The following is a 72089-nucleotide window of genomic DNA, read 5'->3' as shown; positions in this document are numbered from 1 at the left end:
AAAAATGGAAAAAAACCTCAAAAAACGACAGTGTATACTATGACGTAAAAGTGAATTTATTCAATTATGACAAAAAGTAAAAATGGACAATAACCTCAAAAAACGACAGTGTATACTATGACGTAAAAGTGAATTTATTCAATTATGACAAAAAGTAAAAATGGACAAAAACCTCAAAAAACGACAGTGTATACTATGACGTAAAAGTGAATTTTTTTAAAAATCAAAAAAATTCAAAATGGACAAAAAAACTCAAAATACGACAGTGTATAATATTACGTAAAAGTGCATTTATTGAGTTTTTTTGTCCATGTTGAGTTTTTTTGATTTTTGAATTAATTCACTTTTACGTAATAGTAGACACTGTCGTTTTTTGAGTTTTTTGTCCATTTTGAATTTTATTGATTTTTGGAATAAATTCACTTTTACGTAATAGTATATAGTCGTATTTTGAGTTTTATCCATTTTGAATTTTTTTGATTTTTGAATAAATTCACTTTTACGTAATAGTATACACTGTCGTATTTTGAGTTTTTTGTCCATTTTTACTTTTTGTGATAATTCAATAAATTCACTTTTACGTAACAGTATACACTGTCGTATTTTGAGTTTTTTGTCCATTTTTACTTTTTGTGATAATTCAATAAATGCACTTTTACGTAGTAGTATACACTGTCGTATTTTAAGTTTTTTGTCCATTTTGAATTTTGTTGATTTTTGAATAAATTCACTTTTACGTCATAGTATACACTGTCGTATTTTGAGTTTTTTGTCCATTTTTAATTTTTTAGATAATTCAATAAATTCACTTTTACGTAATAGTATACACTGTCATATTTTGAGTTTGTCCATTTTGAATTTTTTTGATTTTTGAATAAATTCACTTTTACGTAATAGTATACACTGTCGTATTTTGAGTTTTTTGTCCATTTTGAATTTTTTAGATTTTTGAATAAATTCACTTTTACGTCATAGTATACACTGTCATATTTTGAGTTTTGTGTCCATTTTGAATTTTTTTGATTTTTGGAATAAATTCACTTTTACGTAATAGTATACACTGTCGTATTTTGAGTTTTTTTGTCCATTTTGAATTTTTTTTGATTTTTAATAAATTCCCTTTTACGTCATAGTATACACTGTTGTATTTTGTGTTTTTTGTCCATTTTGAATTTTTGTGATAGTTCAATAAATGCACTTTTACGTAATATTATACACTGTCGTATTTTGAGTTTTTTTGTCCATGTTGAGTTTTTTTGATTTTTGAATAAATTCACTTTTACGTAATAGTAAACACTGTCGTATTTTGAGTTTTTTGTCCATTTTGAATTTTATTGATTTTTGGAATAAATTCACTTTTACGTAATAGTAAACACTGTCGTATTTTGAGTTTTTTGTCCATTTTGAATTTTATTGATTTTTGGAATAAATTCACTTTTACGTAATAGTATACACTGTCGTATTTTGAGTTTTGTCCATGTTGAGTTTTTTTGATTTTTGAATAAATTTACTTTTACGTAATAGTATACACTGTCGTATTTTGAGTTTTTTGTCCATTTTTAATTTTTGTGATAATTCAATAAATTCACTTTTACGTAATAGTAAACACTGTCGTATTTTGAGTTTTTTGTCCATTTTTAATTTTTGTGATAATTCAATAAATTCACTTTTACGTAATAGTAAACACTGTCGTATTTTGAGTTTTTTGTCCATTTTGAATTTTTTTGATTTTTGAATAAACTCACTTTTACGTCATAGTATACACTGTCGTATTTTAAATTTTTTGTCCATTTTGAATTTTTTAGATTTTTAAATAAATTCACTTTTACGTAATAGTATACACTGTCGTATTTTGAGTTTTTTTGTCCATTTTGAATTTTTTAGATTTTTGAATAAATTCACTTTTACGTAATAGTATACACTTGTCGTATTTTGAGTTTTTTGTTGATTTTTGAATAAATTCACTTTTACGTCATAGTATACACTGTCGTTTTTTGAGGTTTTTGTCCATTTTTACTTTTTGTGATAATTGAATAAATTCACTTTTACGTCATAGTATACACTGTCGTTTTTTGAGGTTTTTGTCCATTTTTACTTTTTGTGATTGTATACTATTACGTAAAAGTGAATTTATTTAAAAATCAAAAAAATTCAAAATGGACAAAAAACTCAAAATACGACAGTGTATAATATTACGTAAAAGTGCATTTATTGAACTCTGTCGTATTTTGAGTTTTTTTGTCCATGTTGAGTTTTTTTGATTTTTGAATTAATTCACTTTTACGTAATAGTAGACACTGTCGTTTTTTGAGTTTTTTGTCCATTTTGAATTTTATTGATTTTTGGAATAAATTCTCTTTTACGTAATAGTATACACTGTCGTATTTTGAGTTTGTCCATTTTTAATTTTTTTTGATTTTTGAATAAATTCACTTTTACGTAATAGTATATAGTCGTATTTTGAGTTTTGTCCATTTTTAATTTTTTTGATTTTTGAATAAATTCACTTTCACGTAATAGTATACACTGTCGTATTTTGAGTTTTTTGTCCATTTTTACTTTTTGTGATAATTCAATAAATTCACTTTTACGTAACAGTATACACTGTCGTATTTTGAGTTTTTTGTCCATTTTTACTTTTTGTGATAATTCAATAAATGCACTTTTACGTAGTAGTATACACTGTCGTATTTTGAGTTTTTTGTCCATTTTGAATTTTTTTGATTTTTGAATAAATTCACTTTTACGTAATAGTATACACTGTCGTATTTTGAGTTTTTTGTCCATTTTTTCTTTTTGTGATAATTCAATAAATTCACTTTTACGTAATAGTATACACTGTCGTATTTTGAGTTTTTTGTCCATGTTGAGTTTTTTTGATTTTTGAATAAATTTACTTTTACGTAATAGTATACACTGTCGTATTTTGAGTTTTTTGTCCATTTTTAATTTTTGTGATAATTCAATAAATTCACTTTTACGTAATAGTAAACACTGTCGTATTTTGAGTTTTTTGTCCATTTTGAATTTTTTTGATTTTTGAATAAACTCACTTTTACGTCATAGTATACACTGTCGTATTTTAAATTTTTTGTCCATTTTGAATTTTTTAGATTTTTAAATAAATTCACTTTTACGTAATAGTATACACTGTCGTATTTTGAGTTTTTTGTCCATTTTGAATTTTTTAGATTTTTGAATAAATTCACTTTTACGTCATAGTATACACTGTCGTATTTTGAGTTTTTTTGTCCATTTTGAATTTTTTAGATTTTTGAATAAATTCACTTTTACGTAATAGTATACACTTGTCGTATTTTGAGTTTTTTGTCCATTTTGAATTTTGTTGATTTTTGAATAAATTCACTTTTACGTCATAGTATACACTGTCGTTTTTTGAGGTTTTTGTCCATTTTTACTTTTTGTGATAATTGAATAAATTCACTTTTACGTCATAGTATACACTGTCGGTTTTTGAGGTTTTTGTCCATTTTTACTTTTTGTGATTGTATACTATTACGTAAAAGTGAATTTATTCAAAAATCAAAAAAATTCAAAATGGACAAAAAACTCAAAATACCACAGTGTATAATATTACGTAAAAGTGCATTTATTGAACTCTGTCGTATTTTGAGTTTTTTTGTCCATGTTGAGTTTTTTTGATTTTTGAATTAATTCACTTTTACGTAATAGTAGACACTGTCGTTTTTTGAGTTTTTTGTCCATTTTGAATTTTATTGATTTTTGGAATAAATTCACTTTTACGTAATAGTATATAGTTGTATTTTGAGTTTTGTCCATTTTGAATTTTTTTGATTTTTGAATAAATTCTTTTTTACGTAATAGTATACACTGTCGTATTTTGAGTTTTTTGTCCATTTTTACTTTTTGTGATAATTCAATAAATTCACTTTTACGTAACAGTATACACTGTCGTATTTTGAGTTTTTTGTCCATTTTTACTTTTTGTGATAATTCAATAAATGCACTTTTACGTAGTAGTATACACTGTCGTATTTTGAGTTTTTTGTCCATTTTGAATTTTTTTGATTTTTGAATAAATTCACTTTTACGTAATAGTATACACTGTCGTATTTTGAGTTTTTTGTCCATTTTTTCTTTTTGTGATAATTCAATAAATGCACTTTTACGTAATATTATACACTGTCGTATTTTGAGTTTTTTTGTCCATGTTGAGTTTTTTTGATTTTTGAATAAATTCACTTTTACGTAATAGTATACACTGTCGTATTTTGAGTTTTTTGTCCATTTTTAATTTTTGTGATAATTCAATAAATTCACTTTTACGTAATAGTAAACACTGTCGTTTTTTGAGGTTTTTGTCCATTTGTACTTTTTGCGATAATTGAATAAATTCACTTTTACGTAATAGTATACACTTGTCGTATTTTGAGTTTTTTGTCCATTTTTACTTTTTGTGATAATTCAATAAATGCACTTTTACGTAATAGTATACACTGTCGTATTTTGAGTTTTTTGTCCATTTTGAATTTTTTTGATTTTTAATAAATTCCCTTTTACGTCATAGTATACACTGTCGTATTTTGTGTTTTTTGTCCATTTTGAATTTTTGTGATAGTTCAATAAATGCACTTTTACGTAATATTATACACTGTCGTATTTTGAGTTTTTTTGTCCATGTTGAGTTTTTTTGATTTTTGAATAAATTCACTTTTACGTAATAGTAAACAATGTCGTATTTTGAGTTTTTTGTCAATTTTGAATTTTATTGATTTTTGGAATAAATTCACTTTTACGTAATAGTAAACACTGTCGTATTTTGAGTTTTTTGTCCATTTTGAATCTTATTGATTTTTGGAATAAATTCACTTTTACGTAATAGTATACACTGTCGTATTTTGAGTTTTTTGTCCATGTTGAGTTTTTTTGATTTTTGAATAAATTTACTTTTACGTAATAGTATACACTGTCGTATTTTGAGTTTTTTGTCCATTTTTAATTTTTGTGATAATTCAATAAATTCACTTTTACGTAATAGTAAACACTGTCGTATTTTGAGTTTTTTGTCCATTTTGAATTTTTTTGATTTTTGAATAAACTCACTTTTACGTCATAGTATACACTGTCGTATTTTTAATTTTTTGTCCATTTTGAATTTTGTTGATTTTTGAATAAATTCACTTTTACGTAATAGTATAAACTGTCGTATTTTGAGTTTTTTGTCCACTTTTACTTTTTGTGATAGTTCAATAAATGCACTTTTACGTAATATTATACACTGTCGTATTTTGAGTTTTTTTGTCCATGTTGAGTTTTTTTGATTTTTAAATAAATTCACTTTTACGTAATAGTATACACTGTCGTTTTTTGAGGTTTTTGTCCATTTGTACTTTTTGCGATAATTGAATAAATTCACTTTTACGTAATAGTATACACTTGTCGTATTTTGAGTTTTTTGTCCATTTTTACTTTTTGTGATAATTCAATAAATGCACTTTTACGTAATAGTATACACTGTCGTATTTTGAGTTTTTTGTCCATTTTGAATTTTTTTGATTTTTAATAAATTCCCTTTTACGTCATAGTATACACTGTCGTATTTTGTGTTTTTTGTCCATTTTGAATTTTTGTGATAGTTCAATAAATGCACTTTTACGTAATATTATACACTGTCGTATTTTGAGTTTTTTTGTCCATGTTGAGTTTTTTTGATTTTTGAATAAATTCACTTTTACGTAATAGTAAACAATGTCGTATTTTGAGTTTTTTGTCAATTTTGAATTTTATTGATTTTTGGAATAAATTCACTTTTACATAATAGTAAACACTGTCGTATTTTGAGTTTTTTGTCCATTTTGAATCTTATTGATTTTTGGAATAAATTCACTTTTACGTAATAGTATACACTGTCGTATTTTGAGTTTTTTGTCCATGTTGAGTTTTTTTGATTTTTGAATAAATTTACTTTTACGTAATAGTATACACTGTCGTATTTTGAGTTTTTTGTCCATTTTTAATTTTTGTGATAATTCAATAAATTCACTTTTACGTAATAGTAAACACTGTCGTATTTTGAGTTTTTTGTCCATTTTGAATTTTTTTGATTTTTGAATAAACTCACTTTTACGTCATAGTATACACTGTCGTATTTTTAATTTTTTGTCCATTTTGAATTTTGTTGATTTTTGAATAAATTCACTTTTACGTAATAGTATAAACTGTCGTATTTTGAGTTTTTTGTCCACTTTTACTTTTTGTGATAGTTCAATAAATGCACTTTTACGTAATATTATACACTGTCGTATTTTGAGTTTTTTTGTCCATGTTGAGTTTTTTTGATTTTTAAATAAATTCACTTTTACGTAATAGTATACACTGTCGTTTTTTGAGGTTTTTGTCCATTTGTACTTTTTGCGATAATTGAATAAATTCACTTTTACGTAATAGTATACACTTGTCGTATTTTGAGTTTTTTGTCCATTTTTACTTTTTGTGATAATTCAATAAATGCACTTTTACGTAATAGTATACACTGTCGTATTTTGAGTTTTTTGTCCATTTTGAATTTTTTTGATTTTTAATAAATTCCCTTTTACGTCATAGTATACACTGTCGTATTTTGTGTTTTTTGTCCATTTTGAATTTTTGTGATAGTTCAATAAATGCACTTTTACGTAATATTATACACTGTCGTATTTTGAGTTTTTTTGTCCATGTTGAGTTTTTTTGATTTTTGAATAAATTCACTTTTACGTAATAGTAAACAATGTCGTATTTTGAGTTTTTTGTCAATTTTGAATTTTATTGATTTTTGGAATAAATTCACTTTTACGTAATAGTAAACACTGTCGTATTTTGAGTTTTTTGTCCATTTTGAATCTTATTGATTTTTGGAATAAATTCACTTTTACGTAATAGTATACACTGTCGTATTTTGAGTTTTTTGTCCATGTTGAGTTTTTTTGATTTTTGAATAAATTCACTTTTACGTAATAGTAAACAATGTCGTATTTTGAGTTTTTTGTCAATTTTGAATTTTATTGATTTTTGGAATAAATTCACTTTTACGTAATAGTAAACACTGTCGTATTTTGAGTTTTTTGTCCATTTTGAATCTTATTGATTTTTGGAATAAATTCACTTTTACGTAATAGTATACACTGTCGTATTTTGAGTTTTTTGTCCATGTTGAGTTTTTTTGATTTTTGAATAAATTTACTTTTACGTAATAGTATACACTGTCGTATTTTGAGTTTTTTGTCCATTTTTAATTTTTGTGATAATTCAATAAATTCACTTTTACGTAATAGTAAACACTGTCGTATTTTGAGTTTTTTGTCCATTTTGAATTTTTTTGATTTTTGAATAAACTCACTTTTACGTCATAGTATACACTGTCGTATTTTTAATTTTTTGTCCATTTTGAATTTTGTTGATTTTTGAATAAATTCACTTTTACGTAATAGTATAAACTGTCGTATTTTGAGTTTTTTGTCCACTTTTACTTTTTGTGATAGTTCAATAAATGCACTTTTACGTAATATTATACACTGTCGTATTTTGAGTTTTTTTGTCCATGTTGAGTTTTTTTGATTTTTAAATAAATTCACTTTTACGTAATAGTATACACTGTCGTTTTTTGAGGTTTTTGTCCATTTGTACTTTTTGCGATAATTGAATAAATTCACTTTTACGTAATAGTATACACTTGTCGTATTTTGAGTTTTTTGTCCATTTTTACTTTTTGTGATAATTCAATAAATGCACTTTTACGTAATAGTATACACTGTCGTATTTTGAGTTTTTTGTCCATTTTGAATTTTTTTGATTTTTAATAAATTCCCTTTTACGTCATAGTATACACTGTCGTATTTTGTGTTTTTTGTCCATTTTGAATTTTTGTGATAGTTCAATAAATGCACTTTTACGTAATATTATACACTGTCGTATTTTGAGTTTTTTTGTCCATGTTGAGTTTTTTTGATTTTTGAATAAATTCACTTTTACGTAATAGTAAACAATGTCGTATTTTGAGTTTTTTGTCAATTTTGAATTTTATTGATTTTTGGAATAAATTCACTTTTACGTAATAGTAAACACTGTCGTATTTTGAGTTTTTTGTCCATTTTGAATCTTATTGATTTTTGGAATAAATTCACTTTTACGTAATAGTATACACTGTCGTATTTTGAGTTTTTTGTCCATGTTGAGTTTTTTTGATTTTTGAATAAATTTACTTTTACGTAATAGTATACACTGTCGTATTTTGAGTTTTTTGTCCATTTTTAATTTTTGTGATAATTCAATAAATTCACTTTTACGTAATAGTAAACACTGTCGTATTTTGAGTTTTTTGTCCATTTTGAATTTTTTTGATTTTTGAATAAACTCACTTTTACGTCATAGTATACACTGTCGTATTTTTAATTTTTTGTCCATTTTGAATTTTGTTAATTTTTGAATAAATTCACTTTTACGTAATAGTATAAACTGTCGTATTTTGAGTTTTTTGTCCACTTTTACTTTTTGTGATAGTTCAATAAATGCACTTTTACGTAATATTATACACTGTCGTATTTTGAGTTTTTTTGTCCATGTTGAGTTTTTTTGATTTTTAAATAAATTTACTTTTACGTAATAGTATACACTGTCGTATTTTGAGTTTTTTGTCCATTTTGAATTTTTTAGATTTTTGAATAAATTCACTTTTACGTCATAGTATACACTGTCGTATTTTGAGTTTTTTTGTCCATTTTGAATTTTTTAGATTTTTGAATAAATTCACTTTTACGTAATAGTATACACTGTCATATTTTGAGTTTTTTGTCCATTTTGAATTTTTTAGATTTTTGAATAAATTCACTTTTACGTCATAGTATACACTGTCGTATTTTGAATTTTTTGTCCATTTTGAATTTTGTTGATTTTTGAATAAATTCACTTTTACGTAATAGTATACACTGTCGTATTTTGAGTTTTTTTTGTCCATTTTGAATTTTTTAGATTTTTGAATAAATTCACTTTTACGTAATAGTATACACTGTCGTATTTTGAGTTTTTGGTCCATTTTGAATTTTGTTGATTTTTGAATAAATTCACTTTTACGTCATAGTATACAGTGTCGTATTTTGAGTTTTTTGTCCATTTTGAATTTTTTTGATTTTTGAATAAATTCACTTTTACGTAATAGTATACACTGTCGCATTTTGAGTTTTTTGTCCATTTTTACTTTTTGTGATAATTCAATGAATGCAATTTTACGTAGTAGTATACACTGTCGTATTTTGAGTTTTTTGTCCATTTTTACTTTTTGTGATAATTCAATAAATGCAATTTTACGTAATAGTATACACTGTCGTATTTTGAGTTTTTTGTCCATTTTGAATTTTTTTGATTTTTGAATAAATTCACTTTTACGTAATAGTATACACTGTCGTATTTTGAGTTTTTTGTCCATTTTTACTTTTTGTAATAATTCAATAAATGCACTTTTACGTAATAGTATACACTGTCGTATTTTGAGTTTTTTGTCCATTTTGAATTTTTTTGATTTTTGAATAAATTCACTTTTACGTAATAGTACACACTGTCGTATTTTGAGTTTTTTGTCCATTTTTACTTTTTGTGATAATTCAATAAATTCACTTTTACGTAATAGTATACACTGTCGTATTTTGAGTTTTTTGTCCATTTTTACTTTTTGTGATAATTCAATAAATGCAATTTTACGTAGTAGTATACACTGTCGTATTTTGAATTTTTTGTCCATTTTGAATTTTTTTGATTTTTTAATAAATTCACTTTTACGTAATGGTATACACTGTCGTATTTTGAGTTTTTTTGTCCATGTTGAATTTTTTTGATTTTTGAATAAATTCACTTTTACGTAATAGTATACACTGTCGTATTTTGAGTTTTTTGTCCATTTTGAATTTTTTTGATTTTTGAATAAATTCACTTTTACGTCACTGTCGTATTTTGAGTTTTTTGTCCATTTTGAATTTTTTTGATTTTTGAATAAATTCACTTTGACGTAATAGTATACACTGTCGAAATTTTGAGTTTTTTGTCCATTTTGAATTTTTTTGACTTTTGAATAAATTCACTTTTACGTAATAGTATACACTGTTGTATTTTGTGTTTTTTTGTCCATTTTTACTTTTTGTGATAATTCAATAAATTCACTTTTACGTAATAGTATACACTGTTGTATTTTGAGTTTTGTCCATTTTTTCTTTTTGTGATAATTCAATAAATGCACTTTTACGTAATAGTATACACTGTCGTATTTTGAGTTTTTTTGTCCATTTTGAATTTTTTTGATTTTTGAATAAATTCACTTTTACGCCATAGTATACACTGTCATATTTTGAGTTTTTTGTCCATTTTTTCTTTTTGTGATAATTCAATAAATGCACTTTTACGTAATAGTATACACTGTCGTATTTTGAGTTTTTTTGTCCATGTTGAATTTTTTTGATTTTTGAATTAATTCACTTTTACGTAATAGTATACACTGTCGTATTTTGAGTTTTTTGTCCATTTTGAATTTTTTTGATTTTTGAATAAATTCACTTTTACGTCACTGTCGTATTTTGAGTTTTTTGTCCATTTTGAATTTTTTTGATTTTTGAATAAATTCACTTTTACGTAATAGTATAGACTGTCATATTTTGAGTTTTTTGTCCATTTTTACTTTTTGTGATAATTCAATAAATTCACTTTTACGTAATAGTATACACTGTCGTATTTTTAGTTTTTTGTCCATTTTTACTTTTTGTGATAATTCAATGAATGCACTTTTACGTAGTAGTATACACTGTCGTATTTTGAGTTTTGTCCATTTTTAATTTTTGTGATAATTCAATAAATTCACTTTTACGTAATAGTATACACTGTCGTATTTTGAGTTTTTTGTCCATTTTTACTTTTTGTGATAATTCAATAAATGCAATTTTACGTAGTAGTATACACTGTCGTATTTTGAGTTTTTTGTCCATTTTTACTTTTTGTGATAATTCAATAAATGCAATTTTACGTAGTAGTATACACTGTCGTTTTTTGAGGTTTTTGTCCATTTTTACTTTTTGTGATAATTCAATAAATTCACTTTTACGTCATAGTATACACTGTCGTATTTTGAGGTTTTTTGTCCATTTTGAATTTTTTTGATTTTTGAATAAATTCACTTTTACGTCATAGTATACACTGTCGTATTTTGAGTTTTGTCCATTTTTACTTTTTGAGATAATTCAATAAATTCACTTTTACGTAATAGTATACACTGTCGTATTTTGAGTTTTTTTGTCCATGTTGAATTTTTTTGATTTTTGAATAAATTCACTTTTACGTAATAGTATACACTGTCGTATTTTGAGTTTTTTTGTCCATTTTGAATTTTTTTGATTTTTGAATAAATTCCCTTTTACGTAATAGTATACACTGTCGTATTTTGAGTTTTTTGTCCATTTTTACTTTTTGTGATAATTCAATAAATGCACATTTACATAGTAGTATACACTGTCGTATTTTGAGTTTTTTGTCCATTTTGAATTTTTTTGATTTTTGAATAAATTCACTTTTACGTAATAGTATACACTTGTCGTATTTTGAGGTTTTTGTCCATTTTTACTTTTTGTGATAATTGAATAAATTCACTTTTACGTCATAGTATACACTGTCGTTTTTTGAGGTTTTTGTCCATTTTTACTTTTTGTGATAATTGTATACTATGACGTAAAAGTGAATTTATTCAATTATCACAAAAAGTAAAAATGGACAAAAACCTCAAAAAACGACAATGTATACTATTACGTAAAAGTGAATTTATTGAATTATCACAAAAAGTAAAAATGGACAAAAAACTCAAAATACGACAGTTTATACTATTACGTAAAAGTGAATTTATTCACTGTCGTATTTTGAGTTTTTTGTCCATTTTTACTTTTTGTGATAATTCAATAAATTCACTTTTACGTAATAGTATACATTGTCGTATTGAGTTTTTTGTCCATTTTGAATTTTATTGATTTTTGAATAAATTCACTTTTACGTAATAGTATACACTGTCGTATTTTGAGTTTTTTGTCCATTTTTACTTTTTGTAATAATTCAATAAATGCACTTTTACGTAATAGGATACACTGTCGTATTTTGAGTTCCCTTTCGTTCAGTCACTCCGACGTAACGTCAGTGACTGACGAATGGGGGTTTCGCCTAGAAGCCAATCATCTTCGAGATCTTAGAAAGCGCCCAATGGCAGTGCCAATGCCATGGGCATGCGAAATTTGCATGCGTAACTCCGCCTACCCACCTGGGTATATAAGGAAGTAGCTGGCATGAATCGCATTATGTTTCTGCTTCGGAGCCAAGAGCATCTCTTCACTCCGGCAAGCCTGAATTCTGAAGTCCTCTCTTCAGTCTTCGAGACAAGCGGTTCTCCAGGGTGTTGGTGTAACGGCGCGTTCCAGCGATCTCACATTGCCTGCCTGCTGATCTGTGCAGTGATCTGCAACAGCTGTGTGTGTTTTCCCTGGGCGCTTCGGCACTCTGCAGAGCTTCCTCTCACAAAAAGAGCTTGCGTGTGGCACGTCTTTTTCAAGACGGGTTGCCCGCGCACTTCCGGGTGCGGTCGATATCTGTTGCTGTCTTTGGGACGCATTCACTGCTCGACGTGTTTGGGCCCAGCACGTTCGGACAGTGTTTGTGGATGTGCTGTGTTCCCTCTGTGGGAACATGACCATCGCGATGTTGTGGTCGAGACTCAATGATCTCTGTAAAGAGAGAGAGTCCCCTCTGCCACACCCCGATCTACCATCTCCGAGAGAGGTGGTACTTTGGCTGGTGGCCAGGGTGACCTGAGGGCGGTGCTGTGGTATTAAGAACCCCAACGATCATTCCTCGGGCCACTCCCGCCCTCTTGCACATCGCTTCCAGTGAGTGTTGGACTGAAGCAGCGGGACCGTCTGCTGACGCCCCGTTCGTTTCGTTCATACTCCAGATAGCGGCGAGAGGTCGATTGCCGCATCTCAAGGTGGGCTAGAGTCCTTTGGGGATGACGATTCGGCTATGCTCCGCCTCCGGGTGTGGTAGCACTGTAGAATCTGACCTAGAGTTGACAGCCATGTTATCTCGGGCAGCCGCGAGCCTCGGGCTGGTGTGAATCTCCACCCTGTCATGAGTGCTCGCGGTTGGGCGATTGGTTCTTGGAGGTGGCACCCGACAGCTGCGGGCCCCGCCCCCAATGCCATTTCGCTCCCGAGATGCATGAGGAGTGCACGCGGTCCGGGAGATCTCCGGGTCTTCCCGCGACCGTTTGGTGGCCTCCTCCACCTTCTCTGCCCTCGAGGGGTCGTGGCCTAAGGGTACACTGGGGTCCCTCCCCCTCAGTCAGGTGCTCTGTTGCGCACTACGGTGTCCACTGAGTGCTTTGACTTGACGCGGTGAGGCTATCCTAAGCGCCCTCCCAAGCCTGCTGGCTCGTCTACTTCGGTGGCGTAGTCCAGCAGTGCTATGGGGTAAGCTGCCGCCCCGATGCGTATGCACGAGGACAGAGCTGATCCAGGGCTTACGAGCCCCCTCGCAGAGCAGACCCCAGTGGAATGCGAGTCCTTCCCTGGTCTCCTCTGTCAGGGCGCAGTCGTTACCAGTGCCTCGACACCGGGCCGCTATGCCACCCGAGTCCGGGCCGGTAACACTGCCTCGAGAAAGGCGTGCCGCCACCGATCCCGCCCAGCGCGGCATTGGTGACCACACGCCCCCTGGGTCAGGAGATGTCCACAGCTGTGGTCTGGGAAAGACAACTGGCCTTACTTGGTCGATGTGGGTTGGCTGAGTGAGCCCGCCTCCTCAGCTCGCCCATATCCCAGGCCGGCCTTATCGGCGGCACGGTCAGGGACTGCGCCCAACAGTTCTTGGCTGTCCCCAGAGGCAGACTGAGGCCATCTGCCCCGGCGGCCCGCTGCTGCACCTAAGCGCCGCCGGCACAGTTGCCTCAGCCTCCTCGCCGCCAGGGCGACTTCCTGCGACCCCCTCCCGCGTGGCCACAGCAGCAGCCTTCACCCTGGCCACGCCACAGGGCGCGCTGCAGGAAGCCGTCCCAGTCCGCGCCAGCCCCGCAGCCTGCTGAAAATAAGGCCAGCGGCGCTCCGGACGCGGACAGCTCTGGGATGGGCAGTTCTTTCATGGGATGGTGGCAGGTCTGCCCCTTCCCCCGGTGGAGGGCCGGGGGAGAATCCTTTGTCCAGCTGCTGGCCCACGGGTCAGCAGCAACCTTTGCAAGAAAGAACTGATTAACCCATCCCTGAGCACCCAGAGACCGGTGACGGCAGTGTGCGCCGCCCCCGGGCCACGCCGCTCTCGTCCCTCTCTGTCGCCAGCCCCCTCTCAGAGCAGACCCCAGTGGAACGCGAGTCCTTCCCTGGTCTCCTCTGTCAGGGTGCAGCTGTTACCGCCGCCCCGACACCGGGCCGCTACGCTACCCGAGTCCGGGCCGGTAACGCTGCCTCGCTGCCTCGCTGCCCCACCGAGGGTACGCCGGTGCTCCGCGTGACCCCTTGGTACACTGCCTGGGAGCGTGGCTACAGCTGCCGGGACTGTCCCGCTGGGTCGCACGGACAATCCGGCTCGGCTACGCGATTCAGTTCGCACGAGCTCCTCCCCGTTCCGGGGTGTCCGGTACACCATGGTGGGGTCCAATGCCCCAGTCATGCGTGCGGAGATCGCGACCCTACTGGCGAAGGGTGCGGTCGAGCTCGTCCCTCTAGCCGAGATGAAGTCCGGCTTCTACAGCCCTTACTTCATTGTACCGAAGAAATCCGGTGGGTTACGACCGATCCTGGACCTTCGCGTCCTGAACCGATCCCTGTACGGGCTTCCGTACAGGATGTTGACTGCGAAACGCCTTTTCGAATGCGTTCGTCCATGCGATTGGTTTGCAGCGATCGACCTGAAGGACGTGTACTTCCATGTGTCCATCCTTCCGCGACACAGACCGTTCCTACGGTTTGCGTTCGAAGGGCGGGCATATCAGTATGCCGTACTACCATTCGGGCTAGCTCTGTCCCCTCGCGTCTTCACGAAGATTGTCGAGGCAGCCCTTGCGCCACTCAGGCAACAAGGGGTTCGCATCCTGAACTATCTCGACGACTGGCTCATACTGGGCCACTCTCGGGACCGGGTGTGCGAACACAGAGACCTGGTTCTCCACCACTTAGCTCGTTTGGGCCTTCGGGTCAACTGGGAGAGGAGCAAACTCTGCCCAGTGCAGAGGATCTCTTTTCTCGGTATGGAGATCGACTCGGTCGCCATGTGCGCGCAGCTTACCGGCTTGTGCGCGCAGTCACTGCTGACTTGCCTCAGGCAGATAGAGAGCAAGAGTGCGGTTCCACTGATACTATTTCAGAGGCTCCTGGGGCATATGGCATCTGCAGCCGCGGTGACGCCGCTTGGATTGCTTCATATGAGACCGCTTCAGTACTGGCTTCGCGATCGAGTCCCGAGATGGGCATGGCAGTCTGGCACGCCCCGGGTCCCAGTGACTCAGGCCTGCAGACAGACACTCACCCAGTGGTCGAACCTCAGCTTTCTACGGGCAGGTGTGCCCTTAGAATGAGTTTCCCGGCATGTTGTTGTGTCCACCACGGGTTGGGGTGCCATGTGCAATGGACATGCAGCCGCCGGCTCTTGGTCAGAGAGCCAGAGCCGCCTGCATATCAATTGCCTCGAGTTGCTGGCAGTTCGGTTCGCCTTGCACCGCTTCCTAGCGTTGTTGAAGGGCCAACACGTTCTGGTCAGATCAGACAACACGGCCGTAGTAGCGTACATCAACCACCAGGGCGGTCTACGCTCCCGCCGCATGTCTCAACTCGCCCGCCATCTCGTCTTATGGAGTCAGAAGCGCCTGAGGTCCCTTCATGCTGTCCATATCTCGGCGATCCTGAACCGTGCAGCCTACGAGCTCTCACGGGTTCAGCCTATCCCTGGGGAGTGGAGACTCCATCCCCAGTCGGTCCAGCTGATCTGGGATCAGTTCGGGGACGCACAGGTAGATCTGTTGCCTCCCACGACTCGTCCCATTGCAGCCTGTACTTTCCCTGACCGAGGGCACGCTCGGCACGGACGCACTGGCGCACAGCTGGCTGCAGGGCCTACGCAAGTATGCGTTTCCCCCAGTGAGCCTTCTTGCACGTGTTCTGTGCAAGGTCAGGGAGGACAAGGAGCAGGTCATCTTGGTCGCCCCGTACTGGCACGGCCGGACCTGGTTCCCAGAACTAGTTCTCCTTGCGACAGCCCCTCCCTGGCCGATTCCTCTGAGACAGGATCTACTCTCTCAGAGACGGGGCACCCTGTGGCACCCGCGTCCCGATCTTTGGAACCTCCACGCGTAGCTCCTGGACGGGACGCGGCAGGTTTGAGTACCCTACCACCTCCGGTGGTGGCTACCATCACTTCCGCTCGGGCCGAGTCCACGAGACGGGCCTATGCGTTGAAGTGGAACCTCTTCGTCAATTGGTGCTCTTCTCGCCAAGAAGACCCCTGGAAGTGCCCGATCGGGTCTGTGCTCTCTTTCCTCCAGGAAGGGTTGGATCGAAGGATGTCTCCATCCACCCTGAAGGTTTATGTGGCCGCTATTGCCGCCTACCATGACCTCTTGGACGGGGAAACGGTAAGTAAGCACGACCTGGTCATCAGGTTCCTGAGGGGTGCGAGCAGACTACATACTCCTCGTGCTCCTCTCGTACCCTCTTGGGACCTCTCAGTAGTTCTAAGTGCTCTGCAGAGGGCCCCATTTGAGCCTTTGCGGTCAGTAGATGTTAAGTTCTTGTCTATGAAGACAGCGCTCCTGACCGCATTGGCCTCCATCAAGAGGGTAGGGGACCTGCAGGCATTTTCGGTTGACGAAGCGTGCCTGGAATTTGGGCCGGCTGACTCTCACGTGATCCTGAGACCCCGGCCTGGATATGTGCCCAAGGTTCCCACCACTCCGTTCAGAGACCAGGTGGTGAACCTGCAAGCGCTGCCTTTGGAGGAGGCAGACCCAGCCTTGGCATTGCTCTGTCCAGTACGCGCCCTTCGCGCTTACGTAGACAGGACGCAGTGTTTCAGGACCTCAGACCAGCTCTTTGTCTGTGATGGTGGGAAGCTGAAAGGGAAGGCTCTCTCAAAGCAAAGGCTGTCTCACTGGATAGTGGACACCATTGTTTTCGCTTACCAGCAGCAGGGACGCCCATGTCCCCTTGGGGTCAGGGCCCATTCCACCCGGAGTGTGGCCTCCTCTTGGGCTTTAGCACATGGCGCTCCGCTGACAGACATCTGCAGAGCTGCAGGCTGGGCGACACCAAACACATTCGCCAGGTTTTATAACCTCCGAGTGGAGCCTGTATCCGACTATGTACTCGCCCCTACAAGTGGCCGGTAATGGATTGGCTCAGGTGTCTTCACTTGCTCGCCATTCCACTCCACGGACTGGATACGTGCGATATTCTACTCAGGTGAGTTCCCCGAGAGCCCTGAGCTCCTCCAGCACTACGCCGACGCCAGTAAGTCTGCCCTTAGCCCAGACACTCGTGTCCGGCCAGGTGCCCCATGTGCATGGTTCCCCTCCGGCGACCCCCACATGTGTATTTCCACCGTAAGCCTCCCTGAGCTGGTGTATTCCCTTGGCAACCTTGCCACCCCCTGGGGTTAAAAATCCACCTGCGGCTGGTACCCCAGTGATCTTCTGTATGCAGCCCCCCGGGGTCATACGTGTATTCCTAAGTCCTCCCTACGGGTAGGCATCTTGGCGCATATCTCCTCCTGGAATATGCCTCCCAGTGTACCTTGGTATTCCTGCGTTAAGTAGAGGCCTTTGACCGTCCTAACTGGCATCAGGGTTCTCACGCTTGCGCAGGGCACTGGAAGACAGCTGAGTGGCGTTATTGCATTGGGACCCCCATTCGTCAGTCACTGACTATACGTCGGAGTGACTGAACGAAAGGGAACGTCTCGGTTACGTATGTAACCCTCGTTCCCTGAGGAGGGAACGGAGACGTAACGTCCCGCTGCACCGCTGGAACGGCCGAGAGTTCAGTCTTGGCTCCTCAGCAGGTAACATAATGCGATTCATGCCAGCTACTTCCTTATATACCCAGGTGGGTAGGCGGAGTTACGCATGCAAATTTCGCATGCCCATGGCATTGGCACTGCCATTGGGCGCTTTCTAAGATCTCGAAGATGATTGGCTTCTAGGCGAAACCCCCATTCGTCAGTCACTGACGTTACGTCTCCGTTCCCTCCACAGGGAACGAGGGTTACATACGTAACCGAGACATTTTTTTGTCCATGTTGAATTTTTTTGATTTTTGAATAAATTCACTTTTACATAATAGTATACACTGTCGTATTTTGAGTTATTTGTCCATTTTGAATTTTGTTGATTTTTGAATAAATTCACTTTTACATCGTAGTATACACTGTCGTATTTTGAGTTTTTTGTCCATTTTTACTTTTTGTGATAATTCAATAAAATCACTTTTATGGAATAGTATACACTGTCGTATGTTGAGTTTTTTTGTCCATGTTGAGTTTTGATTTTTGAATAAATTCACTTTTACGTCATAGTATACACTGTCGTATTTTGAGTTTTTGGTCCATTTTGAATTTTGTTGATTTTTGAATAAATTCACTTTTACGTCATAGTATACAGTGTCGTATTTTGAGTTTTTTGTCCATTTTGAATTTTTTTGATTTTTGAATAAATTCACTTTTACGTAATAGTATACACTGTCGCATTTTTGAGTTTTTTGTCCATTTTTACTTTTTGTGATAATTCAATGAATGCAATTTTACGTAGTAGTATACACTGTCGTATTTTGAGTTTTTTGTCCATTTTTACTTTTTGTGATAATTCAATAAATGCAATTTTACGTAATAGTATACACTGTCGTATTTTGAGTTTTTTGTCCATTTTGAATTTTTTTGATTTTTGAATAAATTCACTTTTACGTAATAGTATACACTGTCGTATTTTGAGTTTTTTGTCCATTTTTACTTTTTGTAATAATTCAATAAATGCACTTTTACGTAATAGTATACACTGTCGTATTTTGAGTTTTTTGTCCATTTTGAATTTTTTTGATTTTTGAATAAATTCACTTTTACGTAATAGTACACACTGTCGTATTTTGAGTTTTTTGTCCATTTTTACTTTTTGTGATAATTCAATAAATTCACTTTTACGTAATAGTATACACTGTTGTATTTTGAGTTTTGTCCATTTTTTCTTTTTGTGATAATTCAATAAATGCACTTTTACGTAATAGTATACACTGTCGTATTTTGAGTTTTTTTGTCCATTTTGAATTTTTTTGATTTTTGAATAAATTCACTTTTACGCCATAGTATACACTGTCATATTTTGAGTTTTTTGTCCATTTTTTCTTTTTGTGATAATTCAATAAATGCACTTTTACGTAATAGTATACACTGTCGTATTTTGAGTTTTTTTGTCCATGTTGAATTTTTTTGATTTTTGAATTAATTCACTTTTACGTAATAGTATACACTGTCGTATTTTGAGTTTTTTGTCCATTTTGAATTTTTTTGATTTTTGAATAAATTCACTTTTACGTCACTGTCGTATTTTGAGTTTTTTGTCCATTTTGAATTTTTTTGATTTTTGAATAAATTCACTTTTACGTAATAGTATAGACTGTCGTATTTTGAGTTTTGTGTCCATTTTTACTTTTTGTGATAATTCAATAAATTCACTTTTACGTAATAGTATACACTGTCGTATTTTTAGTTTTTTGTCCATTTTTACTTTTTGTGATAATTCAATGAATGCACTTTTACGTAGTAGTATACACTGTCGTATTTTGAGTTTTGTCCATTTTTAATTTTTGTGATAATTCAATAAATTCCCTTTTACGTAATAGTATACACTGTCGTATTTTGAGTTTTTTGTCCATTTTTACTTTTTGTGATAATTCAATAAATGCAATTTTACGTAGTAGTATACACTGTCGTATTTTGAGTTTTTTGTCCATTTTTACTTTTTGTGATAATTCAATAAATGCAATTTTACGTAGTAGTATACACTGTCGTTTTTTGAGGTTTTTGTCCATTTTTACTTTTTGTGATAATTCAATAAATTCACTTTTACGTCATAGTATACACTGTCGTATTTTGAGGTTTTTTGTCCATTTGGAATTTTTTTGATTTTTGAATAAATTCACTTTTACGTCACAGTATACACTGTCGTATTTTGAGTTTTTTGTCCATTTTTACTTTTTGAGATAATTCAATAAATTCACTTTTACGTAATAGTATACACTGTCGTATTTTGAGTTTTTTTGTCCATGTTGAATTTTTTTGATTTTTGAATAAATTCACTTTTACGTAATAGTATACACTGTCGTATTTTGAGTTTTTTTGTCCATTTTGAATTTTTTTGATTTTTGAATAAATTCCCTTTTACGTAATAGTATGCACTGTCGTATTTTGAGTTTTTTGTCCATTTTTACTTTTTGTGATAATTCAATAAATGCACATTTACATAGTAGTATACACTGTCGTATTTTGAGTTTTTTGTCCATTTTGAATTTTTTTGATTTTTTTAATAAATTCACTTTTACGTAATAGTATACACTTGTCGTATTTTGAGTTTTTTGTCCATTTTGAATTTTGTTGATTTTTGAATAAATTCACTTTTACGTCATAGTATACACTGTCGTTTTTTGAGGTTTTTGTCCATTTTTACTTTTTGTGATAATTGAATAAATTCACTTTTACGTCATAGTATACACTGTCGTTTTTTGAGGTTTTTGTCCATTTTTACTTTTTGTGATAATTGTATACTATGACGTAAAAGTGAATTTATTCAATTATCACAAAAAGTAAAAATGGACAAAAACCTCAAAAAACGACAATGTATACTATTACGTAAAAGTGAATTTATTGAATTATCACAAAAAGTAAAAATGGACAAAAAACTCAAAATACGACAGTGTATACTATTACGTAAAAGTGAATTTATTCACTGTCGTATTTTGAGTTTTTTGTCCATTTTTGCTTTTTGTGATAATTCAATAAATTCACTTTTACGTAATAGTATACATTGTCGTATTGAGTTTTTTGTCCATTTTGAATTTTATTGATTTTTGAATAAATTCACTTTTACGTAATAGTATACACTGTCGTATTTTGAGTTTTTTGTCCATTTTTACTTTTTGTAATAATTCAATAAATGCACTTTTACGTAATAGGATACACTGTCGTATTTTGAGTTCCCTTTCGTTCAGTCACTCCGACGTAACGTCAGTGACTGACGAATGGGGGTTTCGCCTAGAAGCCAATCATCTTCGAGATCTTAGAAAGCGCCCAATGGCAGTGCCAATGCCATGGGCATGCGAAATTTGCATGCGTAACTCCGCCTACCCACCTGGGTATATAAGGAAGTAGCTGGCATGAATCGCATTATGTTTCTGCTTCGGAGCCAAGAGCATCTCTTCACTCCGGCAAGCCTGAATTCTGAAGTCCTCTCTTCAGTCTTCGAGACGAGCGGTTCTCCAGGGTGTTGGTGTAACGGCGCGTTCCAGCGATCTCACATTGCCTGCCTGCTGATCTGTGCAGTGATCTGCAACAGCTGTGTGTGTTTTCCCTGGGCGCTTCGGCACTCTGCAGAGCTTCCTCTCACAAAAAGAGCTTGCGTGTGGCACGTCTTTTTCAAGACGGGTTGCCCGCGCACTTCCGGGTGCGGTCGATATCTGTTGCTGTCTTTGGGACGCATTCACTGCTCGACGTGTTTGGGCCCAGCACGTTCGGACAGTGTTTGTGGATGTGCTGTGTTCCCTCTGTGGGAACATGACCATCGCGATGTTGTGGTCGAGACTCAATTATCTCTGTAAAGAGAGAGAGTCCCCTCTGCCACACCCCGATCTACCATCTCCGAGAGAGGTGGTACTTTGGCTGGTGGCCAGGGTGACCTGAGGGCGGTGCTGTGGTATTAAGAACCCCGACGATCATTCCTCGGGCCACTCCCGCCCTCTTGCACATCGCTTCCAGTGAGTGTTGGACTGAAGCAGCGGGACCGTCTGCTGACGCCCCGTTCGTTTCGTTCATACTCCAGATAGCGGCGAGAGGTCGATTGCCGCATCTCAAGGTGGGCTAGAGTCCTTTGGGGATGACGATTCGGCTATGCGCCGCCTCCGGGTGTGGTAGCACTGTAGAATCTGACCTAGAGTTGACAGCCATGTTATCTCGGGGCGATTGGTTTTTGGGGGTGGCACCCGACAGCTGCGGGCCCCGCCCCCAATGCCATTTCGCTCCCGAGATGCAGGAGGAGTGCACGCGGTCCGGGAGATCTCCGGGTCTTCCCGCGACCGTTTGGTGGCCTCCTCCGCCTTCTCTGCCCTCGAGGGGTCGCGGCCTAAGGGTACACTGGGGTCCCTCCCCCTCAGTCAGGTGCTCTGTTGCGCACTACGGTGTCCACTGAGTGCTGTGACTTGACGCGGTGAGGCTATCCTAAGCGCCCTCCCAAGCCTGCTGGCTCGTCTACTTCGGTGGCGTAGTCCAGCAGTGCTATGGGGTAAGCTGCCGCCCCGATGCGTATGCACGAGGATAGAGCTGATCCAGGGCGTACGAGCCCCCTCGCAGAGCAGACCCCAGTGGAACGCGAGTCCTTCCCTGGTCTCCTCTGTCAGGGCGCAGTCGTTACCAGTGCCTCGACACCGGGCCGCTATGCCACCCGAGTCCGGGCCGGTAACACTGCCTCGAGAAAGGCGTGCCGCCACCGATCCCGCCCAGCGCGGCATAGGTGACCACACGCCCCCTGGGTCAGGAGATGTCCACAGCTGTGGTCCGGGAAAGACAACTGGCCTTACTTGGTCGATGTGGGACGGCTGAGTGAGCCCGCCTCCTCAGCTCGCCCATATCCCAGGCCGGCCATCTGGGGCCAGACTGGGGCCATCTGCCCCGGCGGCCCGCTGCTGCACCTAAGCGCCGCCGGCACAGTTGCCTCAGCCTGCTCGCCGCCAGGGCGACTTCCTGCGACCCCCTCCCGTGTGGCCACAGCAGCAGCCTTCACCCTGGCCACGCCTCAGGGCGCGCTGTAGGAAGCCGTCCCAGTCCGCGCCAGCCCCGCAGCCTGCTGAAAATAAGGCCAGCGGCGCTCCGGACGCGGACAGCTCTGGGATGGGGCCCTTCCCCCGGTGGAGGGCCGGGGGAGAATCCTTTGTCCAGCTGCTGGCCCACGGGTCAGCAGCAACCTTTGCAAGAAAGAACTGATTAACCCATCCCTGAGCACCCAGAGACCGGTGACGGCAGTGTGCGCCGCCCCCGGGCCACGCCGCTCTCGTCCCTCTCTGTCGCCAGCCCCCTCTCAGAGCAGACCCCAGTGGAACGCGAGTCCTTCCCTGGTCTCCTCTGTCAGGGCGCAGCTGTTACCGCCGCCCCGACACCGGGCCGCTACGCCACCCGAGTCCGGGCCGGTAACGCTGCCTCGCTGCCCCACCGAGGGTACGCCGGTGCTCCGCGTGACCCCGTTGGTACACTCCCTGGGAGCGTGGCTACAGCTGCCGGGACTGTCCCGCTGGGTCGCACGGACCATCCGGCTCGGCTACGCGATTCAGTTCGCGCGAGCTCCTCCCCGCTTCCGGGGTGTCCGGTACACCATGGTGGGGTCCAATGCCCCAGTCATGCGTGCGGAGATCGCGACCCTACTGGCGAAGGGTGTGGTCGAGCTCGTCCCTCCAGCCGAGATGAAGTCCGGCTTCTACAGCCCTTACTTCATTGTACCGAAGAAATCCGGTGGGTTACGACCGATCCTGGACCTTCGCGTCCTGAACCGATCCCTGTACAGGCTTCCGTTCAGGATGTTGACTGCGAAACGCCTTGTCGAATGCGTTCGTCCATGCGATTGGTTTGCAGCGATCGACCTGAAGGACGCGTACTTCCATGTGTCCATCCTTCCGCGACACAGACCGTTCCTACTGTTTGCGTTCGAAGGGCGGGCATGTCAGTATGCCGTACTACCATTCGGGCTAGCTCTGTCCCCTCGCGTCTTCACAAAGATTGTCGAGGCAGCCCTTGCGCCACTCAGGCAACAAGGGGTTCGCATCCTGAACTATCTCGACGACTGGCTCATACTGGGCCACTCTCGGGACCAGGTGTGCGAACACAGAGACCTGGTTCTCCACCACTTAGCTCGTTTGGGCCTTCGGGTCAACTGGGAGAAGAGCAAACTCTGCCCAGTGCAGAGGATCTCTTTTCTCGGTATGGAGATCGACTCGGTCGCCATGTGCGTGCAGCTTACCGGCTTGCGCGTGCAGTCACTGCTGACTTGCCTCAGGCAGATAGAGAGCAAGAGTGCGGTTCCACTGAAACTATTTCAGAGGCTCCTGGGGCATATGGCATCTGCAGCCGCGGTGACGCAGCTCGGATTGCTTCATATGAGACCGCTTCAGCACTGGCTTCGCGATCGAGTCCTGAGATGGGCATGGCAGTCTGGCACGCTCCGGGTCCCAGTGACTCAGGCCTGCAGACAGACACTCACCCAGTGGTCGAACCTCAGCTTACTACGGGCAGGTGTGCCCTTAGAACGAGTTTCCCGGCATGTTGTTGTGTCAACAGATGCGTCCACCACGGGTTGGGGTGCCATGTGCAATGGACATGCAGCCATCGGCTCTTGGTCAGAGAGCCAGAGCCGCCTGGATATCAATTGCCTCGAGTTGCTGGCAGTTCGGTTCGCCTTGCACCGCTTCCTAGCGTTGTTGAAGGGCCAACACGTTCTGGTCAGATCAGACAACACGGCCGTAGTAGCGTACATCAACCACCAGGGCGGTCTACGCTCCCGCCGCATGTCTCAACTCGCCCGCCATCTCATCTTATGGAGTCAGAAGCGCCTGAGGTCCCTTCGTGCTGTCCATATCCCGGGGATCCTGAACCGTGCAGCCGACGAGCTCTCACGGGTTCAGCCTATCCCTGGGGAGTGGAGACTCCATCCCCAGTCGGTCCAGCTGATCTGGGATCAGTTCGGGGACGCACAGGTAGATCTGTTTGCCTCCCACGACTTGTCCCATTGCAGCCTGTACTTTTCCCTGACCGAGGGCATGCTCGGCACGGACGCACTGGCACACAGCTGGCCGCAGGGCCTACGCAAGTATGCGTTTCCCCCAGTGAGCCTTCTTGCACGTGTTCTGTGCAAGGTCTGGGAGGACAAGGAGCAGGTCATCTTGGTCGCCCCGTACTGGCACGGCCGGACCTGGTTCCCAGAACTAGTTCTCCTTGCGACAGCCCCTCCCTGGCCGATTCCTCTGAGACAGGATCTACTCTCTCAGAGACGGGGCACCCTGTGGCACCCGCGTCCCGATCTTGGAACCTCCACGTGTGGCTCCTGGACGGGACGCGGCAGGTTTGAGTACCCTACCACCTCCGGTGGTGGCTACCATCACTTCCGCTCGGGCCGAGTCCACGAGACGGGCCTATGCGTTGAAGTGGAACCTCTTCGTCAATTGGTGCTCTTCTCGCCAAGAAGACCCCTGGAAATGCCCGATCGGGTCTGTGCTCTCTTCCTCCAGGAAGGGTTGGATCGAAGGCTGTCTCCATCCACCCTGAAGGTTTATGTGGCCGCTATCGCTGCCTACCATGACCTCTTGGACGGGAAAACGGTAAGTAAGCACGACCTGGTCATCAGGTTCCTGAGGGGTGCGAGGAGACTACATCCTCCTTGTGCTCCTCCCGTACCCTCTTGGGACCTCTCAGTAGTTCTAAGTGCTCTGCAGAGGGCCCCAGTTGAGCCTTTGCGGTCAGTAGATGTTAAGTTCTTGTCTATGAAGACAGCACTCCTGACCGCATTGGCCTCCATCAAGAGGGTAGGGGACCTGCAGGCATTTTCGGTTGACGAAACGTGCCTGGAATTCGGGCCGGCTGACTCTCACGTGATCCTGAGACCCGGCCTGGATATGTGCCCAAGGTTCCCACCACTCCGTTCAGAGACCAGGTGGTGAACCTGCAAGCGCTGCCTTTGGAGGAGGCAGACCCAGCCTTGGCATTGCTCTGTCCAGTACGCGCCCTTCGCGCTTACGTAGACAGGACGCAGTGTTTCAGGACCTCAGACCAGCTCTTTGTCTGTTATGGTGGGAAGCTGAAAGGGAAGGCTCTCTCAAGGCAAAGGCTGTCTCACTGGATAGTGGACACCATTGTTTTGGCTTACCAACAGCAGGGACGCCCATGTCCCCTTGGGGTCAGGGCCCATTCCACCCGGAGTGTGGCCTCCTCTTGGGCTTTAGCACATGGCGTTCCGCTGACAGACATCTGCAGAGCTGCAGGCTGGGCGGTACCAAACACATTCGCCAGGTTTATAACCTCCGAGTGGAGCCTGTATCCGACTATGTACTCGCCTCTACAAGTGGCCGGTAATGGATTGGCTCAGGTGTCTTCGCTTGCTCGCCATTCCACTCCACGGACTGGATACGTGCGATATTCTTCTCAGGTGAGTTCCCCGAGAGCCCTGAGCTCCTCCAGCACTGACGACGCCGACGCCAGTAAGTCTGCCCTTAGCCCAGACACTCGTGTCTGGCCAGGTGCCCCATGTGCATGGTTCCCCTCCGGCGACCCCCACATGTGTATTTCCACCGTAAGCCTCCCTGAGCGGGTGTATTCCCTTGGCAACCTTGCCACCCTCTGGGGTTAAAAATCCACCTGCGGCTGGTACCCCAGTGATCTTCCGTATGCAGCCCCCCGGGGTCATACGTGTATTCCTAAGTCCTCCCTATGGGTAGGCATTTTGGTGCATATCTCCTCCTGGAATATGCCTCCCAGTGTACCTTGGTATTCCTGCGTTAAGTAGAGGCCTTGACCGTCCTAACTTGCATCAGGGTTCTCACGCTTGCGCAGGGCACTGGAAGACAGCCGAGTGGCGTTATTGCATTGGGACCCCCATTCGTCAGTCACTGACGTTACGTCGGAGTGACTGAACGAAAGGGAACGTCTCGGTTACGTATGTAACCCTCGTTCCCTGAGGAGGGAACGGAGACGTAACGTCCCGCTGCCACTTCCGCTGTACCGCTGGAACGGCCGAGAGTTCAGTCTTGGCTCCTCAGCAGGTAACATAATGCGATTCATGCCAGCTACTTCCTTATATACCCAGGTGGGTAGGCGGAGTTACGCATGCAAATTTCGCATGCCCATGGCATTGGCACTGCCATTGGGCGCTTTCTAAGATCTCGAAGATGATTGGCTTCTAGGCAAAACCCCCATTCGTCAGTCACTGACGTTACGTCTCCGTTCCCTCCTCAGGGAACGAGGGTTACATACGTAACCGAGACGTTTTTTGTCCATTTTGAATTTTTTTGATTTTTGAATAAATTCACTTTTACGTAATAGTATACACTGTCGCATTTTGAGTTTTTTGTCCATTTTTACTTTTTGTGATAATTCAATGAATGCAATTTTACGTAGTAGTATACACTGTCGTATTTTGAGTTTTTTGTCCATTTTTACTTTTTGTGATAATTCAATAAATGCAATTTTACGTAATAGTATACACTGTCGTATTTTGAGTTTTTTGTCCATTTTGAATTTTTTTGATTTTTGAATAAATTCACTTTTACGTAATAGTATACACTGTCGTATTTTGAGTTTTTTGTCCATTTTTACTTTTTGTAATAATTCAATAAATGCACTTTTACGTAATAGTATACACTGTCGTATTTTGAGTTTTTTGTCCAATTTGAATTTTTTTGATTTTTGAATAAATTCACTTTTACGTAATAGTACACACTGTCGTATTTTGAGTTTTTTGTCCATTTTTACTTTTTGTGATAATTCAATAAATTCACTTTTACGTAATAGTATACACTGTCGTATTTTGAGTTTTTTGTCCATTTTTACTTTTTGTGATAATTCAATAAATGCAATTTTACGTAGTAGTATACACTGTCGTATTTTGAATTTTTTGTCCATTTTGAATTTTTTTGATTTTTGAATAAATTCACTTTTACGTAATGGTATACACTGTCGTATTTTGAGTTTTTTTGTCCATGTTGAATTTTTTTGATTTTTGAATAAATTCACTTTTACGTAATAGTATACACTGTCGTATTTTGAGTTTTTTGTCCATTTTGAATTTTTTTGATTTTTGAATAAATTCACTTTTACGTCACTGTCGTATTTTGAGTTTTTTGTCCATTTTGAATTTTTTTGATTTTTGAATAAATTCACTTTGACGTAATAGTATACACTGTCGTATTTTGAGTTTTTTGTCCATTTTGAATTTTTTTGACTTTTGAATAAATTCACTTTTACGTAATAGTATACACTGTTGTATTTTGTGTTTTTTTGTCCATTTTTACTTTTTGTGATAATTCAATAAATTCACTTTTACGTAATAGTATACACTGTTGTATTTTGAGTTTTTTGTCCATTTTTTCTTTTTGTGATAATTCAATAAATGCACTTTTACGTAATAGTATACACTGTCGTATTTTGAGTTTTTTTGTCCATTTTGAATTTTTTTGATTTTTGAATAAATTCACTTTTACGCCATAGTATACACTGTCATATTTTGAGTTTTTTGTCCATTTTTTCTTTTTGTGATAATTCAATAAATGCACTTTTACGTAATAGTATACACTGTCGTATTTTGAGTTTTTTTGTCCATGTTGAATTTTTTTGATTTTTGAATTAATTCACTTTTACGTAATAGTATACACTGTCGTATTTTGAGTTTTTTGTCCATTTTGAATTTTTTTGATTTTTGAATAAATTCACTTTTACGTCACTGTCGTATTTTGAGTTTTTTGTCCATTTTGAATTTTTTTGATTTTTGAATAAATTCACTTTTACGTAATAGTATAGACTGTCGTATTTTGAGTTTTTTGTCCATTTTTACTTTTTGTGATAATTCAATAAATTCACTTTTACGTAATAGTATACACTGTCGTATTTTTAGTTTTTTGTCCATTTTTACTTTTTGTGATAATTCAATGAATGCACTTTTACGTAGTAGTATACACTGTCGTATTTTGAGTTTTGTCCATTTTTAATTTTTGTGATAATTCAATAAATTCACTTTTACGTAATAGTATACACTGTCGTATTTTGAGTTTTTTGTCCATTTTTACTTTTTATGATAATTCAATAAATGCAATTTTACGTAGTAGTATACACTGTCGTATTTTGAGTTTTTTGTCCATTTTTACTTTTTGTGATAATTCAATAAATGCAATTTTACGTAGTAGTATACACTGTCGTTTTTTGAGGTTTTTGTCCATTTTTACTTTTTGTGATAATTCAATAAATTCACTTTTACGTCATAGTATACACTGTCGTATTTTGAGGTTTTTTGTCCATTTTGATTTTTTTTGATTTTTGAATAAATTCACTTTTACGTCACAGTATACACTGTCGTATTTTGAGTTTTTTGTCCATTTTTACTTTTTGAGATAATTCAATAAATTCACTTTTACGTAATAGTATACACTGTCGTATTTTGAGTTTTTTTGTCCATTTTGAATTTTTTTGATTTTTGAATAAATTCCCTTTTACGTAATAGTATACACTGTCGTATTTTGAGTTTTTTGTCCATTTTTACTTTTTGTGATAATTCAATAAATGCACATTTACATAGTAGTATACACTGTCGTATTTTGAGTTTTTTGTCCATTTTGAATTTTTTTGATTTTTGAATAAATTCACTTTTACGTAATAGTGTACACTTGTCGTATTTTGAGTTTTGTCCATTTTGAATTTTGTTTATTTTTGAATAAATTCACTTTTACGTCATAGTATACACTGTCGTTTTTTGAGGTTTTTGTCCATTTTTACTTTTTGTGATAATTGAATAAATTCACTTTTACGTCATAGTATACACTGTCGTTTTTTGAGGTTTTTTCCATTTTTACTTTTTGTGATAATTGTATACTATGACGTAAAAGTGAATTTATTCAATTATCACAAAAAGTAAAAATGGACAAAAACCTCAAAAAACGACAATGTATACTATTACGTAAAAGTGAATTTATTGAATTATCACAAAAAGTAAAAATGGACAAAAAACTCAAAATACGACAGTGTATACTATTACGTAAAAGTGAATTTATTCACTGTCGTATTTTGAGTTTTTTGTCCATTTTTACTTTTTGTGATAATTCAATAAATTCAGTTTTACGTAATAGTATACACTGTCGTATTTTAAGGTTTTTTGTCCATTTTGATTTTTTTTAATTTTTGAATAAATTCACTTTTACGTCATAGTATACACTGTCGTATTTTGAGTTTTTTGTCCATTTTTACTTTTTGTGATAATTCAATGAATGCACTTTTACGTAGTAGTATACACTGTCGTATTTTGAGTTTTGTCCATTTTTAATTTTTATGATAATTCAATAAATTCACTTTTACGTAATAGTATACACTGTCGTATTTTGAGTTTTTTGTCCAATTTGAATTTTTTTGATTTTTGAATAAATTCACTTTTACGTAATAGTACACACTGTCGTATTTTGAGTTTTTTGTCCATTTTTACTTTTTGTGATAATTCAATAAATTCACTTTTACGTAATAGTATACACTGTCGTATTTTGAGTTTTTTGTCCATTTTTACTTTTTGTGATAATTCAATAAATGCAATTTTACGTAGTAGTATACACTGTCGTATTTTGAATTTTTTGTCCATTTTGAATTTTTTTGATTTTTGAATAAATTCACTTTTACGTAATGGTATACACTGTCGTATTTTGAGTTTTTTTGTCCATGTTGAATTTTTTTGATTTTTGAATAAATTCACTTTTACGTAATAGTATACACTGTCGTATTTTGAGTTTTTTGTCCATTTTGAATTTTTTTGATTTTTGAATAAATTCACTTTTACGTCACTGTCGTATTTTGAGTTTTTTGTCCATTTTGAATTTTTTTGATTTTTGAATAAATTCACTTTGACGTAATAGTATACACTGTCGTATTTTGAGTTTTTTGTCCATTTTGAATTTTTTTGACTTTTGAATAAATTCACTTTTACGTAATAGTATACACTGTTGTATTTTGTGTTTTTTTGTCCATTTTTACTTTTTGTGATAATTCAATAAATTCACTTTTACGTAATAGTATACACTGTTGTATTTTGAGTTTTTTGTCCATTTTTTCTTTTTGTGATAATTCAATAAATGCACTTTTACGTAATAGTATACACTGTCGTATTTTGAGTTTTTTTGTCCATTTTGAATTTTTTTGATTTTTGAATAAATTCACTTTTACGCCATAGTATACACTGTCATATTTTGAGTTTTTTGTCCATTTTTTCTTTTTGTGATAATTCAATAAATGCACTTTTACGTAATAGTATACACTGTCGTATTTTGAGTTTTTTTGTCCATGTTGAATTTTTTTGATTTTTGAATTAATTCACTTTTACGTAATAGTATACACTGTCGTATTTTGAGTTTTTTGTCCATTTTGAATTTTTTTGATTTTTGAATAAATTCACTTTTACGTCACTGTCGTATTTTGAGTTTTTTGTCCATTTTGAATTTTTTTGATTTTTGAATAAATTCACTTTTACGTAATAGTATAGACTGTCGTATTTTGAGTTTTTTGTCCATTTTTACTTTTTGTGATAATTCAATAAATTCACTTTTACGTAATAGTATACACTGTCGTATTTTTAGTTTTTTGTCCATTTTTACTTTTTGTGATAATTCAATGAATGCACTTTTACGTAGTAGTATACACTGTCGTATTTTGAGTTTTGTCCATTTTTAATTTTTGTGATAATTCAATAAATTCACTTTTACGTAATAGTATACACTGTCGTATTTTGAGTTTTTTGTCCATTTTTACTTTTTATGATAATTCAATAAATGCAATTTTACGTAGTAGTATACACTGTCGTATTTTGAGTTTTTTGTCCATTTTTACTTTTTGTGATAATTCAATAAATGCAATTTTACGTAGTAGTATACACTGTCGTTTTTTGAGGTTTTTGTCCATTTTTACTTTTTGTGATAATTCAATAAATTCACTTTTACGTCATAGTATACACTGTCGTATTTTGAGGTTTTTTGTCCATTTTGATTTTTTTTGATTTTTGAATAAATTCACTTTTACGTCACAGTATACACTGTCGTATTTTGAGTTTTTTGTCCATTTTTACTTTTTGAGATAATTCAATAAATTCACTTTTACGTAATAGTATACACTGTCGTATTTTGAGTTTTTTTGTCCATTTTGAATTTTTTTGATTTTTGAATAAATTCCCTTTTACGTAATAGTATACACTGTCGTATTTTGAGTTTTTTGTCCATTTTTACTTTTTGTGATAATTCAATAAATGCACATTTACATAGTAGTATACACTGTCGTATTTTGAGTTTTTTGTCCATTTTGAATTTTTTTGATTTTTGAATAAATTCACTTTTACGTAATAGTGTACACTTGTCGTATTTTGAGTTTTGTCCATTTTGAATTTTGTTTATTTTTGAATAAATTCACTTTTACGTCATAGTATACACTGTCGTTTTTTGAGGTTTTTGTCCATTTTTACTTTTTGTGATAATTGAATAAATTCACTTTTACGTCATAGTATACACTGTCGTTTTTTGAGGTTTTTTCCATTTTTACTTTTTGTGATAATTGTATACTATGACGTAAAAGTGAATTTATTCAATTATCACAAAAAGTAAAAATGGACAAAAACCTCAAAAAACGACAATGTATACTATTACGTAAAAGTGAATTTATTGAATTATCACAAAAAGTAAAAATGGACAAAAAACTCAAAATACGACAGTGTATACTATTACGTAAAAGTGAATTTATTCACTGTCGTATTTTGAGTTTTTTGTCCATTTTTACTTTTTGTGATAATTCAATAAATTCAGTTTTACGTAATAGTATACACTGTCGTATTTTAAGGTTTTTTGTCCATTTTGATTTTTTTTAATTTTTGAATAAATTCACTTTTACGTCATAGTATACACTGTCGTATTTTGAGTTTTTTGTCCATTTTTACTTTTTGTGATAATTCAATGAATGCACTTTTACGTAGTAGTATACACTGTCGTATTTTGAGTTTTGTCCATTTTTAATTTTTATGATAATTCAATAAATTCACTTTTACGTAATAGTATACACTGTCGTATTTTGAGTTTTTTGTACATTTTGATTTTTTTTTGATTTTTGAATAAATTAACTTTTACGTAATAGTATACACTGTCGTATTTTGAGTTTTTTTTCCATTTTTAATTTTTGTGATAATTCAATAAATTCACTTTTACGTCATAGTACACACTGTCGTATTTTGAGTTTTTTGTCCATTTTTACTTTTTGTGATAATTCAATAAATTCAGTTTTACGTAATAGTATACACTGTCATATTTTAAGGTTTTTGTCCATTTTTAATTTTTTTAATTTTTGAATAAATTCACTTTTACGTCATAGTATACACTGTCGTATTTTGAGTTTTGTCCATTTTTAATTTTTATGATAATTCAATAAATTCACTTTTACGTAATAGTATACACTGTCGTATTTTGAGTTTTTTGTACATTTTGATTTTTTTTTATTTTTGAATAAATTAACTTTTACGTAATAGTATACACTGTCGTATTTTGAGTTTTTTGTCCATTTTTACTTTTTGTGATAATTCAATAAATTCACTTTTACGTAATAGTATACACTGTCGTATTTTGAGTTTTTTGTCCATTTTTACTTTTTGTGATAATTCAATAAATGCACTTTTACGTAGTAGTATACACTGTCGTATTTTGAGTTTTTTGTCCATTTTTACTTTTTGTGATAATTCAATAAATGCACTTTTACGTAATAGTATACACTGTCGTATTTTGAGTTTTTTGTCCATTTTGAATTTTTTTGATTTTTGAATAAATTCACTTTTACGTAATAGTATACACTGTCGTATTTTGAGTTTTTTGTCCATTTTTACTTTTTGTGATAATTCAATAAATGCACTTTTACATAGTAGTATACACTGTCGTATTTTGAGTTTTTTGTCCATTTTTACTTTTTGTGATAATATAATTAATTCACTTTTACGTCATAGTATACACTGTCGTATTTTGAGTTTTTTGTCCATTTTTACTTTTTGAGATAATTCAATAAATTCACTTTTACGTAATAGTATACACTGTCGTATTTTGAGTTTTTTTGTCCATTTAGAATTTTTTTGATTTTTGAATAAATTCACTTTTACGTCATAGTATACACTGTCGTTTTTTGAGGTTTTTGTCCATTTTTACTTTTTGTGATAATTCAATAAATTCACTTTTACGTAATAGTATACATTGTCGTATTGAGTTTTTTGTCCATTTTGAATTTTATTGATTTTTGAATAAATTCACTTTTACGTAATAGTATACACTGTTGTATTTTGAGTTTTTTGTCCATTTTTTCTTTTTGTGATAATTCAATAAATGCACTTTTACGTAATAGTATACACTGTCGTATTTTGAGTTTTTTTGTCCATTTTGAATTTTTTTGATTTTTGAATAAATTCACTTTTACGCCATAGTATACACTGTCATATTTTGAGTTTTTTGTCCATTTTTTCTTTTTGTGATAATTCAATAAATGCACTTTTACGTAATAGTATACATTGTCGTATTGAGTTTTTTGTCCATTTTGAATTTTATTGATTTTTGAATAAATTCACTTTTACGTAATAGTATACACTGTCGTATTTTGAGTTTTTTTGTCCATGTTGAATTTTTTTGATTTTTGAATAAATACACTTTTACGTAATAGTATACACTGTCGTATTTTGAGTTTTTTGTCCATTTTTACTTTTTGTGATAATTCAATGAATGCACTTTTACATAGTAGTATACACTGTCGTATTTTGAGTTTTGTCCATTTTGAATTTTTTTGATTTTTGAATAAATTCACTTTTACGTCATAGTATACACTGTCATATTTTGAGTTTTTTGTCCATTTTTTCTTTTTGTGTTAATTCAATAAATGCACTTTTACGTAATAGTATACACTGTCGTATTTTGAGTTTTTTTGTCCATTTTGAATTTTTTTGATTTTTGAATAAATTCACTTTTACGTCATAGTATACACTGTCGTATTTTGAGTTTTTTGTCCATTTTGAATTTTTGTGATAATTCAATAAATTCACTTTTACGTCATAGTATACACTGTCGTATTTTGAGTTTTTTTGTCAATTTTGAATTTTTTTAGATTTTTGAATAAATTCACTTTTACGTAATAGTATAGACTGTCGTATTTTGAGTTTTTTGTCCATTTTTACTTTTTGTGATAATTCAATGAATTCACTTTTACGTAATAGTATACACTGTCGTATTTTTAGTTTTTTGTCCATTTTTACTTTTTGTGATAATTCAATGAATGCACTTTTACGTAGTAGTATACACTGTCGTATTTTGAGTTTTGTCCATTTTTAATTTTTGTGATAATTCAATAAATTCACTTTTACGTAATAGTATACACTGTCGTATTTTGAGTTTTTTGTCCATTTTTACTTTTTGTGATAATTCAATAAATGCAATTTTACGTAGTAGTATACACTGTCGTATTTTGAGTTTTTTGTCCATTTTTACTTTTTGTGATAATTCAATAAATGCAATTTTACGTAGTAGTATACACTGTCGTTTTTTGAGGTTTTTGTCCATTTTTACTTTTTGTGATAATTCAATAAATTCACTTTTACGTCATAGTATACACTGTCGTATTTTGAGGTTTTTTGTCCATTTTGATTTTTTTTGATTTTTGAATAAATTAACTTTTACGTAATAGTATACACTGTCGTATTTTGAGTTTTTTGTCCATTTTTACTTTTTGAGATAATTCAATAAATTCACTTTTACGTAATAGTATACACTGTCGTATTTTGAGTTTTTTGTCCATTTTTACTTTTTGTGATAACTCAATAAATGCACTTTTACGTAGTAGTATACACTGTCGTATTTTGAGTTTTTTGTCCATTTTGAATTTTTTAGATTTTTGAATAAATTCACTTTTACGTAATAGAATACACTGTCGTATTTTGAGTTTTTTGTCCATTTTTACTTTTTGTGATAATTCAATAAATGCACTTTTACATAGTAGTATACACTGTCGTATTTTGAGTTTTTTGTCCATTTTTACTTTTTGTGATAATTCAATAAATTCACTTTTACGTAATAGTATACACTTGTCGTATTTTGAGTTTTTTGTCCATTTTGAATTTTTTTGATTTTTGAATAAATTCACTTTTACGTAATAGTATACACTGTCGTATTTTGAGTTTTTTGTCCATTTTGAATTTTTTTGATTTTTGAATAAATTCACTTTTACGTCATAGTATACACTGTCGTATTTTGAGGTTTTTGTCCATTTTTACTTTTTGTGATAATTGAATAAATGCACTTTTATGTAATAGTATACACTGTAGTATTTTGAGTTGTCCATTTTTACTTTTTGTGATAATTGAATACATTCACTTTTACGTAATATATACACAGTCGTATTTAGAGTTTGTCCATTTAGATTTTTTTGTGATAATTGAATACATTCACTTTTTTGTAATAGTATACACTGTCATTTTTTTAGTTTTTCATCAATTTTGATTTTTTTTTCGATATTTGAATTAATTCACTTTTACGTAATAGTATACAGTGTCGTATTTTGAGTTGTCCATTTTTACTTTTTGTGATAATTGAATAAATTCACTTTTACGTAATAGTATACAATTATCACAAAAAGTAAAATTGGACAAAAACTCAAAATACGACAGTGAAATTACGTATTACGTAAAAGTGAATTTATTCAATTATCACAAAAAAATCAAAATTGATGAAATATTTAAAAAACGACAGTGTATACTATTACAAAAAGTGAATGTATTCAATTATCACAAAAAAATCTAAATTGATGAAAAACTCACAATACGACAGTGTATACTATTACGTAAATGTGAATTTATTCAGTTATCACAAAAAATAAAAATGGACAAAACTCAAAATACGACAGTGTATATATTACGTAAAATTGAATTTATTCAATTATCAAAAAAAATCTAAATTGATGAAAAAATCAAATTACGATTGTGTATACTATTACGTGAATGTGAATTTATTCAATTATCACAAAAAATAAAAATGGACAAAAAACTCAAAATACAACAGTGTATATACTATGACGTGAAAGTGAATTTATTCAATTATCACAAAGTTAAAATGGACAAAAAACTCAAAATACGACAGTGTATACTATTACGTAAAAGTGAATGTATTCAATTATCACAAAAATCAAAATTGAGGAAAAAAATCAAAATACGCCAATGTATACTATTATGTAAAAGTGAATTTATTCAATTATCATGACAAAAAACTCAAAATAGGACAGTGAATAAATACACTTTTACGTAATAATATACACTGTCGTATTGTGAGTTTTTTGTCCATTTTTACTTTGTGATAATTGAATAAATGCACTTATGTAATAGTATACGCTGTCGTATTTTGAGTTTGTCCATTTTGATTTTTTTGGATTTTTTGAATAAATTCACTTTTATGTAATAGTATACACTGTCGTAATTAGATTTTTTTGTCAATTATGACTTTGTGATAATTGACTAAATTCCCTTTTATGTAATAGTATACAGTAGGGGTGGGAATCTTTTACCATCTCACGATTTAATTCGATTCCGAATTTTGAGGCCAGGATTCGATTCATAATCAATTTTCGATTCAAAAAGATTTTCGATTAAAAACGATTTGATTTTGAAAATATCAAAATCAAATCCGCACCCGCCCAGACCCGTTAATATTTGGCCCATTACCTGACCCGTGCCCGTGATAAATCACAATGCTAAAATCATTCAAATTAAAATGCTTTATTTTTTATCTTGCACCTCTCAACATCAACAGCGTCATGAATGGGCTAATTTAGAGGCTCTGCCTTTAAAGACTCGTTGTCAACTATTTCATATACTCCAATCACCAACTTTACTCACACATAATAAAACGTAAACATTACTCAATGTCAAATCCAGGTCTGGTGATCTCTCATCCTTATATGCCTCCGAGCTCCCTCTTAGGACTCGGTGTGGCTCGCAGGTGACGCTCATTCCCAATCACGCCCCGGTCTTGCTCACTCTCTCGCTCGTCCACCTCGCCACAGAAATATTGCACATATTTTTTATCCGCCCGCATCCCCGCCCATGATTTCTGTAAATGTCACAATTTGCCACTTTTATGCCGTTGCAGGACATTTTGCTAGTTACAAAATGGAGAAGAACACCCAGCTGATTTTATTAATTTATTAAATCGATTCTTGGACATTTCAGATCGATTCTGAATCGTTGCAAATGAGAATCTAGATTCTTCTGTGAATCGATTTTTTGGCACACCCCTAGTATACAGTGTCATAATTTAGCATTTTTGTCCTTTTCGCCGTCATGTATAATTGAATAAATTCAAAAATATTTTTTGTCCATTATGACTGTGTTAATTGAATAAACTAACTTTTATGTAATAGTATACACTGTCTGTATTTAGATTTGTTTTCCATTTTGACCTTATGTAATAATTGAATAAATTCACTTTAATTTAATTGTATACTCTGTCGTAATTTGGGCTTTTTGTCCATTTTGACCTTATGTAATAATTGAATAAATTCACTTTTATGTAATATACACTAATAATTGATTTTTTTGTGTCCATTATGACTTTGATAATTGAATAAATTCACTTTTATGTAATAGTATACACCATCGTAATTAGATTTTTTTTGTCCATTATGACTTTTTATGATAATTGAATAAATTCACTTTTATGTAATAGTATACACCGTCATAATTTTGCTTTTTTTTGTCCATTTCGCCGTCATGTATAATTGAATAAATTCCCTTTTATTTAATAGTACACAGTCGTATTTTTATTTTATTTTTGTCTATTTTGACTTTGTGATAATTGAATAATTGACTTTGTGAGAATTGAATAAATTCACTTTTATGTAATAGTATTCACTTCTATGCAGAGAATACTCATCTATTCTAGTGACCTGAGGGATCATGTCCATCAAGTCCTGCAAAAGCTCAGAGACCATCACCTTTATCTCAAGCTCGAGAAGTGCGAGTTCCACGTCTCCACTGTCCAGTTTCTTGGGGACATCATAGACAAACACAGAGTCAAGATGGAACAGAGGAAGGTGGACACCATTACCCATTGGCCTCCGCCCACTACCATCAAAGAGCTGCAGCGCTTCCTGGGATTCGCCAACTTCTACCGCCGTTTCATAAAGAATTACAGCCTGCTGAGCTCCTCACTCACCTCTCTGCTCCAGAACCGGCCCAAGTCTCTGTCCTGGACTCCATCGGCCACAGAGTCCTTCCACCAGCTGAAGAATGCCTTCCAGTCCGCTCCGTTCCTGGTATAGATCCTATGTATAATTGAATAAATTCACTTTTATGTAATAGTATACACTGTCGTAATTAGATTTTTTTGTTCTTTATAACTTTTTGTGATAATTGAATAAATTCACATTTATGTAATAGTATACATTGTCGTAATTAGATTTTTGTGTCCATTATGACTTTGTGATAATTGAATAAATTCACTTTAATGTAATAGTATACACTGTCGTAATTGTGGATTTTTGTCCATTTTGACCTTATGTAATAATTGAATAAATTCACTTGTATGAAATAATGCATTTTTCGTATTTAGATTTTTTGTCCATTATGACTTTTTGTGGTAATTGAATAAATTAGCTTTTATGTAATTGTATACACTGTCGTATTTAGATTTTTCTTCATGTTTGACTTTGTGATAATTGAAAAAATTAACTTTTATGTAATATTTTACACTGTCGTAATTAGATTTTTGTCCACTTTGACTGTGATAATTGAACAAATTCACTTTTATGTAATAGTATACACTGTCGTATTTTGATTTTTCTGTCCATTTTTACTTTCATATTTGAATAATTTCACTTTTATGTAATAGTATATACTGTCGTGATTTTGGATTTTTGTCCATTTTGACACCATGTATAATTGAATAAATTCACTTTTATGTAATAGTACATACTGTCGTATTTTGACTTTTTGTGATAATTGAATTTTAGATAATTGAATAAATTATATTTTATGTTATAGTATACAGCCATTTTTAGATTTCTTGTCCATTATGACTGTGATAATTGAATAAATTCACGTTTATGTAATAGTATACATTGTCGCAATTCGATTTTTTTGTCCATTTTGACTCTGATATTTTAATAAAATCACTATTATGTAATAGTATACACTGTCGTATTTAGATTTTTTGTGCATAATAACTGTGATCATTTAATAAATTCACATTTGTTATAGTATACACTCATAATTTGATGTTTTTGTCCACTTTGACTTTTTGTAATTGAATAAATTCACTTTTATGTAATAGTATACATAATTGCCTTATGTTCAGCTGAAAAAAGACATTCATACAGGTTTGAAACAACTTGAGGGTGAGTAAAGGATGACAGAATTTTCCTTTTAAAGTGAACCATCCCTTTAACCTTTTGTGATAATTGAATAAATCATTTTTATGTAATAGTATACACTGTTGTAATTTTAGTCCATTTTGACTGTGATAATTGCATAACATCACTTATGTATTAGTATACTGTCGTTAGTTTAATTTTTTGTCCATTTTGACTTTGTGATAATTGAAAAAATTCACTGTTATGTGATAGTATACACTGTCATAATTTTAGATTTTTGTCCATTTTGACTATCACATAACAGTGAATTTATCAAATTGTCACCAAGTCAAAATGGACACAAAATTCTAAATGACAACTCTATACTATTCCAAAAAAAATGAATTATTCAAGTATCACAGTGAATATGGACAAAAATAAATTATGACAGTGTATACTGTGATAATTGAATAAATTCCCTTTTATGTAATTGTACACAGTTGTAATATAGAATTTTTTGTCCATTTTGACTGTGATTTAAGGACAGCGTGTTCACTAGGCTGCGATGCTGTCAATTTAAAGGGGGGGGGGTGAAACACAGTTTCAGTCAATCTCATGTCAATCTTGAGTACCGTTAGAGTAGTATTTCATCCTTCACATCTCACGAAAAGTCTTTAGTTTTATTATATTTACAAAAGAAATATAGGCGATACCGAGTCTTTCCGGGGAAAAAAACGAGCGCCTGGAGGCGTATCGTGTAGGCGGAGCTAAAGAATGACGAGCGCGCAAAGGGATGACGTCCTCAAGCATGGAGAAACCCTTGCTATCGATCTCAGCTAATACAGATATGATCCGGAGGCTGAAATAAACTGAACAGGAGAAACAGCAACAGCAGGACGTCCGTCTCTGTGTTATGTACTGTATTTAGTGGCCTGTCAACATTTGTGTGTCTTTACTCGCAGTTTATGAGGACATGATTCGGTTTATGGACTATTGTATGCGACTAAACCTTAGCATTAGCAAGCAAAACGGTTTTGCATGTCAGACTAGTGTAACGTTATATATAGAACAACAATGGAGTCCGTTAGCGCATTTGAATGACGAAGCACGCAATCGTGTCGTTTACTGATGTTTACACACGCGACGAGCCAACAGCACAGACATTTGAAGCAGTTTTAATCACCGGCTGCTTCCAAAGCAGGACCGAACCTTTATCGCTGGGACCGCTCCGTCAAAAACACACTTCTTGGAGTGTGGAGATCCACTTTGCGATGCGACTGAAGCGATGTTGTGAAGCTTCGCGTCATTTCTGCGTTCAAATCGGTTCAAATGCAGCGCTCCCTTCCCAGAATGCTTTGCTGAAGCGTTGAAGTCGCTTGATGTCAAAGTGGAGGAATGAAGTGGAGCGCGGCGCGGACTATAACCGGCAGAAGTGTTCACGGACGACTGGATCTGCACCTGAGCGAGTGTTTATGGGCGGGCATTTCCTCTCTCGCTCTAGTCACGCGCACACGCACCCTACCGGGAGAAGAGCCCGTACGGCCCATACAAGGACCTTCCGCTCTTATTAACGTCAAGCCGAGCCATACTCAAAAAAAAACTCTCCGAAACTTGTGAGAAACCGGAAGTAGTATTTTTGACACAGAAATACTCCATCAAACGTCCAACATTAGTTTTTGAAACTTTGTCTATGTTTAGGATGGGAATCCAAGTCTTTAACAGTGTAAAAAGCTCAGTATGCATCAAACAGCATTTCACCCCCCCTTTAAGGTCTGCGTGCATCCAACACATGCCGATTTTACTTTAGACATAACCAACTGTGTTTATGTATACCTTGTGTGTATTTGACAGTTTTAACGCAGTAAGACGACTTACTTAGTAATCAAGTAATCAAGTGTTTGACAGGCGTTTAGTGTGCGCTCGGAAAAGCTCATGTTAAAACTGTGCATAAGCATGTGAATGAAATGTTTAACCCTCAAGGCTTTAAAACGCATGCAAATAATACACTTTCGTGATTGTGAATAACTATAGTGTTCCGTGAGATAACTCTACTACGAACGTGTGACTGATGTGAATGTGTGTTGCTTTGTTCAGTATATTTGGATGGAGGCAAATTACAGAATTAAAATAAATTAAATGCAATGTAATTTATTAAAATAAATGTAATTTCGCCAAATATCTTTTTTTTTTTGTTAAGCAACCTACTTCAGTGTAGCTAATATGTGACGATAACATTGTGCACTTAACACAGAGGATTTGAAGTTGTGACGATCGGGTGTGTGTGGACGGTTTGTTTTTAACAGCAGATCCAGTGACGTTAGAGCTGATCCGCGCATCTCTTGTTCCAAGTTACCCTGTCCAATATTTTTTGCTTCAGTAAAGGAGTAAATGCTTATGTCATGCCTGAGCTGAAGCTGAAACATGAAAGTTAAGTTGCACAACATAAATACAATGTTTAGGCATTATTGTTATTCATATCACTAGATTTTATATATGGCAATTGTTTAGTCTCACAGAATTAATGTATGTGATTTCAGCAATAAAACTTAATTTTTCTAAAAAGAAAACAAATTAGATGTTAATTTTTAGATCCCTGTCTTATTGTCTCATTTAGCAATAAAAGTAATTATCCCATTAATCGATCGGTTAAGTGCTAGATTAATCGATTACAAAAAGAATCAATAGCTGCAGACCTAGAGGAGATTGGAAAAGGAGAGCAGCTACTTTGTCTGCGGGACAAAGGTAACATCCCCTACAGGAGCCCTGCTTGTAAGGTCCAGGAGACATTGCGAACCTGGCTCTCTCTCAGATAGGAGTACCCGAATTTAGAATCAGACAGATAGGGATCTATGTCTCAACATTTTATTTTTAATTTCTCTTTACAACGGTTTTAATTGTCCTCATTTTATTTTAATTCTTACACATGGTATTCTTATTTCTTATGCATATGTTATCACATAATTTCTATGTAACGCACTTTGAATTGTTATTGTGTATAGAATGTGCTAAACAAATAAACTTGCCTTGCCTGACGTGGTGTACATAGCAAATGATTGCAATGAACAAGAAGTTGGTTGTCTCTGCACTGACATTAGTACAGCTATTGCTCACTGATTGGAACAAGACACTGTATAAACTTAATTCATAACCACCCACAAACTGTACATCAAAGATAACTACAAAAACCTTGGTACATAAACTCATTGAATATGTCCTACTAACTGCCTATAAGTGAAGATTTTTCAGTAGTAAATATATACACACACACACACACACATCCATATCCCAATCAGGAATAACATTATAATATTGTGTTGGTCCCCTTTTGCTGCCAAAACCCCTGATCCATCGAGGCATTGAGTCCACTAGACCCCTGAAGGTGTGCTGTTATATCTGGCACCAAGATGTTAGCAGCAGATCCTTTAAGTCCTGTAAGTTGCAAGGTGGGGCCTCCATGGATCAGACTCGTTTGTTCAGCACATCCCACAGATGCTCGATTGGATTGAGATCTGGGGAATCTGGAGGCCAAGTCAACACCTCAAACTCGTTGTGCTCCTCAAACCATTCCTGAACCAGTTTTGCTTTGTGACAGGAGCATTATCCTGCTGGAAGAACCACAGTCACCAGGGAATACCGTTTCCATACCATGTAGGTAGGTGGTATGTGTCAAATAACATCCACATGGATGGAGGACCCAAGGTTTCCCAGCAGAACATTGCCCAAAGCATCACACTCAACAAAGCTCAACTTCTTCCAATAGTGCATCCTGGGGCCATGTGTTCCTCGGGTAAGTGACGCACACACACACACCCAGCCATCTATGTGATGTTCAAGAAAATGTGGTTCATCAGTAAACTGCAGCACCTGTATGTAAGGCTCAGTGTCAAACATTCAGAAACTTCCATGGTCCCTTCTAGTGGATGTAATTTCTCAGGTGTCACCTATAAGTCAATACAAAAACACAATTACAGGATGCCATGCAAATTAAGTGAAAATAATGGAGTAGATGCATAGCATAAACTATAACGGTTAAAGGTTATAATAGCCAAACTATTTAATTTTTAGAATTCCAAACGAAACCATCTCAAGGAGAGGAACAAAATTGTGTAATTTTCATTGCCTTCGTAACTAAAGATAAATTGCTCTGTGGTGATACTTGCCTTCTTGTGTTATCAGTATGGCAGCAGTGATGAGCACAGGGATGCCCATAGATGTGGTTATGCCTGCAGGGACTGATTTACTGTAGATGGCAGGTGGTAAAGGCTCTGGAAACGACAATGTTTTCAATCATTAATAATAAACTGTAATAAATGTCCATGCATTTTTATGATTTACACTGGCATTCAAAAGGTTTTGATCTGTAAGTTGTTGTTTTTTTAAACATTTATAGGTGCTGTTTCTTATAATGATTATCATCAATGTTGAGAACATAAAAAAAAAACTGGATTCTTTGATAAACAAAGTTCAAAAGAACAGCATTTATTTTAAATAGCTTATTTTGTAACATGTCTTTACTGTCACTTTTGATCAATGCAGCCTTGCTGAATAAATGTATTAATTTCTTTACATTATATCACCAAGGGGAAATGAAGGCAGTTGTGACTTCAAAAGCGATTAGTCAGCTATTATTCAGCAATTAGGCTTAAAGATTGTCTTGGCCTTATCTTTCGTTTTGCTAGTACAGCTGTAATTAGATATCGCCTTAGTATTATCGCAAACCTTAGTAATATATCTAATGTAGCCTACAACATCCCTGGATAACACAACATAGCTTCGTTTTATCTTGCTATCTGGCACATCTGGAGGCTGCAACATTAACTTAAACCACAGTCACTTCAGTTCATTGATTCTGTGTCAATGCATAGTTTTCTTTGTTATTCTACGGATAAGAGCACAACTGTCAACCTTCCTTTTTGTAGTTCCCCCCAGTAATTTCACGAGCACAAGGATTTCTGTAATGGCTGGCAATTTATTGACTGGTTCACCATGAAGATAACCATCCAACTCAAGATGCCGTGAGAACTAAATACACAAAAATAAAGAATATAAAGAGACACAAAAATAAATAAATGTTGTCTTTATAAACCCTTTTAAACAGAGTGAAGTTCACTTTAACATTCTTTGTACACATATTTTACACTTTCCACACAAAGCAACACAATCCACATTAATCACATACAATGCAAATGAAAAACTTACTTCATTGGCTGCTTATTACCAAAGGAGAACTTAATCTTGCATCTGATGTCTCTTTTAGCTTCAGATGAGTGGAATATAACATTAATGTGGACTACTAGTCAACTTTCCATGCGGTGCAGATCTCTCTCTTCCGATTACGTTGTGCTTCATTTTCATAATAAAAGTCTCCACTCCAACGCTTTCAAATTAAAAGTTTTTAACAAAATAATTAAATAAGCATGAAATATGAACTGATATCTCTGTCAGTTACGCTCCCACCAAAACACAGTCTTGTGATTTTAAACTCATTGATATAACCTTTAATCAACGTATTATGGACTAACCTAAGGAAAGGTGGCCAAAAGGTAAGGTCTTAATCAGCTTCAATCAGGGTAACTATTTTCTGGATAGGCCTTTCGAGGTAAGTCGGTTTAGTTACACGTTTGCCCCTTTTATCCAGTGTTGAATCACTGATCAACAACTTCACTGTTCTCACACAGTTATCTGTACCACTGTGCACTTCTGTTATCTTTGCTAACTTCGACCGACTGCGTGGAGCCGTGTCATCTTTCAGAATGACTATGTCATTGACCTTTGCATTCCTACGATGTTTGTGCCATTTCTGCCGGTGTTGCAGGTTTAGAAGATATTCTTTTCTCCAACGTGACCAGAACACATTCGCTAAATACTGCACCTTACGCCATCTCTTACGTAGGTAAAGGTCTTCATTAACAAACTCTCCAGGGGGTGGTAAAATAATTGAAGACTTCATCGTCAGGATATGGTTAGGCGTAAGAGGCTGCGGACCAGATGGATCATTCAGATACTCAGTAGTTAAGGATCTGCTATTGACAATAGCCATGACTTCATAGAGAAACAATTCTTAAAGAGGCACCATCAAGTCTTTGAGTTGATTGATCCAGAATGGATGTAAAGACACTTCTTATTGTCCGAATTTGCCTCTCCCAAATGCCACCCATGTGACTCGCTGACGGGGTGTTCATGATGAACTCTCAAGAACGCCTAAAGGAGTTTGGATGTTTCATTTCCTTCAGTGCTTCGGCAAATTCTCTTCTAGCACCAACAAAGTTAGTGCCCTGGTCAGATCTAAGTTGACGCACAGATCCACGTATGGCAATGAAAGCATGCAACGCATTAATAAATGCATCAGTGGATAAATCAACCAGCATTTCTACATGTACAGCCCTGCAACACATACAGTCTTGTTCAAAATAATAGCAGTACAATGTGACTAACTAGAATAATCAAGGTTTTTAGTATATTTTGTATTGCTACGTGGCAAACAAGTTACCAGTAGGTTCAGTAGATTGTCAGAAAACAAACAAGACCCAGCATTCATGATATGCACGCTCTTAAGGCTGTGCAATTGGGCAATTAGTTGAAAGGGGTGTGTTCAAAAAAATAGCAGTGTCTACCTTTGACTGTACAAACTCAAAACTATTTTGTACAAACATTTTTTTTTTCTGGGATTTAGCAATCCTGTGAATCACTAAACTAATATTTAGTTGTATGACCACAGTTTTTTAAAACTGCTTGACATCTGTGTGGCATGGAGTCATCCAACTTGTGGCACCTCTCAGCTGTTATTCCACTCCATGATTCTTTAACAACATTCCACAATTCATTCACATTTCTTGGTTTTGCTTCAGAAACAGCATTTTTGATATCACCCCACAAGTTCTCAATTGGATTAAGGTCTGGAGATTGGGCTGGCCACTCCATAACATTAATTTTGTTGGTTTGGAACCAAGACTTTGCCCGTTTACTAGTGTGTTTTGGGTCATTGTCTTGTTGAAACAACCGTTTCAAGGGCATGTCCTCTTCAGCATAGGGCAACATGACCTCTTCAAGTATTTTAACATATGCAAACTGATCCATGATCCCTGGTATGCGATAAATAGGCCCAACACCATAGTAGGAGAAACATGCCCATATCATGATGCTTGCACCTCCATGCTTCACTGTCTTCACTGTGTACTGTGGCTTGAATTCAGAGTTTGGGGTCGTCTCACAAACTGCCTGTGGCCCTTGGACCAAAAAAGAACAATTTTACTCTCATCAGTCCAAAAAATGTTCCATTTCTCTTAAGGCCAGTTGATGTGTTCTTTGGCAAATTGTAACCTCTTCTGCACATGCCTTTTTTTTAACAGAGGGACTTTGCAGGGGATTCTTGAAAATAGATTAGCTTCACACAGACGTCTTCTAACTGTCACAGTACTTACAGGTAACTCCAGACTGTCTTTGATCATCCTGGAGGTGATCATTGGCTGAGCCTTTGCCATTCTGGTTATTCTTCTATCCATTTTGATGGTTGTCTTCCGTTTTCTTCCACGTCTCTCTGGTTTTGCTCTCCATTTTAAGGCATTGGAGATCATTTTAGCTGAACAGCCTATCATTTTTTGCACCTCTTTATAGGTTTTCTCCTCTCTAATCAACTTTTTAATCAAAGTACGCTGTTCTTCTGAACAATGTCTTGAACGACCCATTTTCCTCAGCTTTCAAATGCATGCTCAACAAGTGTTGGCTTCATCCTTAAATAGGGGCCACCTGATTCACACCTGTTTCTTCACAAAATTGATAACCTCAGTGATTGAATGCCATACTGCTATTTTTTTGAACACCCCCCTTTTAACTAATTCAACTAATTGCCCAATTGCACAGCCTTAAGAGCATGCATATCATGAATGCTGGGTCTCATTTGTTTTCTGAGAATCTACTGAACCTACTGGTAACTTGTTTGCCACGTAGCAATAAAAAAATATACGAAAAACCTTGATTATTCTGGTTAGTCACATTGTACTGCTATTATTTTGAACAAGACTGTACATGTAAACAGCAGCCCATAATGCTTCAAATCCTTTCTTCCTTCTTTGACGTAGAAAGGACCGAAGCAGTCCATTCCACAGTATGTGAATGGAGGGGTTGTCTCCATAAGTTCCTGAGGAAGATTCGCCATCCTTTGCTCTTCAGTGCATCTTCTGAATTTCCTGCACTTAGTGCATTTGTAGATATATGAAGACACTGCTTTGCTACATCCCAAAATCCAGAAACCGTTTGATCGCAGTTCATTTACAGTCATTCCTCTCCCTTGGTGATACACTTGCTCATGATAATATTTGATGAGCAATGCTGATATATGACTATGTTGTGGGAGAATTGCTGGATGTTTCACATGTGAGTGTAATGCAGCATGTACTAAGCGACCTCCCACCCTGAGTATACCCGATGCAGTTTGTTGCTGCTGTTGTTGGACTAAATCTCCTTCTGTTGCTGGAGTCTCTGGATTTCATCACAAAAGGATGATTGTTGAACCATTTTGATAATGGTAAGCTCTGCATCCTTTCTTTCTTCAATGCTGGTGGCTTCATTGCACCTTAGACTTAGACCCTTGACTTCCTTAGTACATCGCTGAAGTATTGCAATAGCCTTTACCGCTCTCGTCCAATCAGAAAACTTGTGAAGTCGATCAATTAATGATCTTTGTTTGGGTTTTATGAACTTGAGCACTCCGTAGCTCCAGGTCATCGTCTATGATCTCTTCCACCTTAACGTCTCTAGGCAGTTCATCTTGCCACAGAAACTTTGGCCCTGTAAACCAGTTGGAGGACATGAGCTCTTCTGCTGTCAAGCCTCTGGACGCATAATCGGCAGGATTCTCCTCAGAGGTCACGTATCTCCATTGTTTAGCATCTGCACTTTGTTTGATGCGTTGAACACTATTTGCTACAAAAACATGAAATCTTTTGGCTTCATTATTTATGTACCCCAGGACAACCTTTGAGTCTGTCCAGAAGTACTCCTCCAGGTTGTCTATCTCTAGCTCCTTTCTGAGCAAATAACTTGTTTGTACAGCAACTACTGCCGCTGATAAATCCAGCCTTGGTATGGTTGTAACCTTAGTAGGAGCAACTCTGGCTTTGCCCATAACCAAGGAGCAATGAACATCTCCTGATGTGTCAATGACTCTGAGATATGTACAGTCTCCATATCCCGATGCACTACCGTCAGTGAAATGATGAAGCTCATAACGCTGAACTTTCTTAAAGGTCAACGGAAGAAAACGTCGCTGAATCTTCACATCAGCCAAGTTTTGCAGATCTGAAAGCCAAGCTTCCCACTTTGTCAGTAAGCGATCTTTGAGTGGTTCATCCCAGCCAACCTTATCTTGACACATCTGCTGTAGAATTTGCTTACCAACCAGGATGAAGGGTGCTGCAAAGCCGAGTGGGTCATATATAGAAGCCACAGTGGACAGAACTCCTCTTCTAGTGAGTGGTTGCTCCTTTACGGATACTCTGAACTGAAAGCTGTCAGATCTGATGCACCATTTCACACCAAGTGCCCGTTCCATGTGAAGCTCACCCAAAGCTAAGTCATGATCCACTGCACTCTGAGTACATTCTTCCTGCGGAATGGATGCCTTCACCTCTTGACTCTTCGAAACAAATTTATGCAAACGAAGTTTTCCTGTGCTACAAAGGTCTCTTGCTTCTTTGATTAACTTGATAGCTTCATCTACAGTTGAAACACTTGTCAACCCATCATCAACATAGAAATTCCTTTCTATAAATCGAATGCAGGTTTCACTGAAGCAACCCTGACCTTGTGCAGCAATGTGCTTGAGGCCGTAGTTGGCACACCCGGGTGATGAAGCTGCACCGAAAATGTGTACTTTCATCCTATAGACCTGTGGCTGGGATTCTAGATCTCCTTTCTCCCACCAGAGGAACCGTAAGTAGTCTTGATCTTCTTCCTTTACATGAAATTGGTAAAACATGCGCTCTATGTCACACATGATTGCCACCGGACCCTTGCGGAACCGACAGAGAAGACCTATAAGTGTGTTTGTTAACTCTGGACCAATTAGCAAATGGTCATTGAGGGATGTACCTTGGAATTTTGCTGAGCAATCGAAGACTACACAGATCTTCTCAGGTTTTTGAGGATGATAAACCCCATGATGGGGAATGTACCAAGCAGGGTTCTTGTTCGTTTCTGCAACTGGGACTTTCTTAGCATCTCCTCGAGCAATTGTCTCATTCATAAAATCTACATATTCGCTGTAGTATTTGTCATCTCTTTTAAGCCTTTTTTCTAAGCATTTGAGGCGATGAATAGCACATCCTTTATTATTGGGCAAGTCTGGTTTGTCTTCTTTGAAAGGCAAAGGCATTTCGTAATGACCATCTTCTTTGTGTCTGATGCCGGTTTCCATTTTTGACAGAAAACGTAGGTCTTCTTGAGAGATATGGCTATCCTCGGCTGCTTTCTCATTGAAGTCAGACTCAAGAGCTTTGATGACATTTAGTGGAGTGATTACTTCCTTGATCTGTGTTCTACAGATGTACTGAACTTCACTTGTGAGACTGAGAGAAGATTGTACTCTGGGCAGCACTTGTTTCACTATAATGCGATGACTCACACCAATGGCATCACCATAATCTACAGCAGAATTGCCACAGCCCACAATGCTCCAGCCTAGATCCGTTCTTTGAGCAAATGGCTGATTTTCTTTACCAGATACAATTTCTCTAGGAAGGAGAGCTTGAGGGCAGTTGTAGCCAATCAGAAGGCCAATATCACAAACTTGTTGAGGAGCAATCTTCTCAGCTATGTGCATTAGATGAGGCCATGCTTTTGCCGTTTTGGGTGTAGGAATGAGAGTTCTGTTTGCAGGAATGAACTCTCTTGAATAGGTTACTGGCAACGAGATCTTATCTGAATAAAATCCTCTCACCATTAGACCAGATACCTTCTGGCATGGAACAACTGTACTTTTAGATACCATTGTTGAGAGCTTCATTTGCACAGATTCCTTTTTCGTGTCAAAAGCTTGGGCCATCTTTTCCAGAATGAAGGTATCGCTCTGGGTGTCAAGAAGTGCGTATACCAGAACTTCAAGATTTGGTTCATTGGTAGTTGAAACCCATACTGGAACAATTGTAGAGGTATGAGTATTATTTACATCCTGTATTACCTGGTTAGATGTTGCTTCACTTGTGGTATCTTTATTCTGTGCCAACTCAGCGTTTCTTTCCTTCCACTTCTCTTTCGACTGACTTGACTGTGGAGTCCTCTTTGCTTCTTTAGTACGATCCTCGTATAGACATGATGGGTGTTTCTTCTGACACTTCTCACAGACACTTCTGTCTTCACAGTTCTTTGAGCGATGACCTGGCTTCAAACATCCAAAGCATAACTTATTCATTTGAACAAACTTGACTCGCTCTGCAACATTCTTCTCTATAAACTTACGACATTTGAGAATACCATGTCCTGATCTCTCACAGAAGGCACATTTTGCAGAGTCTGCTTTCTCACTAGATTGTACTGTTAATACCTTTGCTCTAGTGTCTTGAACTCTTAACATCTTTCCTTTTCCGATATCATTAGACTTCAGTGCATGAAGTGATGTAACTGGGTTGCAAGCTATCTTAGCTTCTCGTGTTAGAAACTTTACAAACTGACTGAAGGTAGGAAATGTCTTGGTTTCTTCTTCTATTTCAATGACTTGACGATTCCACATTGAGGCCAACCAATCAGGATGCTTGGAAAGGATCTTCTGGTTCTCATTACAATCGTTAAGGACTTCAAGGCCTTTAATCTGAGACATAGCTGCTTCACAGCCTCTGAGAAAGTCAGTGAACTCCCATAGCTCAACGCTGTCTTTGGAACCAATCCTTGGCCATGAATTAAGCTGGTCTCTGAAGGCTTTAGCAATAACGAATGGGTTTCCATATCTTTCTTCTAGTACACCCCATGCTGCATGATATGCCGACTCTGTGCCTAGAAGGAAGAAACTCTCAATGGCTTTCTTAGCTGGACCTTCCACATACTTGCGCAAGTAGTAAAGCTTCTCATTCACTGGTATGTTTTTTCTATCGATAAGGGTCTGAAATGAGATTTTCCAATCACTGAATTTGAGAGTGTCTCCATAGAATGTCACTGGTTCGGGCATAGGTAGACGACTTGAGCTGATAGATTCTGCTAACACTCTAACAAGTTCTGTAGTGCTGTCTTCTTGATATGCTTTTGTCTCACCTTTCTGTGGAGGTTTGGTTTGTAACACAGAGCTGCTCACCTCTGGTACATGCTTCTCCTTTACAGATGTGTACTCACGAAGCAGCGGTCGTTTCTTCCTTTGAGTCTTCATTCTGTTCATAGACTTGCATTCTTGCCTTCGCAGCATTTAACCTTTTTAGTGTCTCCAAGCGTTCAAGCTCTCGGCGCTGGTCTTCTAATGCTTTCCGTCTAGCTGCATTTTCAATCTTAACTCAATCTTAACACGTAGCCTAGCTTCCTCTTCTTCTCTGTCTAGACGTCGCTTCAATGCTTCAGCTTCTTGTTCTGCTAGTCTCTTTTTTATCTTCAGCCTCTAGTCTTTGGAGTTCTTCCAGTTCATGCTCTTGTTGCTGTAATACTTCTAAAGTTGCTTCAGTTGCAGCAATTTCTGCAGCAGGCTCTTGTTTCTTAGCAGAGGAAAAACTTGAACCTCTGGATCTCACACTTGAATTGTTTATAGACTGAGAAGACCTGGAATGTCCATGACTTGATTTGGAGGCTATGGAGGAGAACACTGAACCTGTATCAATACAGCATGCTTCTGGTCTAAGTGGATTGTGACTTTCAACTCCCTCACCTAGACGACTCCATGCAGACTCAACTATCATTTTTGTGACTGCTCCACAGGTGTCTACTCTGCGGCGAGTATCACTGTCTGGACTCACATTGGCCCTAATTTATCAAAAGTGCGTACACCAAATTTCCAGCGTACACCTTGCGTACACCCAAACCCACGGTGACTTTGAGATTTATCAATATTGACGTTGGCGTACGGCACGCTCAAATCCTACGCCAGCTCAGGAGGTGGTGTACGCACGTTTGGAGTTAGTGCGAAAATGCGCAGAAAAACAATTCCTAACACCACAAAACACACTGACAAGATATGCTATATGAACCACTGTTAAAAACCACAACAACAACATTTAGTGTTTATTTTTGTGCAACATGAATGTCAATGTTTAATTTGTGTGACTTTACCAAAGCGTTTGATTTGTAGGCATATGTATTCCTCCAGTCGCGAGCCTGTGCGCTTTATCTGACGGTTCAGGGTTAGGCCCGGCAGCTGCGCACGGACTGGGACTAAAATAATTCAGACTGACAAAATAATAAAAATGACCTTCTTTTAAATAATAATAATAATAATGACAATAATCTTCTAAATAACAAGTGTCATTAAGAATAATAATCATAATAATAATAATAAGAATCTTACAAATTGTCATGCAGTTATTAATGTGAATGAATCTTACTCCACATCACATCATCATCACTATTGTACCCCAATACATGTGCCGTGATATGAAATTAAATGCTAATTGTTTCAAAACGTGCTGTAAAATAATGCAGTGATGGTAATTTATCATCCAAACAGCTATTTAAACTGCTGGAGTGCGCTTCTCAACCTCCACTCTATTAAGAGTAGCTACTCGTAATTTGGGTCCATATTTTGTTTTTGTAGGTGTCTTTAATCCCACTCTTTAAACTCCCAAATAAAACAATTTTGGGGTTTTTTCCACTTCCCTGGTGACGGTCTCGATGGGTGCGTCTCAATCATCTCACTAGTTCAGTAGTCAGAGCACTGATCAGGGAGTCAGCCCATTGACTTATGTCCTAGTCAGTGCCCTGACCAGTAGTGATGGGAAGTTCGGTTCTTTTCCGCGAACCGGTTCTTTCGGACAGTTTGTTTCCACGATCCGGTTAAAAAAACCGGATCACCGGTTCTTTTACGTCTTTACATAATGACGTCATTTCTATCATCCCGGCGGATGAAAATACATTCAAACATCCATATAAAGTATTTGTAATCAAAACTTAGTATAGTAATAATTATTATTGACATAATCATCATCTTGGAAACATTTTTTCATTTATGTTTTGCAACAGCACTAAATACAGTTCACCAAATCGAACTGAATCGATTGTTACAACATCCACTTCAAGATATTAGTTTTATTTCTAGTTTGAGAGACTGTCACTGTCGTGCAAACACTGATGTTTTACACGGATTAAATAAACGTACATTGACATAATAGGCCTACTTACACAAATCCTCAGTTCACCAGTGCTCATGTATTATCAGCATCAGCTGTCCCAGTCCGAGAGAAACAGTTCGGTTACGACGCTCTCACGCATGCTCAGTATCTCAGCTCACCGGTTCTCAGAATCGAACATGTCCGAAAGATCGAACGTGTCCGATAGAAACGGTTCTCGATTCTGTACTGGTGATCCGTTGCAACCGGTCGATCTAACTCGAGAACCGCTGTATCAGTGTGTGTGTGTGTGTGTGTGTGTGTGCTGAGCACAGGGTGCTGAGCTGCGAACTGCTGCAAGCTGAATAGTCTATATCAAACCTGCTGTTTTGATTACATGCATTTTAAAATCTGTATCGACTTAGAAATTAAATAAGATAAAAGCTGTTCCTGAAAATATCCTGCATTATTGAAAAACAAATAAATGTTTAATTTGACCGTTTTACAATCCATTGTTTCCAAAACTTTAAAATAATACAGATGAGACAGCTGTGTTATGATGTTTCCAAACGTGATTAGTTTTAAATACACTTAACCTGCATTTCGTTCCTCTGAACAAATAACACGCATGCGCAGCTCATCGGTTCTCAGTATCGAACGTGTCCGACAGAAACGGTTTTGATTCTGTACTGCTGATCTGAGGATCCGACAACCGGTACGTTCGGTTACACGCGCATGCTCAGTATCAGCTGCTCGTGAGTTCATCAGATCTCTCAGCAAAACATGTCTCACTTCAGCTAACCATTGGAGTTACTGCATCTCCTTCAAGATATTAGTTTTATTTTTAGTTTGAGAGACTGTCACTGATGGCAGAAAGTTAATAACTATAGTAACTTGTGGGATCAGCCCTGATTTGAGACGCGAACCGTTTAGAACGATTCAGTTCGATTTGGTGAACTGGTTCGACCGGTTCACTATAAAGATCCGGTTAAAAAGAACGATTCGTTCACGAACCGGACATCACTACTGACTAGTGAACTAGTGAGATGATTGAGCGCGCCCGATCTCCACGTCTGAGAAGTTTCGCTTCTTTGCCGTCTTCTGTTTGTCCATGGCGTAAAATGAGGGCGTGGGGGAGGAGGAGGAGGAGACTTGAATATATAGGGGCGTGTTATTCTAATGACGATCGTTTTCAGCCGCGGCATTTATCAAGGGCAAGTATTGCGTACACCTGGATTGCAGAGGTACGCACAGCTTCATAAATCAGGCGATGAGAGGAGTGCAAGCATAATCTTACGCCAACATATACACCAGTTTCTACGCAAGATTGATAAATGAGGGCCATTGTGTCGCAACTCTTCATAAGCAACATTTACATCATTTGAAGCACTACTGATTGCATCTATGAGGTTGTGCAGTGTGTCATTGGAGAGAACCCCCATTAGCCTTTGTCTAGCATCTCCAGCTAGAGTCTTCCATTTCTTGTAAGAGCATTGAAAGCGATTTTTAAAGGGGGGGGTGAAATGCTGTTTCATGCATACTGATCTTTTTACACTGTTAAAGACTTGGAATCCCATACTAAACATAGACAAAGTTTCAAAAGTTAAGGTGGACGTTTGATGGGAGTATTTCTTTGTCAAAAATACTACTTCCGGTTAGTCATAAGTTTCGGCAAGTTTTTTGAGATCATGCGTCCCCATTGACGTTAGTGGGGGCGGAATTTCCTTGTATGGGCCTTACGGACAATTCTACCGGAAGCGCGTGAGAGAGAGCGAGGGAGAGAGCGAAAGCAACAGGCTACCCCCATCAAAGCGCTGGCTTGTAGGATGCTAAACAGGTGATATAACCAGTAGCTACTGACTTACCCACTGATAGGCCGGCGGTCGATCTGTATTAGCACTTTCCTCACGCGACGGGCGAATCACTTTCCTCACAGAGCGACTCACTTTCCTCACGCGGCAGGCGAATCACTTTCCTCACAGAGCGAATCACTTTCCTCACAGAGCGACTCACTTTCCTCACGCGGCGGGCGAATCACTTTCCTCACTGAGCGAATCACTTTCCTCACAGAGCGAATCACTTTCCTCACAGAGCGAATCACTTTCCTCACAGAGCGAATCACTTTCCTCACAGAGCGACTCACTTTCCTCACGCGACGGGCGAATCACTTTCCTCACAGAGCGACTCACTTTCCTCACGCGGCGGGCGAATCACTTTCCTCACTGGGCGAATCACTTTCCTCACTGAGCGAATCACTTTCCTCACAGAGCGAATCACTTTCCTCACAGAGCGACTCACTTTCCTCACGCGGCGGGCGAATCACTTTCCTCACTGAGCGAATCACTTTCCTCACTGAGCGAATCACTTTCCTCACAGAGCGAATCACTTTCCTCACAGAGCGAATCACTTTCCTCACAGAGCGAATCACTTTCCTCACAGAGCGAATCACTTTCCTCACAGAGCGAATCACTTTCCTCACAGAGCGAATCACTTTCCTCACAGAGCGAATCACTTTCCTCACGCGGCGGGCGAATCACTTTCCTCACTGAGCGAATCACTTTCCTCACAGAGCGAATCACTTTCCTCGCAGAGCGACTCACTTTCCTCACTGCAGCGCGCTGCTGCACACGTCATTATTTAGCTCTGCTCACATGACACGCCCCCACCCGCTCGGCTTTTTTCGGAAAGACTCGGAACAGCGCATCTTTCTTATATAATTATAAAAAAAATAAAGACTTTTCGGAGATATGCAGGATGCAATGCTACTCTATAGGTACTCAAGATTGACATGACACTGACTGAAACTGACTGTTTCACCCCCCCTTTAATTTTATTCAGCTTATCATCGTGCAATTCTTTACCTTTCTCTGTAAACTTTCGTGCTCTTTGACTCCTTCTTGGTTCTTGTTCTGCTGTATCATCAACAGCTACTGATTCTTCTGAGTCTACACATTCTTGGGATTCTAGCTTCTGCAGTGATTCCACAGTATCTGTTAGATTTTCTTTGCCACTCGCAATGGACTGACCACCTTCTGCCATTTTCTTACACTAACTCCTCTAACAAGTTGTATATACAACGTGAATTGTGCTGCACGAGTTTTTTCAAAAGATGTTTCTCTCTTAGATTATTAACTCTGTTTAAAGTAGCATTTAACTGTTCAATCAACCTGTGTACTAAATTCAGCAACACTTTAGATCGGGTATTGAAGGCTTTGCGCTTTGATATTCTTCACAAATATTCTTTTACTTACAGCTTAATACCTGCACCAAATTACTTGAAATTAAAGGTAAGTACATAACACCAGTTGACCAGCCCTTCTTTAAACACAGTCTTTAACTTAAAGAGTCTCTTTTCCCCTTTTCAGCAAATAGCAAGAATAAGTCCGCTTTAAGCACCATAACTTGAACTTGGTTGTGCTCATCTTCTTGTTGGCCTTAACTTGATAATGCCTTTAGACTCTATGCGTGTGTCTAACTTCTTGGTTACCAGTGTATGCGGTGCTTGTAGCTTCCAGAATGATGGACTTGACGCTCTGTAGACTGCTGGTTGGAAACGTCCCTTCCTCTTTCCGTGAAGAGCAGATGAATTCTCACTGTAGTTCCCCCCAGTAATTTCACGAGCACAAGGATTTCTCTAATGGCTGGCAATTTATGGACTGGTTCACCATGAAGATAACCATCCAACTCAAGATGCCGTGAGAACTAAATACACAAAAATAAAGAATATAAAGAGACACAAAAATAAATAAATGTTGTCTTTGTAAACCCTTTTAAACAGAGTGAAGTTCACTTTAACATTCTTTGTACACATATTTTACACTTTCCACACAAAGCAACACAATCCACATTAATCACATACAATGCAAATGAAAAACTTACTTCATTGGCTGCTTATTACCAAAGGAGAACTTAATCTTGCATCTGATGTCTCTTTTAGCTTCAGATGAGTAGAATATAACGTTAATGTGGACTACTATTCAACTCTCCATGCGGTGCAGATCTCTCTCTTCCGATTACTTTGTGCTTCCTTTTCATAATAAAAGTCTCCACTCCAACGCTTTCAAATTAAAGGTTTTTAACAAAATAATTCAATAAGCATGAAATATGAACTGATATCTCTGTCAGTTACAATTCTAATAGCATGTTAGTTTGCTGGAGGGGAGACACACAAAAAAAGTTGTGATAGTATGAAATTGCTATTTCTTGACATTTTATACATTCTCAAAGTTTTAAAAAGCCGACTCTGATCGCTGTCATAAAAATCTATGCTGCTGTCCTTTTATTATCTACATGAGCCCCGTTTCCACCAAAATTACCCTGAACAATTTGTACCAGGAACTTTTTTACAGGAACTTTTCTCCCCCCCCAGACCTGCAGCTGTCTGCGTTTCGACCGCGATAAAGTTCAGAGAAGATTAGGCAAATTAGTCCGGTGATGTAGGACTGCACGTGACTGTTCCTCCAAGCCAGTGACGGACAAGGGCTGTCACTTTTTATTCGATATTCGAATATGCATTCGAAGATGACGTGAAATATCGAACTATAAATAAACTATCCGGTTTTTAAAGTGCCATGTAGCGCAATTATTTTTTTTTACTGTCGGTGCGTTTACATGGAGCACTGTAATCAGTTTAAAAGTCCAATCTGAAGGAAAATGCTCCATATAAACACCTCAATCGTAATAAAAATGCCCAAACTGAATGAAATTGTAATCGTTTTGAGATGGGTGGATAAATCTTTTCATGAATCGATCAAACGCAACATTTCACCATGTAAATGACCTGACCGGATTACTTTTGAGTGTGCGTCCTTATGTGACAACAGCGCGCGCCCCACTGAAGAGCACACGTCGCGCTCATGCACCAAGCATGACAAGAGAGGAAAATACATTTTTCTGAGGGATAATCTTTTTATTTCATAAGAAGTTATGAAGATAATGTTGGCATAATGACACTGTCCCTAAGCCTATGTAAGCAAACAATCAACTTCTTCAACTGTGCCTGACATTAGAATTAATTTTTTCTGAGATGATTATTACACTTTACAACAAATGAATAGCTTTTATAAAACCGTAAAGTCCTGGTGGCCGAGTTGCTATGGCATCCGTAAACACATTCAGCTGCTGGAGATGACGGCGTTGTAGATAATTGAATATATTCGAATGCCTTGCTTGATATTTGATATCCGTTCGAATTAGATTTTTTTCAAAAATGACAGCCCTAGCGGACAGTAATCATTTTTGTGTGTACCGATTGAAAGATTTGGTGGATTTAGTTATTATAAGCTATTTATTTGTTTAAATAATCATCTCAGAAAAAATAATAATTCTTCTGTCAGGCGCAGTTAAAGTAAAAAAACTGCCTGGGGCAATATACGCTGTGTCATTACTCCAACATTATCTTCATTATCTTATAACTTACGAAATAAAAAGTTAACCCCTCAGAAAAATTAACTTTCCTCTCTTGTCAACATGAGCGCGGCGTGTAAGACTTTTAAAAATGCCGAGTTGAACCTAAATGCTGCGTCAGCTCAACCAATCAGCATGTTCAGCGCCCAAGTCCCGCCCTCGAAAGTTCCTGAACTTTGAAAAAGTACTACCCCGCGAGCAGGGCCGTTTGGAGGGGGAAATATTTACCCGGAACTTCATTTATACCCTGGTTCCTGCGGTCTAAACACACGAAGTACCACCCAAAGTTCCTAGTTCCTGGGTAAAGTTCCTGTGGTGGAAACGGGGCTATGGTGATGCAACTACCACAAGTATTTCATCAGAAACTCTACGACGTGTTGTGTAACACTTACGATACACGGTGACGTTGTAAATCTTGTTTTCCGGGTGTGTATCGCCCAATTTGCAGACTTAATAAAGCCCTGTTTGACTGAAGTTGACGTTCATCAGGATCAGTGTCACGTTCTCTCCGTTAGAGATCAGTGAGACTCCAGAAATCCAGCACTTGATTATAGCAGATAAGCTGTGCTATCAGTTCCTTTGAGGAGACCTTGAGACGAGTAATCAAAACCTGGGGGTTCATCCCACTCAAAATCAATAGAGATGGTGAGGTTTCCTCCTTCAGACACCGCGAGCGACTCAAACATCATCAACTGCAACAGCAATGCCTATAAAATATTTGCACAGTAAATATAAACCGTTTAAGTAAAGCTGGTCCACTCTTAAAAATCACTAAATATAAGAGGTAGTCTTTAAAAAAACGGCACCTGGCTTACCAATATTAAAACACGCTACAAAAACGAGCATTATCTTCCTTAGATAGACGTCTGGATGTATCCGTCCTATGATGTGGCGACAAAGGTTTCATTTGGTGTGTGTTGTCACTAGTGATGGGGAGTCGACTCCAAAAGAGTCGATTCCTCAACTCTAAATGTCCCAGAGTCTGGGTCGACTCCGGCACAGAAATCCACTCTCGATGTCGACTCTGTTGCGGTGTCCGAAATCGCTCACTTGTTTACAGATTTTCTAATCCACATAGCCTGAAGTGCATGCCAGTGTAGTGCACCACCATAAGCAAGGAGTGACTCAAATGAGGAATTGAGACACTGACGTAGCCTAACTTAATATTGCGTCAGAGACTGTCGCAAACTGTCACATGCTTAGGCTAACGTTACTTTAGAAACAGAAAACAGTCACAACGACTTTAGTTTGTAAACATAGGCTTCCTCCATGCTAGCTTTAGTTTAATTGACAGAGGGTATATAGTGCAATATCCCAGCAAACACGTTTACGTTGTGGCAACGTCTGTGGCACGTTGCATTTCTACTATGGCAACGTCGCATGTCGACGTGCTCGCAACATTGTAACAACGTAGAATTGTAAGACGCGACGGGGCTGTAGCAACGTTGTTGCTCAACATTCAGCAACTTTAAAGGACAACTCCAGTGAGAAATGAACCTAGGGGTAATTAACAGATGGTCAGCGAGTAGATCGTTCTCTGGGATGCGTTTTCTTGAAAATCGAATGTAAAGAGTTTTATCTTTAAAAACAGATTAGCTTATAACGCTTGTCTATGGGGCACAGGGTAGACACAGGGTGGTAAAATTAAATCGCTAGTTAATACCACTAACAAGGCTCAAAATAGCCTCACACTAACACGGTAGCATATTGAGGGTCCCTACATGCAAACCGAAGCATTGAGAACTTTGTAAGAGTACAAACAGTTTAATAAGAAGATACGTTGTAAACACAGTGCCTTACGCGTTCACGGACAGGCACCATCTCGAAACACAGTCTCCATGAATCGATCTACGAGCGCTGTTCTAAGTGAGCTGGTCGATAGGAATTAAGTTTGTGAAATGTAATAACATGGACATTTTTATTTTTATTTATTTATTTTCTCTGTTGTGTTCAGTGTTTTCTTCCGGAAACAACGGACCATATGAGAATTCAAGTCACAGTTCATCACTTAGCAGAGCTCTCGTCGCTCGATGAGTCGAGACTGTTTTCCAAGATGGTGCCTGTCCGTGAACGTGTAAGGGACTATGTTTATAAAGTGTCTTCTTATTAAACTGTTTGTACTCTTACAAAGTTCTCAATGCTTCGGTTTGCATGTTGGGACCCTCATTATGCTACTGTGTTAGTGTGAGGCTATTTTTAGCCTTGTTAGTGGTATTAACCAGCGATTTAATTTCACCACCCTGTGTCTACTCTGTGCCCCATAGACTAGTGTTATAAGCTAATCTGTTTTTAAAGATAAAACTCTTTACATTCGATTTTCATGAAAGTGATACATACAGATACATTTTTAAAAAAATAAATAAAATAGAATAAACAAATATTTAGTTTAAGTATATTAGATCAAACACAAAAAAAGGAAAGATAGGCCTAGGTCAGAACATTTAAGAACAAAACCAGGTTTTGTAGATGGCAGAAAATCGTATTCAAAAGCCTGGTGATGAGGTCGGTAACCGGTAACTTATCATGTCCAGGAAATATCAACAAATCTAAAGAAGAAATTCAAGTCCAGAAACCAGCAGGTATGAGATGTTGAACACTTTCTTAACGGTAAGGATCTGAGTAAATCTGGTAACGTTAAATAGCGTTATGATGGTAATACACAAAATCGCAACTCCATGAATAATAACATGATTTGTCCGTTTATTTTATTTGATTTTTAAAAATGTAGTTTGTAAAAAAAAAAAAAAAAAGAACCAATGAATTTCACGTAGACACGGAAATTGTAGCTTGTTTGAATATTTACGTATCAGCTAAGGTAAATTAAAAGCAATAGCCTACTCACGTATCCGCGTATCAAGTTAATTATAGCCTACTCGTTGAAGAATGAATGAGACGCTTCAACTGTCAGTTGAAATTTAAAAGGCTGATATTCACGCTTCAGGACAGTGATGACGAGTACAGGTCGCCCAGTGGTTGTCCAGATACCTTGGCACAACTTTAAGCAATGGTCCGGACGGTGGTTCAATGTCAACGTTGTGACAACACTGTAACAACCTTCACCACACAACGTATTATAGCAACCTTTTGGCCATGTTGTGTCAACGTTGTTAGAAGGTTGAGTATGTTGTGCCAACGTTGTGTGTTTGCTACAGATTTCCATTGTGTTCATAATCAACCATAAAAATACGCAAATCAAGAAGAACACATCAATAAGTGTACGTTATTGTAGCTATGCATTTTAGCATTTAGTAGCTATCTTTAAAGGCGGGCGTACACTGTGCGAATTCGGTCACTCGGAAGGTCGTGAGATATTGCAGACGCTACGAGTCATTTAATTTGATCATCGCATCAAATCAGCTGGTACACGGCACGTCTGTTTGCACCGCGAGCCGGCCGCGATTACACGAGTTGGCATGTAACACAGACACCGGAGCTTTCAATGTTGCTGCTATGGCTTTAGATACAAAAAATAAAGAAAAAAGGTGTGAAAATGATTTGTTGAAAAGCAGAGAACAGCCATTCCTTTTAACCGAAACAACCAGAGGGAGAGAGAAGAGTGCACGTGAGAGAGAGAAAGTGTGTGTGTGTGTGTGTGTGTGTGTGTGAACGCAGTATGTGGCAGCCACTGAGCTAGTCATATAGATTGAGCGTATGTGACGTGCTTGTGCATGATTTGGCAATAGGGGACAGCTGGTAAAAATTGGGCCGACTCCCCGAACTTTTTAAACATGTTTAAAAATGATCGTAAGGTCGGGAGGTGCTCTTAACGTGCTCGGCTCGTCTCGTATTTCCTCTCACACGGTGCGAGCCGCGACCATACGAGCATCCACGATGTCCACGCGATTTCTCCCGAGAAAAAAAAAATCGTCTGCGAGTTCGTACGACAGCAAAAATCGCACCGTGTACGCCCGCCTTAACTCACCTTTTTAAGAATGAGCATGTGACATCATTCGACAACAGCTTTTTATGCGACTTTCCTCTGTAAAATTATGTCAGCAATAGCAGAAACGTTGATCTCATCAAGTCATCGCTAAATCGGACGGTCACGCTAAAAGTGTGGTTTAAATAGGGGCTGTGTGTCAGGGGGAAATTTAAGTGTGTAACAACTGCAATTTTCTCTCATTTCTGACCCGGTTTTGATTTAAAGTTGATTCCATAGACTCCTTGTGCGAGTCGGGACTCCAAAAAACCTGGAATCAAACACTCCTTGTCAACGGTTGTCACTGATAGTTCACTTATCTGAGTTTCATAAACAAGTTTTGCATCACTGGAAGACGGTATTTACCCATAACTTTAACCCTCACTGTGCCACCTTGTGGAATAATAGAGTAATTGTATCAAACAAAAAGTCTGTTCAACCAGCTTTGGTTTGACAAAGACATTATCTTTGTTCATGACATTTTAGATATTAAGGGTGAAATCTTACAGTTAAAAGATTTAAAAATCAAATTTGATAATATCCAATGTTCTCTTAAAGAATGTAAGAGAATATGTAAATCTATTCCAGTGAATTTTTTACAGCTGATAAAAAACAATTATTTTTTCAAATGTCCAAATCAAACTTCCAAACTTAATGATAGGAGAATTAAACATTATGGACAAAAAAATGTGTCAGCAAATATTTAAATAAAGCTGTCAAAAGGACATATCATGACTATGATTGCTGAAAAACATTGGAAATTCATAAAATGGCCAATTGCACCCAAAGTAAAAGAAATGCAATTTAAAATTCTTAACAATTACTACCCATCTGCGGAGACACTGAGGGGTAGATTTGGTTTTGAAGTTGACCCTTGCGATTTTTGTCATGAAAACCCAGAACGAACAGAGCATTTATTCTTCCTTTGCTCAGTTAGTAGGAAGTTCTGGGAAGATGTACACAACTGGTTAAATAATAAAATTAGCGAACTAGAGCAATTTACAAAAGAAGATATTCTTATTTATAATTCTAAACTAACGAGGGATCTTTCACTTCTGATCAACATTATCATCATTATGGGTAAATACCACATTCACAAAAGTAAAGGGAAAAAACAATTGCCAATTGTGAACTGTTTTAAAAATGAATTTCGTATGTTATTATCCTCCATGAACCTTGTCAAAAATTCTAAACAAACTGTAGAAGATATTTGTTGTGCTGCTGAAATGTTTTTGATCCTGTAACATTTATTTTGAGAACAACGCCTTTTTTTCCTTTTCTTTCCCGTCCTCATTATCAACTTGCACTTTGTTGTTGCCTTCTCCATTTTATTTTTATTTATTTTTGTTTTGTTGTGTTTCTTATGCTGTTTTCTCCACGAGAGTTTGTAATCTAAACATAAAAAAATAAAAAATAGAAAACCCTGATAGTTCACGCTTCTGCGTCATGGCATGAAGCTGGTGTGTTGCCAAATCCCTCCCTCTAAATCTCCAGGACCTCCTCATATGTCTAAATTTTTCACAAAAAATGTAACCAGACATGAATATAAATATGCTTTATGTGTACAATTTTTTTTTTTTTTTTACTATTTTTTTTTTTTATTTATTAGCTATTTATTTTACATTTAATTCATTTTCGAGAGCGCTCCTTCAGGAGTGTCCATTAAATATACGACATTATTTTGTGTGTGTATCTAATATTGTGTTAACCACGGCCTTGTTGCAAGTGTTTAGTGACATCACATATCTTTACATCACATTATCCAAATACACACTTTAGAAAACAAGAACCAAAAGCAAAAATCATAACTGGAAAGAATCATTATAACAAAAGGATAAATATTGATTAAGGCTTTGATTATGAAGTTAATTAGGATATATGTACTATATACAGCTGAGGCGGCAGTGGATTTCAGAATCCCCTTTTCAACTGTCTTACATTATAATCATTATATGTCTGACAAGGTCTGATAAACATTATATTAACATACTAGCCAAATTAAAAATAAATATCATACATACCATATGGGCTTCAGAGGAGTGGGGTAACAGTAATTGATCAATGCACTGGGTCTTTTGCCCTTCAGCAACACAGGTCTGATGTGACGGCTTAGTATGGGGAAATGGAGCGAAAACTCAAACGCATGAAGTTGATTTTTATTAAATAACAAAATATGGAACAAACATAACACCCATGAGGGGGGAAAGCAAACGTCAAATAAACTAAACACAAGGAGCAGGAAGCGGTAGCATCGGAACAAAAGACATCCAACATACCAACAATAATAACTGAAGACACAATGAGAATATAAAGGGTGACCAATCAAGCAGGAAACCAGGGAGAACAGGTGGGGCAAATTAACCAATAATGAGATGACAAGAGGGGTGGGGGGAAGACAGGAGCACATGACATAGAACAAAAAACCAAAACAAAACACCACATGAGCTAACCAAGACAGACATGTGACACGTGGCTTTCAGTGGCATGCAACGGTCCACAGTTCACTATAGTCATTGTAACCCAGGTTACCAAAAATACATGACAAAATTTAATAAATGAGTCAGGACATTTTTTCTTTTCAAATAAGAATTTATTTTCATGAGTATTAGGACATCCAATCGAATTATTTTGTGTTTGTAAGAACCGACCAATGAGGATCGAGGATGTTTTCTAGCGCATTTTTTGTTTTCCGGATTTCGCACGCGGTTGGAGCTCGTGCTCTCTCTCTCATCGGCTGATCAGAAGTGCAGACGTGAATCGAGTCTCTCCAAAGAAAAGTAACGCATTTAAAAAAATCAAAGACAAATATGTGATTTTAGTTGAAGTTATACATGTCCAGAGACTATTTAGACTGTGAAGAAGTGAAGTTATGTGAAAAAATAGAGATTTGAGATTGATAATACGTGACGCAGCTACTGAGAAGAAGCCTCGTAACGCATAGTGCGTTGAAAAAGACGTTTTATGAGGAAACTGAGAGTTCATTTATTTCTGAGAGCTGGATGAGCAGAAAAAAAAGTCAAGTTGTAGGAAATCCACAGACCTAAAAGGGATTGAGTGTTCAAGTTCATCGTGTTTTGGTCAGGTTTTTTTCCCCTCTCTTTTTCTGTTTTTCTTGTCCATTCTTCTGGATTTGAGCGAATCTTAATCCTGTCAAGTGCACTGCTGAGTTGCTGACACATGATCGATGCTTAACGGAGTGGAGTTTCTGGATTCCTGGATTTCGTTCTAACTCCCGTGTTCACGGAGGGAGTGGGGACTGGCGAGCCACACGGACCTAACAGCGAGCGTGATTTTTGTGACACTGAACTTGTCATTGCCGATTTGGACGGTAGGATTGACCCAACAGCACTTGCATCTGATTCAAATAGCTCTTCCAAAAGGATTAAATCGCAGAGGATAGACTGAGAAAAGCACACATTCGTCGTTCATTTCACATTCACAAAGTTGCGAATCATTTGAGATACTGAGAAATTGAACAACATTTTGAAAACAGGTTTTAAATTTCAGTGACGGGAATTAAATGTGAATTTATTGTTTTTTTCTTTTTGCTTGATCAATGTAATTTATTTATTTATTTTTCTTACTTTCTTTCATTTCTCTGGTGTTTTATTAATTTGAAGCCAGAAAGACACATTTCAAAAGGGATTTAAATTTCACATTTTATTTTTCTCATTTTATTTTTAATATTTCAATTTACATTTCCTAGGGTGAGGTCCTCGGTGGTTGGGTTGGATTGATTGATTGATTCAGAAAAAAAAACTGAAAGAGATTAGTGAAACCTAGAAGGGGAAAGATAATTTGAAGTCAATTTTATTCGAAATTAGTATTTATTTATTTTTATTTATTTTTTGGTGATTACATTTACCTTTTGTGTACTTTAAGCTCCATTAAGTCTTGAATTCTGTAAAGGAAATAAGAGAGAACAGAGTTTAGGATCACAGAATTCATTTGAGGTCTTAAAGAAATTGTTTTAATTTTATTTATTTGGGAAAATATACATTGTATTTTATTTCACTTACTTTGTTTTGTTACACTTTTATTTTATTTTATTTTCATTGTCATACATTTCACTTGTCACATTTAAAAACCTGAAATTTGAAAAGAAATACAACAAGTTAAACCTTACCTGTTTGATGAGTGGTTCATTATTGTTGTGACATTCTTATTCTCTGCAGACGAATCTAGCCTTCTGATTAAACTGGTCCATACGCAGACTTTGTGTCTGTACTAGATTGAGTGAAGGGCTACAAACTTGGCGAGTAGCCAGCCAGGAGAATTTGGAATGTCATAAAACAATAGTGACTTCTCATCTGTGTCAAAGCAGCGTATACAGTGTAGTTGTGAACTATGGATATTGTGAGACGTGAGAGAGTGAGTGTTCCTGATGCCGTTCTAGTGAGCGGTATAACGCTATCTGAATCCGATCAAGAGCTTGAATCATGGCTGATGCGTTATGGTAGTATAAAGCGAACCTTGCTCATTGATAGTCCAGCCTCAGAATTTCAACGGCAAGCTATCATAGAGTTCCAATATAGCTCTGCAATGGATGTGCTGCGACCCTTGTTGCCATTACGAATCGTAAGCACTTCTAATGCAGACACCTGCTTTAATGTACGTGCCTTGAGCAGTGTTTATTCGCAGACGACTGGGGGTGATGTCACTAGAGATTATCTAGAGGAACTGCAAGAAATCGCTAGAGTTAGCGGAAAACCCTTTCAAGTGTTGATTCAAGAGGAGCTAAAGAAGCTTAAAGCTGCTAGCTCTTCTGTTGAACCATCACCCACGTCGAGTGATGCCACTGATTTTCCAATTGTGGCCGATTCTCAAACCCGTCGGTTATCCGCTCAATCACAAAAAATAGTCGAAGAGATAACTGCTCCTCCATTGTCAGATAGAGCGTCTTTGTCAAGTAGCCAACAAAGCAAATATAAAAACCTGACCAAAACCGTTGATGAAAATGCGGTGCCCACATGTACTGCTCTGCCAATGGATGTAATAAGCCCCCCTAGCGTACAACGCGTAGTAGTTGAACATATTGTGCGAGCTACTGATGCTGTATCAACTCAGTACATTCCTGTGCGCTTGAGGTCGTTTTCAGGGAAAGTTCCTAGACCAGGAAATGAACCCAATTTTGATACCTGGAGGGCGAGCGTTGATTTCTTGTTGGATGACCCATCCATTTCTGACTTGTCTCGCACCAGAAAAATACTGGACAGCCTTTTGCCGCCAGCGGCTGATGTTGTAAAGCATGTTGGTCCTCAAGCATCTCCGTTGGTATATTTAGAGCTGTTAGAGTCTGTCTATGGGTCAGTTGAGGATGGTGACGAGTTATTGGCAAGATTTATGACTCTGCTGCAGAATCAGGGGGAGAAACCTTCTAGCTACCTGCATCGGCTGCAAGTCATGCTGAGTGCAGCGGTGCGGAGGGGAGGCATTTCAGAAGCTGAACGTGACCGAAGCTTATTAAAGCAGTTTTGTAGAGGGTGTTGGGATAACCGTTTACTTGCAAATTTGCGCCTTGAGGAAAGAAAGACCAACCCCCCTTCATTTGCTGAGTTAGTAGTGTCGGTTAGGGCTGAAGAGGACAAGCTAGCTTCCAAAGAGGAGCGCATGCGAAGTCATTTAGGAATGAACAAACCCAGTTTACACCCTTTTAAGTCAAAGGCCATCACAAATCAGCTTTCCACCCACGTCGCGGAGGTAGGGAGTGAAACAACTGTTGAGACAGATTCGAAAAGAACAATGTCGAGTATTCACACGCAGATAGCTTCTCAGAAAATCTCAGGTTCTAAGAAGGGGCAGGGTGATTGCCAGGAATCTGTGGAGTTTTTGAAATTAAGAGCAGAAGTAAATGAGTTGAGAGCACAAGTCCAGACTATGGAGTCAGTTGTGCCGAAAAAGACATTGTACACTGACTCAAGTTTTTCAGAACTTGCAGAGCTGAGAAAGCAAGTAGCTGAGTTAAAAACTCAAGTGGTCACTTTGGAAGCACAGAAAAGTCGAACTCAACCGTTAGGTTCCCATAGAAATTTTGAAAAGGCGTGGCCTAGACAGTTTGAGTCGAATGAGTTTAAGCAGTCTCAGATGAGTGGGACAGGCGTGCCCCGACCTCGTCCTGGGTACTGTTTTCGCTGCGGCGAAGATGGTCACATTGTCACCCACTGTGAAAATGACCCAGACCCTTCCAAAGTGGCTAGAAAACGCTGTTTGCTGAGGGAGAAACAAGCCCAGTGGGACTTGCAGAACCAGGTGAAATTGCAGCAGGTAAACTCCAGGCCGTCTCTGCAGTAGGGCATGCAGAGAGCGGGGCTGAGTTTCATTGCCCTAAAAAGAGCAGAAATGTTTTTCACACTGGTTCAATGTCAGGACGGTTGCCAAAAGGATTAATTGGGACAAAGTGTACTGCCCAGTTGTGCATTGATGGGACACAGGTGAATTGTTTATTGGACACTGGGTCCCAAGTGACCACAATTCCGTCTTCTTTCCACAAAGCACATTTAGCAGACCATCCCGTGAAGCCTTTAAATGCCTTGTTGGAGGTAGAAGGGGCCAATGGGCAGTCTGTACCCTATTTAGGGTATGTGGAAGTAATGTTAACTTTTCCTAAAGAATTCTTGGGGTCAGAAGTGGAAATTGGTACTCTAGCCTTAGTGGTTCCTGACTTGGTGGGAGTGCAACAGATTTTAGTTGGGACAAACTCCTTGGATGCCTTGTACGATACCCATGCTCAGGGAGATGTTGAGCTCAACCCAGCTTTCAATGGTTACCGAGCTGTGCTTAAGATTTTGAGTGCCAGGCATAAGCTGAGAAGTGCAGAGACTTTGGGGTGTGTATCCTTGGGTGGAGATAGTGCTGAAACGGTGCCTGCGGGTGGTATTGCAGTGTTTGATGGTTATGTTTACCTGAATGGTTGCTTTTCAGAAAACTTAGCAGTCATTGGGCCTTCGGAATTGTCTAATTTACCAGGTGGTTTAGTCATTGCCAGTGGTTTGCACACCTTGCCTAGCAAACGTTCCTTTCATGTGCCTGTGTTGGTTAGAAATGATTCCCATGCTGACATTGTGATTCCTTCAAAGACTGTGTTAGCTGAAATGTATTCTGTTCAGCAAGTGATGGAGCCTTCCCAGGGAAGCGACTCCTCACAAGCCCAAGAGAAATCCCCTGAAACACAGATACCCATTGATTTTGGTGACTCACCTTTGCCGACAGAATGGAAGAGTCGTATCTCTGCTTTACTGAATGCAATGCCTGAAGTTTTTGCCGTGCATGATATGGATTATGGCCATACTGATAAAGTGAAGCATCGCATTAGGCTTAGCGATGAGACCCCGTTCAAACATAGGCCCAGACCGATTCATCCCCAAGATGTCAGTGCAGTTAGGAAACACTTGCAGGAGTTGTTGGACACTGGAGTGATTAGGGAGTCTGAATCTCCTTTTGCTTCTCCAATTGTTGTTGTAAGAAAAAAAGATAATTCTGTTCGGCTTTGTATCGATTTCAGGAAGCTGAACGCGCAGACCATTAAGGACGCCTATGCCCTTCCAAATCTTGAAGAGGCATTTTCTGTTCTTACGGGCTCCAAATGGTTCTCCGTTCTCGACCTGAAATCAGGATACTATCAGATTGAAATGGACGAGCAGGATAAGGAAAAGACGGCCTTTGTGTGTCCCATGGGTTTCTGGGAGTTTAATCGGATGCCGCAGGGGATAACAAATGCCCCAAGTACTTTTCAGCGGCTCATGGAGCGTTGCATGGGGAGTTTGAACCGGAGTGAGGTTCTGGTTTTCATTGATGACCTGATTGTGTTTTCAGAAACCCTTGAGGAGCACGAACGCCGTCTACTAGAAGTCCTTAACCGATTGAAAGAGTATGGCTTAAAACTTTCTCCTGACAAATGTAAATTCTTTCAGAAGTCTGTGCGGTATCTGGGGCATGTCGTGTCTCAACAGGGTGTGAGTACTGACCCAAGCAAAATAGAAGCTGTAAAAACCTGGCCAAGACCACAAAATCTTAAAGAGTTGAAATCGTTTTTAGGATTCGCCGGGTATTACCGGAGATTTGTTCAGGATTTTTCTAAAATTGTTAGACCTTTGAACGATCTCACAGCAGGGTATCCAATTGTTAGGAAGAGAACTAAGTGCAAG

At 37.7% G+C, this 72089-nt stretch overlaps 1 protein-coding gene and 1 long non-coding RNA gene across 3 annotated transcripts; one reads left to right on the top strand and one right to left on the bottom strand.

Annotated features, from left to right (window-relative positions):
- Positions 1–38955: 38955 nt before the first annotated feature.
- Positions 38956–39360, top strand: LOC137079139 (uncharacterized). The gene has a single exon (XM_067447104.1). The coding sequence runs from the start codon at positions 38956–38958 to the stop codon at positions 39358–39360; it is 405 nt and encodes a 134-aa protein (XP_067303205.1).
- A 3969-nt stretch (positions 39361–43329) lies between these two features.
- Positions 43330–60560, bottom strand: LOC137079198 (uncharacterized). 2 transcript variants are annotated; one of them, XR_010905424.1, is made up of 4 exons: positions 58500–58637; positions 58108–58322; positions 44550–44654; positions 43330–44330 (listed from the first exon to the last, which is right to left on the bottom strand). It is a non-coding gene; the product is annotated as an uncharacterized lncRNA (long non-coding RNA). The 2 variants fall into 2 exon arrangements; XR_010905423.1 differs by lacking the exons at positions 58108–58322; positions 58500–58637 and adding an exon at positions 60419–60560.
- Between the last annotated feature and the right edge of the window lie 11529 nt (positions 60561–72089).

This window comes from Pseudorasbora parva, chromosome 6 (assembly GCF_024679245.1).
Source record: "Pseudorasbora parva isolate DD20220531a chromosome 6, ASM2467924v1, whole genome shotgun sequence".
NCBI lineage: Eukaryota > Metazoa > Chordata > Actinopteri > Cypriniformes > Gobionidae > Pseudorasbora > Pseudorasbora parva.
This window is presented reverse-complemented; position numbering and strand designations above follow the sequence as displayed.

Excerpts from the sequence above, each read along its gene's own strand:
- LOC137079139 (XM_067447104.1), top strand. The coding sequence starts at position 38,956 with ATGCAGAGAATACTCATCTATTCTAGTGACCTGAGGGATCATGTCCAT.